General features: G+C 47.2%; 1 long non-coding RNA gene across 2 annotated transcripts; it reads right to left on the reverse strand.

Moving 5' to 3' along the window:
• Positions 1-18,073: 18,073 nt before the first annotated feature.
• LOC135285427 (uncharacterized) lies at positions 18,074-37,059 on the reverse strand. 2 transcript variants are annotated; one of them, XR_010350269.1, is made up of 3 exons: positions 36,410-37,059; positions 28,316-28,491; positions 18,074-19,831 (listed from the first exon to the last, which is right to left on the reverse strand). It is a non-coding gene; the product is annotated as an uncharacterized LOC135285427 (long non-coding RNA). The 2 variants fall into 2 exon arrangements; XR_010350268.1 differs by lacking the exons at positions 18,074-19,831; positions 28,316-28,491 and adding an exon at positions 30,706-31,234.
• Positions 37,060-72,089: the final 35,030 nt, after the last annotated feature.

Below are 72,089 nucleotides of genomic sequence, written 5' to 3' on the forward strand. Positions count from 1 at the left end.
TGTGATAACCTGATCTTCACACCAAAACAATTCCATAGAATCCCAGAATCCCTAAATCCCAGAGTCCCAGAACCCCAGAACCCCAAACCCCAGAATCCCAGAATCTGAGTCCCAGAATCCCAGAGTCCCAGTATCCCAGAATTCAAGAGTCCCAGAAGCTCAGAGTCCCTAAACCCCAGAATTCCAGAGTCCCAGAACCCCAGAATCCCTAAACCCCAGAACCCCAGAGTCCCAGAATCCCAGAACCCCAGAGTCCCAATACACCAGAGTCCTAGAATGGTTTGGGTTGGAAGCGACCTCACAGATCATCCAGCCCCAAGCCCTGCCCCAGGCAGGGACACCTTCCACAATCCCAGGTTACCCATGTGTGCGGGCAGGACCTGAACACATCCTGGTCCCAAACCCCCTGGAAAACTGGGAAAGGTTAGCCACAGGTCTGGATCCATCCCGCGCCTCCAGCCTGCTCAGGAAATTATGTCCCATGGCAAGGTTTAACATTTTTCTCCTCTTCTTCTTTCAAGTTTTTCAGACCTTTGTTGAAAAAAATGAACAGAGAAAAGCCAGAAATATTCTGTTTTCTGGCATCAGAACTCCTCCTGGGAAGAGAATTCCCACGTAATGGATCATTGCTGGGGAGATACAGCTTTAGATAGAGATGAATGGAAAAGGCAAATGGAATTTCAGTGCCCAGAGCAGACAGGGTTTAGCTGGAATGATGACAGAGGGAATCCTTTGCTATGGCTGGAGGATGCAGCCTAAAATCATGGCTCTTTTTGGTTCCCAAAGGGTAACATCTTTCCAAATGCCGCAGAGCCCCAGAGTCCTGCTCTGGCAGGGCTTCTCTCCAGCTGGCCTGTTTGGTTTCTAACAACCAGGTGTTGTTCCATCTCCAGTGTCCTATGCAGCCCAAATTCAAATCCCGCCTTTATTATCATGGAATGCTTGGGGTTGGAGGGATCTTAAACTCACCCAGTCCCACCCCTGCCATGGCAGGGACACCTCCCACTGTCCCAGGCTGCTCCCAGCCCCATCCAGCCTGGCCTTGGGCACTGCCAGGGATCCAGGGGCAGCCACAGCTGCTCTGGGCACCCTGTGCCAGGGCCTGCCCACCCTCACAGGGAACAATTCCTAATTCCCAATATCCCATCCATCCCTGCCCTCTGGCAGTGGGAGCCATTCCCTGTGTCCTGTCCCTCCACCCCTTGGAAAAGGGACCCTACAGCCTGCATGAATTTTCAGGAAAGATGACCAAATATTCGTGTGGCTGCCCACTTCTCCTGCACGTTTCCAACCTGCAGCAATACCATTAACCCTAATGAGATTGAGGGCTTAGATTCTTAAACAATTTGGAAATTTGTCCCAGGAATGATTCTCACATATTGAGCAAGGCTTTGTGAACTGGTGTGGATTTAAGGACTACTGCCCAGCATCTCCTTCTCCTCTCCTGCAAGAATTATTCCACATGGACACACACAGGTGAGGATTGGGTCTTCCACTGGATGCTCCCATCTTACTTTGATATGAGCTGCTAAGGGCTCATATTATAGAAATATTATATATAAACATATATCAAAATATTAGATAAATCTATTTATTTGATGTATTCTTATATATTTTATATATATAAATATACATGTAATATATTTATATTTAAATAGAATAGATTTTATCTCTATTTACATAATGTATATAAATATATATAGTATATGAGATATAATAAATATTTAAATATTATATAAATGATAAAATAATATTTCATAGTTTGATATAATATTTATATTTAATAATTATATAATATTATATATTGTGATTATATATTTTATAGAATTATTTTTCATATATGATTATATATATATGTGTATATATATATGTGCATATATATATATACACTGGCAGGAGTTTTCCATCCATCCACAGCACAGACATCAACAGCATTCTTGGAATAGCTCAAAAATCAGGACTCTGGAGATATGGCATTAGGAGGGAAAAAAAATGATGTGGGTATGATGTCCTGAAACACACTTAATAATATAAAATATATATACATACACACACATATATTTATATATGGACACACACACATAAAACAAAGGAGATTCCACGCTCACTAAACCCAGCTCTCCTTCTGGGACTTGGTGAAAACATCAGGCACAAGGTCAGGCAAATTATAGCAAATAAGACTTGACACAAATTCCTGACTGGATTCCTCTCCCCTAAAAGAGAACCATTTTCTGGTCTTTCTAATGCCACTTGTGTGAAGAGGTAAAATTAGCAAGAAATGGGTGCTCTGGAAGGACAATCTCCATGATTTTCAGGACAACCTCTGCTTAATCCTTATCAAACACAGCAAAGAAAATTCAGCATCAGCTTGAGCTCAGAATGGGACAAATGTCTGATGAAGAGTAGCAAAAGAAAATCCTTGGGAAGGAAAGAGGAATATTTTATTGCTGATGTTTCCCTACAGGTGTGCTGGGGGAGGATTTAGGGATTTAGGCTGCTCCCATTCCAGCTCCAGAGGGCACAAACCTTCCCTGTTACAGCCTCAGGGGCACTTGGAGTCACCCAGAATAAACCCCTATGTTGTGCTTTAAGCCTCTGCATAATTTATTTTCAAGTCACAGCATCCCTCTGACAAATAGTGAGGGTTAAGAGGGGAAAAACTGTCTGAGAGCACAATATTTCCATGATTTTTCAGGAAAGATGGCCAAATATTCACATTGTCGCCCATTTTTCCTGCTCATTTCCAACCTGCAGCAATGCCTGTGGATGGCCCCTGGCAGCCTGGGAGGGTCTCCTCCACCTCCTCCTCTAGGACAGCATTTCTGAACCCCCTTCCAGCAATTTGGCACCACTGGGACATTTTGCTGTCACTTTGCTTGTCGTTTTCCATCCTGCTGTGGTCTTGGTTTTGCTGGGATATGGGATTGGCAGTGGTGCAATGTGAACCTCACAGGGCTTCCACCCCATCCTCCTCAACACCCTCAGAGAGAATTTTCCAAAGGCTCCCAAAAGAAAAAGCCAGAGCCTTTCTTGAGCCCAGCCATTTCAGCCAGCAAATAAACTCAGAAAAGGGAAGGTAGAGCAGCTCTTCCAAAGCACTAGCACCAGAAAAACCACACCAGGAGTCATTTTCCCTGCTCTATTTTCACATTTCCTGACAGCAATGGCAGCAGCTGCAGTGGAAGTAAAAAGAAAGGCCTGGCCTAGAGCTCTTTGATATGTTGGTAAGTGATCCTAAATGTCCATTTGCATTTGGATGGAGGATCTGGATCACTTTGGGTCTGTCAAGGAATATATTTCAGTTTTGAGAAAAATGTCACTGAAAGAAAAGAAGTGTTTCCTTTGATGTTTCTCTTTAAAAGGTTTCAGGCTTCCTTTTGAAAAGGATATGCCAGAACCTTGCAAGAGGAGAAATATCCAGTTTGGACATTTCTAACAGAAAACTTCCATTTGAAAATAATTTCTCCTCCTTCTCCCCTTAGGATCCCTCTCATCTTCCCCCTCCCTGTGCTTGAATGGCAAATTGTTCCCATCTCCAGACGAATCCCTTCATTCCTGCAGCTGCAGCTTTAGGTGAGCTGCAGAACCCAGTGGGTCTAAAGGAAGATCCCACAGCCCACTGCAGAGGTTTCATGGTTCCATTCAGTGCCAAAGGCACCTGCTGCTTTCTGAAGTCACCTCCCTCTTTTATTTTTAGGCTGGCAAAAAGACAGATAATTATAAATCAAAGCTGGCACGTTCTGGGGTAGGGTCAGAACAGACAGAACAGGTTGTGTGTGAGGGTTAACACAGGGCTGGTGATAATTCAGTTTAAATTCAGCTGAAATGAAGCCAGGGATCCTATCAGGGGGTTGGAGGGATCCAGCTCTCCCTTCACCTGACTCCAGCCAAGCAGCTGAAAATTGGGAAGATTTTGCCTTGCAGATAATCTCACCCTGAGGCTGCTCCAGGCAGGACTTCTCTCCAGCTGGCTTCTAACAACCAGGTATTCCATTTCCAGTGTCCTATGGAGCCCAAATTCAAATCCTGCCTTTATTATCATGGAATGCTTTGGGTTGGAGGGGTCTTAAACTCATCCCATCCCATCCCTGCCATGGCAGGGACACCTCCCACTGTCCCAGGCTGCTCCAAGCCCCATCCAGCCTGGCCTTGGGCACTGCCAGGGATCCAGGGACAGCCACAGCTGCTCTGGGCACCCTGTGCCAGGGCCTGCCCACCCTCACAGGGAACAATTCCTAATTCCCAATATCCCATCCATCCCTGTCCTCTGGCAGTGGGAGCCATTCCCTGTGTCCTGTCCCTCCATCCCTTGGAAAGGGAACCCTACAGCCTGCAAGGGTTACAAACATCAACTTTCAGGAAAGATGACCAAATATTCATGTGTCTGCCCACTTTTCCTGCACATTTCTAACCTGCAGCAATGCCTGTGTATTGTATTTGCAGAGACTCCCGTGGCAGGAAGGAATGATGAATCTGACTCCATGTTCTCAGAAGGCCAATTTATTATTTTATAATACTGTATTATATTAAAGAATACTGTACTAAACTATAGTAAAGAATACAGAAAGGATACTTAGAGAAAGCTAAAAATATAATAATAATAATAACTTATGACTCTCTCCAGAGTCTCGACACAGCTTGGCCCTGATTGGCCAAAGAGTCAAAATAATTTACACCAGAATCCAATGAAATAATCACCTGTGGGTGAACAATCTCCAACCACATTCCACACATGAGCACAACACAGGAGAAGCAAATGAGATAAGAATTGTTTTCCTTTTTCTGAGACTTCTCAGCTTCCCAGGAGAAAAATCCTGGGCAGAGTGAATTTTTCAGAGAATGTGAATGCCACATCTGTGGATGGCACAAAGCAGTCTGGCACATCTCCACACAAGCAGAGAGGTAAAACAGCTCCTCTGGCTCAGAGCTGATCTGGATTTAACCCCATTTTGCTTTCCCAGGGGTTCCTGTGCTCCCTCCCTGGACACCTGGCAGGGTCTGCCTCAGTTTTCCTCCTGCCAGGCTGCTCTAAGCCCAAGCAGAGGGCAGAGATGGAGCAGGAGTGAGACCAGGGCCGTTCCCTGGCTGTGCCACCTCCACCTCCCCTCTGAGAATCCCAGATTCCTTCCCTGCCCAGGGCTTTGGGCTCCCAGATGAATGCACCCATTGAGCTGCCTGTTATAAAACACACCTCCGGGCTCCAAATCACGACACAAATGATTTTTTTTGGATGCCTCGAGCCACCAGTAAAAGTTTCCCTTGTTTTCATCCTCCCAGCCCCAGCAGAAGGCTCTTCTCCTGCCAACCTAGCCAGAAAAACAGGAAAGGCCAGAAAATTCACCCCAAAAATGGGTGTCACAGCACTCACAGACACCCTTCCACACTGGGTTTGTTTCATCCACTGGAATACAGCTGATACCTGGAGACTGAAAGGAGAAATAAAGGCAGCCTGGACTCACCTTGGCTAGACCTATAAGCCATTTTTCCCTGAAGCATTCTGGAAGATTCATAAATAGCACAAGTTCAGGCTGGTTTTGCAAATTGTTCCAAAAGGAAATGATTTTGAGGGAGTAAAAATAGGCCCCTTGAACTTTTTCACCAACCTAGGCACTGGGCTGGTTCCTCTCATGCCTATGATTTTGCAGTTCCAAGTTGATTGCCACTTCTAAATTTTCACCTTTTAAATTTAGTTGAAAGAATGGGAATAGAAACGGGAAAAAAAATTCCCTACGGACCAAAACAAGTCTTGATTTGATAAGAAACACTTCAGATTTTTTACTAGCTGAGAAAAATCAACAGAATTATTTGGACTGAGCCACAAGCACTTTCTTAATTATTAAGCTTTTAGGAGCTGCTTGTAAACCACAGAAACCATTATTCACACAGGTCAGGCTTTGTGTACCTGACCTGGGAAACCTCTGCAGAGGGCAGAATTTAAGACTTCCTGGAAATTATGGCAAGCCCAGGTTTTCTGATGGGCCCTTGCACTTGGGGAAGGAGCTTAAACCTCCCTGAAAGAGCTGCAGATGCTGGGGGGGGTTGGCCTGGAGCTGGCTCTGAGCAGGCCAAACTCATCCAAAATATTCAAGAAACATCCAGAACTCCGAGCAGGGGTTGATGTTTCATGAGATGACAGCAGCAGCTCCAGTTTATGGAGCAATCTTTGAGCTGATTTCAAGTAAAGTTTGTGTGACAGATGAGTAATGAGATGGCTGGATCTCACAATTAAAGGGCAAATATAATGGATATGTTAAGAGAAGTTTTATAGATTTATAATTATATATAAACTATAGACTATTTATATATATAAATATAGACTATATATTTTATAACTATTCTATATAACTATTATAAATATAAACACTATAATATATACATAACATGTATTTTATATATTATAGTTATAATACATAGCTATACTATATATAATATAATATAATATAATATAATATAATATAATATAATATAATATAATATAATATATAAATATATATATAATCTATCTATATCTATCTATCTATCTATCTATCTATCTATCTATCTATCTATCTATATCTCTATATAGATACATATGAATATAGATTATATATATAATTATAACTAGTTATATGGATTTATAGTTATGTTTTACCCCCTTGTGTTGTTATCAGGGGTGCCCTGGGTTTGGGACATTTGGGAGGGTGGGATTGTTACCATGGCAACATCTGACCCCCAATCAAGATTTAAGACAGTGATCTCCACCCCTGGACAGGGAAGGAGGAGTTGATGGACAGAACTTTGGGAGTGGCTAAAGGGTTGTGAGAAATGCTACTCACTTCCAAAATTTTAAAAAGGTTTATTAAAATTTTATGAAAATTTCTACACAAGACTGAATAGAGAAAATATTAGGGGGGCTTTGTCTGCCCTAAATGTACCTGAAGGCCCTTCAATAAATAGAACTGCTTTTTATTATCTTAACTTTTTCTGACCTCTGTTTTTAGGTAGCCCCAAAAGGCTCCAGGTGGAGAGGGGAAATTTGGGGTGACAGGAGGCTCTGCAGGGCTGGCATCACCCCCCTTCCACAGGCTGGGGGGGATTTAAAGCTGGAGTGGGGTTGGGTGGGCCTGGGGGGAATTCTGGGGGCTGCAGCCTGGAGGAAATCTGCCCAAAATTCCACACTGGAGGTTGGGGGTGAAAGGCTCCAAAGCCTCCAAAGCAGCCCTGGGGCAAGCAGGGACCAGGGAGAAAAATCCTACAATCCCTCAAGAGTTTGGGGTAAAAAGGACCTTTCTAGTCCAGCCCCCTGCCATGAGTGGGGCACCTTCCACTCCATCAGGCTGCTCTAAGACTCATCCAAAATATTCAAGAAACATCCCGAACTCCACTAATTTAAAGGCAGCACCCATAACCAAGAATAATTTTTAATTATTATAATTTTTTAAATCATTATTGCCTTCAAAGTGGGTTTGCCCAGTCAGAAAAAAAGTTAAAATATGTAGGTGTGAGCGAGCTGGCTTCCCTTGGAGAAATCAGAAAGCAAAGAGTTCATGACTATAATTTGAGAGGAGCTTTTTTGCTGAACATAATAGGTTTGTGACCTCGGTGGTTGTAAGCAGAGGAGGGAAAAAAAAATAAAGCAGGAGAAACTTGCAGTTTGGGTCAAAAGTAATTGGCTCTTGGGAGAGTTTTCAGGAAAAAAATCCAAATATAAATAAAACTGGGTCAACTTAATATTTTCACTGATTTAAAACAGCATTCTGTTTCACTTTGATTCATTCTTTTCATTTGGTAGTTTATTCTTTTAATTTAGTAGAACATTTTATTCTCTTAAGTTGGACACTTCATGAAAATCCTCCATACAAAAAGAAGGGTCAAAAGGGTTTATTTTGAAAAATGTCAAAGCAAAACATTTCTACATCAAAAAAGAAAAAAAACAAAACCAAAACCCCAAACCTCTTTCTGGCTAAAATGTATTTGCCAAATGAGACTGGTATTTGTGAGTCATTTCTCCACCACATTTTTTAGTGAATTTACTATTTGTCAGAAAGGAAAAAGAGAAGTTAAACCTTACTCTAATGAGAGCATGTATATGTTGGGTTCACATAAACAAACTCATGAAGAAAGAAAGGGACTGGAAAGATCTTCCATTTACTGTGCATTTATTTCAGCCTCTGTCCCTGCACAAATTGGGTGTAAAATAGAGGCACACAGATAAAATCCAGACACAGCCACCCCCCTTCTCCCTTCCTACACTTATTTCCCCCTCAAGACCTGGGGAGCTGCAAGCCAGCCCGTGGAGAAAAGTAATTTAAGTCATATATTTCACCAAATGGGCTTTTAGCTTTATTTAAAATTCAGAGGGGGCACGGAGAGTGGGATTGTTCAGGAAGAAAAACCACTGGAAGTGCTGGCATCTCTCATCCAAGCATGAGCAGGATCTTCATCCATGTTTTTCCCTCCTCTCCTTTACATTGCCCCAAAAAGGATGTGTTAGGGATGCCTTCTCCTCCTGCAAATGGTTTTCAAGATTTCAATAAAACCAGCACAGAGAAGATGGGGCTGCCCCATCCCTGGGAGTGCCCAAGGTGAAGCTGGATTTAGGGGGAAGTCCCCTGCCCATGGGGTTGGAAGGAGATAATCTTTCAGTTCCCTTCCAACCCCAACCATTCTGGGATTCTGTGAAGAAACTTTCCAATTATGTAAATTAAAGAAGGGTGATAGATGAGGAATGCTATGGTTGACTCTCAGAATTAACTTTCCAATTATGTAAATTAAAGAAGGGTGATAGATGGCTAATGCCATGGCTGACTCTCACAATTAAAAGGCAAATATCATGGATATATGTAAAGAGAAGTTTTATAGGTTTATAGTTATATGGATTATTTATATAACTAGACTATATATATTATAACTATTATGTATAACTATTATAACTATATATATTATAACTATTATATATAATTACTATATAGATTACATATAGAGTTATAACTAGATATAATTATATAGGTTTATAGATGTGTTTTACCCTCCTTGTGGTGTTATCGGGGTGCCCTGGGTTTGGGACATTTGGGAGGGTGGGATTGTTACCCAGCTGACCTCCAAAAAAGATGTCAGGCAGTGATCTCCACCCCTAGGCAGTGAAGGAGGAGTTGATGGACAGAAGTTTGGGAGGGGCTAAAGGGTTAAAAGGTGAAACCTCCATTGTATGGGTGAGCACATGGTGGGAAAAATCCTCTGCTCCTGGCACTGTAATATTTTCTCTATTCAGTCTGCTCTTGTATTTTTGATAAGGTTTTAATAAGCCTTTGAAATTTTTGAAAGTGAGTAGCATTTCTCACAAGAAATAAATGGATCTAAATTAAAGATATAAACAGTGAGTCCTTCCAGGTGAGAGGCCAAGCTCCACAACTCAGTCCCTTCCACTGCAGCCAAAGGAGTTTCCTGAAGGGTTTGCTTCTGAAGGAGAAAAAAATAATGGTGAAAACAACAACAACAACTAAGGTCCAGCTATCAGCGTGGAAAATTGAGGCATCTCCAGCTTCTAGAATTGATAAAGGCCAAGTTTTTACGCCTGTCATCTCCAAATGGCTCTGGGCAGCTGCAGAGGATGAGCTCAGCCCGTGCAGGGAGAGCTGCAGCCCCACATCCAGCATGGAAAATGTCCCTTCCTGCTCCCTTCCCATTCCCTGTGCACCCACCCCACAGCATTTCTGTGGAATAACCCACCCTGCAGACATGGGGCAAAGCTCCAGCTCCCCAGACTGGGATTTGCCCCTGGGATTTACAGTCTGAGCACTCCAGAACAAAACAACACTGGGACAATTCAACATTAAATGAAAGAGTTGGAGTTCCAATCCCTGGAGTTCCCAAGCTCTGCTTTGCTCCATGGTCCTACAGAACTTCCTCCCTTTTGCAACTGAACTGCAAAAATCCCTGCTAGGACAGCTTGAAAAGTGTCCACTTTGCATTTTTCCAAGAGAAGATTGTGTTCTCATTTAACTGGAAAAAGCTCACTAAAAGTATCTGATTTCCTTGAAAGTGTTTGACTTGTTTTATTGGGAAATAAGATGACCAAAACCTGAAAATTGAGAAATACCACTTGAAGCAGTGAATTATAATAAAGTTTTGGTCACTAATCCTTTATTTTTATTACCCAACAAGTGTTAACTCTTCCCTTTCTTCCCTGGACACATCACTAAAGAATATTTTTCCTGGACTGGCAGCACTTTCACTTTGCATTCAGGTGTGGATTCTTTGCTTCTTTATTTGCTGAGGTTGGGATTAAATGTGCGAGATGGTTATTTCTTGTTTGGACTCAGATGTTTATCAGCTCTTATCCATGTCACAGCCTCAGAAATCTCAGTTCTACAGCACTTCACTCTAACAAACTAAAAATGGAACAGTCTCTCTACAATGCCTTTTAAGGCTAAACTGTCCAATTAAGAAATGACACTTAAATTATTTTTACTTTTAACCTAAAAACCAACAACCCGTTCCTGCAATGTGGACTTTTTTTATCCAATTACACAAAACAACCCAAACCCATGGAGAAGGAGAAGGAGAAGGAGAAGGAGAAGGAGAAGGAGAGGAGAAGGAGGAGGAGAAGAAGGAGGAGAAGGAGAAGGAGGAGAAGGAGGAGAAGGAAGAGAAAAAGGAGAAGAAGGAGAAGGACCAGCCTCTGCCCTAAAACCTTTCTCCTGCTTTATATATATCACTATATTCTAAACCCTTAAACTCTAAGTTTTCCACCCTGTGACATCACACACTTCTAACCAAACTCCACACCCACAATCCCGGTTCTGTCATTCCATTTTGGAAGCTTCTCCACGGCCTCAGGTCAGTGCAGTGTTCTCCTGGGTGTCAGTGCCTGGCAGCACAGAAAGTCTGAAATTCTCAGCAACCAGGGTCCAATACTCAGGCATCTCTGTAAAAGCAGAGGCACTCAATATTGGGGTTTCCATCTGCCTGGCTAAGGATCCAAGTGCAGTCCTTGAGCAGGGCTGTGTCCATGGGACCACCAGCGTCCCAGGGCCAGTTTGTCCCCAGGGAACATTCCAGAAGTTGGAAAGTTGGAGGCAGTGAGAGAGGGAGGACCCGACCTCGTGGGCTGACACCCTGCAGGGTAGGCAGCTCTTTACAGCTTCTTTACATCTTCCCTGGGTTTATCCCACACCTCCTGCCTGCAGATTGGACAAATCCAGCTCAGTTCCCTGCAAAGGAGGGAGGACAAGACCTCTGTGCCTCCAGAGACAGCACCCCCTCCTGCTCTCCAACCCCTTTGCTGTCACCTCCACTCACCCACCACAGAACATAAACACAAAACCTTTCTCCAAATCCCTTCCTAGCTTCTCTTGGGAGACAGGAGCCTCTCTTCACTAAGAATGACTCAACCACCCACATTTTCAGGGTTAATGGCCTAAAAAGCTTTAGATTTAGCTGTTCTGAAAAGCAATTTCCATCTCCCCATGCTCCCCCAACTCAAGCAGCCCTTCGGTCTCCACTGAATAATTCATGGTGTTTCCCAAGGTTGTTGTTTTTCTTTTTTCCATGAAGGCAGGCTATGAATACACCTGCTTGTTCTTGATTTTTCTAATGAATAATCCTGAATTATCCATGAAATGCTAAATGGCACCATGATCTCATCAGGCATTAACCATGCATGAGACAAGCTTAGCAACCAGGCAAAACACAGCAGCCCAAGCTGGAGACCACTTCAGGTTGGGATGGACTTTCCAAGTACTTAACAAGGCAGGAAACACGAATATCTTTCCTAGAGATAAGGACATCAGCACCAGGAGAGATCAAAGAGGCTGGCATTGGGCTGGGCTGGGGCTGCAGTGCTTTGGGATTTTGCTCCCACCCTGACAAGCTCCATCAGACTTGCTTAAACCCTATTTGTCTCTTTCATTCATATTTTTTTTTTCCTTCTTCTTCCTTTTGTTTATCCCCTCTTTCCCCTCCCTGGGCTTTTCTGCTGCAGGACAAGACTTACACCTTCAGTCAATGTATTTCAAGGGCAGCATGAGCAGAAAAAGTCCTGATTTGAAGAAATTTTTCAGTTGAGAGTCAACATGCAGAAAATTCTGATCACTGGATCGGGGTATTGAGAGAAAAGCAACAAAAGACCTTTATTGTCCCTTTCTTTTCCCTATTCCAAAGGAAAAACAGCTCCAGAGAAATGTGGGGAGGGTTGGTGTGGTAGTGTCTGGTTTTTGCACAGAGCTGTGCTGGAGCAGGGACCTGCAGGTGCAGGACCCTCATATTTCACCAGTGAGAGACCCATCAGCTCCAAAACCCACCTGGCACCCCTGATGGTGCCCCAGTCCCTGCTGCCTCCCCCTGAGCAAGGTGTGGGTGAGATGCTCAGGTTACACTTCCATAGAATCCTGGAGAGGTTGGGGTTGGAAGGGAATTAAAGCTCACCCAGTTCTACCCCTGCCATGGCAGGAACACCTTCCACTGTCCCAGGCTGCTCCCAGACCTGTCCAGCCTGGCCTTGGGCACTGCCAGGGATCCAGGGGCAGCCACAGCTGCTCTGGGCACCCTGTGCCAGGGCTGCCCACCCTCACAGGGAAGAATTTCTTCCCAATATCCCCCCTAATCCACTCTCTGTAAGCTTGGTGCCATTTCTCCTTGTCACTCCAGCCCCTTGTAAATTGTCTCTCCCCTGTTGGCTCCTTCAGGCACTGGATGGCCACAATTTGGTCACTCTGAAGCTCCTGCTCTCCAGGCTGAACAATCCCATCTCTCTCAGCCTTTCCTCCCAGCAGAGCTGCTCCATCCCTCTGCTCATGCTGGAGCCTCCTCTGGACTCTCTCCAGCAGCTCCAGCTCCTTCCTGAGCTGGGAAGCAGCTCTGCAGGTGGGGGGCACTGGCAAAGCCACAGCACTGGGGAAACTGAGGCACAGAGGGAGTCAGACTTGCCCAAACCAGATGCAAACCCTGCAGCAAGTTCAGGTGCTTCAGCTTCAATAATGTGAGGCTTCACTGAATCACAGCCCCCTTTCTGCCCTCCACCCCAGGAGCCTGGTGTGCTTCATTCCCTTTGTGAGCAAAGCCAGCCTGAGCTGTAAAATGGGGATGGTTTACAGTTATCTAATCATCAGCTTTCCAGTCCCTAGACACACTGGAGCCAAAGGTTTGAGTCCCATCAGGATTCACAAGGTTGTTTTGCTTTAGGAAAAATAAAGGAGAGATTTAAACCCCAGCTCTGTACTGGGGAGATGTTTTCTCAGAGGGATCAGAGAGGCAGAAAACTGCAGCCTGGCCCTACATTACATTTTCCTACACCATTTGAGGTCCACAACCTCCATCCTCTGCTCAGACATCCTTATTCTCCAGGTCTGGATCCTGCAAAGTGCTCCAGGATGTTTGCAGGGGAGGAGGCTGCTGATTGAACATTTCAGCAGGTACCTTGCTCCATGTGCTGACCCAGGGGCTTGCACAACACCACTGGGAGAAAAGGAGTGATTAATGCTGAGGAGAACAGTTCTGGAAGCTGCAATGGCAAGGTGACTGCATGAGGAAGGACTTTGAGTAACTTCTCCAGCTCAGCCTTACTCAGTGAAGCCCACTGTGCCAGGAAACCCTTGGACATACCCTGCCCTTTCTGAGCTGGGAATGAAGTCCTGCTCACAGCTGTGCTAACAAATTCCAAGGAAATGCAGAAGGCTGGAGCAGCTCTTCCTGCAGTTAGCATGGCCCTAAAGGCATGAGAATGCTCAGAAAGAGCCACTCATGAGCCAGACATCCTCCTTTCCCTTCATTCCTAATGGAGACACCTCAGGTGGCAGTCTGGGAGTGTTTTCACACTTAGGACTTGCTCACACAGCCAGCCCCTGCCCTGCACCCTTTGGAAGCCCATCAGCAGGGCAGCAGCCACTCTTCCTACAGACCCAGTCACTTCCTGACACCAAACCAGGGATTCCAGGCTCTGGGTGAAACAAGAAAGTGGCTGTGAATCCCCTTTTCTCCTGCCTGCTCCCTCCCAGAGCGGGGAGAAGGATTTTGTGGTATTTGCACAGCACCCTGGCAGGGGCTTTGATGTCTTTGAAGCCTCCAGCTGCTACTTCAGAGCCCACTGAACTCCTGTTGATCCAGAATACAATCAGAAGGGGGAAAGCCCCAGCCACCAGGATGTTTCTGTAGATAAAATTGATTTTGTTATCTCCTTACTTTTGTGGATGGCTCCAAAGCTCAGTCTAATGTCATGTCTACGTGGCAAAGCTCTTTGAGGGTGTCATTCCTTACTCAGGTTTTTCTGCTGGAGCCAAATATTTATCATATCTGGAGTAAGAAACTTGTAAAATGCAGAGGTGGGAGGTAGTTTTTCTTGCTGAATAGGCTCTGAAGTAAGTGCCTTTTGCCTGTTTTGTGTGTAGGGAAGACCACAAGAAGAAGCAGGTGGTGCTGGATATAACACTCACATTTTAGCTGGCACTGAAAAGGTAAAAAACCATAGAGATCCACCACATTTTAGAGTCCACCAGGAAAACAGCCCAATTTCAAGCCCAGGAGCCCATGTAAAGAAACTCCAGGGACACCCTCCACCAGTCCAGGTTGCTCCAAGCTGAACACTTCCAGGGATGGGGCAGCCACAGCTTCTCTGGGCAGCCTGTGCCAGGGTTTTACCACCCTCACAGAGAAGAATTTCTTCCTGATATTTAATCTACATTTGCTCTTTTTCAGTTTGAACTCATTACTCCTTGTCTTACCCATTAAACACTGAAATATTGTGCAGAAAAACCTTATCTATTCCAGCCAATTCAGAGCAACACTTGGTACAAAAACATACACAACCAGTTTCTCCATGAAGTGGAATATTCAGGGAGCCAATTCAACAAATCCTTATTGCTGGATCCTGTTCATCTCTGGCAAGGAGCTGACAAATTCAGGGAGGAATGTGGTTCATTTTGTCCTGACAGATGTCAGAAGGAACAGACAGAGCCCCCTTACTGCCCATATCTCATCTCACAGCATCATCATTGATTGCAGAGTGTCTGAGCTGGCAGAGGGATCAGGCAGACCTGAGTGTGGACACGTGTGTGTGACACATGTTGGGCTGGCTCAGCTCAACTTCACAGTCCTGTTCCTGAGTACAGTTTGTATTTAAACACTGGAGACACACAGTCATCCAATTATAGTAAGCAGAGGGAACTGGGAATGATGTGAATTCTCAAAAGAAAATGGGAAAAAATAGCAGGGGAGTAAATGAAGCAACAAAATGCAGATGGTAAGGGAGGCTGGAAGAGGGCAGCAAGGGCTGGCCAGAGCTGCAGCTGGGACTGGGAGGATGAGGAGGCAGGAGGAGAGGAGCAGAGGGAGGTCAGGGAGTCCAGGTCAGAGGGACACAGGAGGTGGATTCAAGGGAACAGAGCTGATGCAAGTCCCGTGCCCTGGGCTGGGGGAAGGTCTGATTCACCCCGAGGCTGAGTCGTGTCCCAGGTTACCCCGAGGTTTTTGGGAGCAGGCTGAAGCAGTGCTGGCCTGCCTTCCTGTGCAGGGATACCGGGCACAGTCTCCATTCAGGAGAGGTCGGAGTTCACCTGCACTGACCTGTGCCCAAAGAGACACAACCCAAACCCTGTGTACAGCCAGGGAGGTGTATTTAGGGGCTGGATATCCCTGGGGAGGACTGGGGCTGATGGTTACAGGCTTGAAAACCAGTTTGCAAGAGCAAGCTGTGCCAGGAAGGCAGCACAAAATGGAAAGCAACCCAGCTAAGAAAGCAGATTGCAGAGTTGAGCAGACACTGGGTGGCTGGGGGGATGCAGGGCTGGTTACACTGCAGTGGGACAGGATGCAGTAAATTGCTTTCCAATGGCTTGGGAGTTTGTTGTAGGTTGTCCTGAGATTTTTCCAGCCAAACCCCTGCTCTTAATGTACTTTGTATGTTTGTGCCTAGGTGTTATTGTTATTTTACCACGGTTTTATCATCATCTAATAAAGAGTGGGATCCTTTTTGGCATTCCTCACTCCTGCCTGCTCGTTTGGGTCCCTTGGACTGTTTTCCAAACTCACTGCTCTCTAAATGCAAGGACAACACGAGAGGCACCTGATCCCAGACTTCCAACCCAATTCCACAGACACTCAGGCCTGGGCATGGAATCCATCCCCATGATTTTGGGAGGCAGGGGTTTAACAGCTGCAGACAAAACAAGGGCAGTGGTTTAGCAGAGCTTTTGAGGGGCTGCAGCTCCCACCAGGAGTTAGAGCAGTGTGGAAAAGGCAGTGCCCAGCCTCGGAGACACAGCGAGCTCAGGATCCAAACACTGCCAGGCTGGAGGAGGGAGGGAACCTCCCTTTTTGGGGTGCTGCAGGGAGCTGAGGGGAGCAGGCAGGACAGCAGGGCTGACACCTCTCCCTCCTCCCAAACTCCTGGTGCATACAAGGCATAGGCAACACTGCAGGACCCTCAGGCAGTTTTCTCCCCCTGCACCAAGCACCTCACTGTGCTTCCACTGCATCCCTGCTCCCAAGGGTGCTCCAGCACTGAAATCAGCTCCAGAGAGAACAGATCCCAGGGCAGGAGCAGCTTCGGGGAATGCATCTTCCCCCCACCCCCACTGGCTTGCAAGGAGCCTTAAAAATGCCAAATTCCAGTAGATTCCATTACACTATATAATCTCAGCCTAAGGTTCCCAAGCATGCCTTTAATTTAAGCTTAATAAAGCTGTTATTGTCCACTCATTAATGACTGCTTATTAAAACCATATTTATTGCATGTGGTGCTGAGAGATCTCGCAGAGAGCCCGAGGCAGCAATCCCTCCCTCCCTCCCTCCCTGCAGCCCGGGGTGTTTAATGAGGGATCCATGTGGACAGGGCTGGGAATTCCCAGCAAATGTGTTCCTAATAAGCACTTGTCTCAGCTGAGGTGCTGTGCACATACCTGTGGGTGCACCCACACCAGATGCAAATGAAATGCAGATTTAGGAGCTGTGTTTTCACAGCATTAGCATTGCTTTGTAACAGGATGAAAACACATTATAGTGAGACACCTAACAACAACAAAAAAATCGGGGTTATATTAATGTATGACAGTTTTAAAGATATTTAGTGGGGGTGTGGGTGGCATCCAGACCCTCCTCCATCCTCCCTGCTGCCCAGCACTACCCCAAATCAAACACTGGCACCACAGGCCTGAAAATTAATTTTATCATGAGGCTGACAGACCTGCTGAGATCCAGAGATAATTTCAATACCAGAAGAAAAGCCCTGTGTAAGAACCAAGCTTTTTGCTTCCCATAGCCCAAGAATAAGAAGTAATCTTCTATTGATGTGAGGCAAGCTGGCATGGCTCAGTTTTATGAAGAGGACTTGCAGAAAGAAAAAGCTTTCTGAATTCCAGAAATTGCATTTTCAATTCCATGTCTATGGACTGCAGCCTTCTGATTTGGGTGCTGTGATTCCAAATACTGAAACATCAAGAGTCTCAGTCACACTGCAGATAAGGGAGTTGTCTCGGTTTGAACAGACAGGTGTCTGCTAAGGAAGGCAGGAGTCTCCCCTGAAATGGAAAATGGAAACCCCTCCCTATGAATTGTTATAATTTTGAAATTAAGGGGCTCTCAGGCAAAGATATGGGAGCAGGAATAAGAGTTCTTTATTAGGGAAAAAATAATAAAATACAAATGCAGTAATACAGAACAGCACTGCCAGAGTCAGAACAGGCCCTGTTCCCCTGTGGGTCAGGGTGGTGGCACAGTCCCATCCCATGGGGGCTCAGCCCTCCTGCAGTGCCAGCTGTGCTTCTGCTGGAGCAGGGATCCTGCACAAGGGGGGAGTTTTCCTCTGCAGCTCCAGGGCTGCTGGAGATGGGCCTGCTCTCCCTCTGGGAATGCAGGGCAGGAGAAAGCTGCTCCTCTGGGAATGCAGTGGGCAAAGGCTGCTGTGCTGTTCCAGGCTCAGATTGTATCCAGGTAGGAATGCTTGGCTCCTGCCCTGGGCGGAGCATCTCCCCATGGGATGCTGGAATTTGATCAGCCCTGCAGGGACACTCAGTGGCCATGGACAGCAGAGATCTCCTGGGGGAGGATTGGCTGTGGGAGAGATAAAGAAACTGCCCCATGAACAGCAGAGAACTGCCCCAGCTCTGACAGATGGGGATAGAACACACACCCAGACACATCTTCCAACCTGAGACAGAAGTGCATGGAGAAGAAGAGGGAAGACAGGACTTCCAGGGATCTGTCAGGAAAGGCATCTTACCTTGGCACCCCCTCTGCTGTGTCCTGAGCCATCAAAGGGAAAGCAGCCCCCAGCAGAACTGTCAGGGATGGGGATCCCCAGGGAATTTACAGAGCACTGTGTGCCTGGGATGCTTTGGGATCCCTCTCACCCCAGTCACCAGTTTGTAGTGTTACAGGGATGCTTGTCCCCCTTTGGGATCATTTCCACTATCCACTATGATGTCTTGGATGCACAAACCATTGGCCCCCACCTGCAGCACTTGACCCCCCCAAGCCACTCGCCCAGGTTTGTTTGCTCAGCTCCAGGAGCCTTTCTGGGTCTTACAGAGGGGGATTTTTTAGCTCTGACTTTTGGAACATTCAAAAACTCTCCCCCTCCTTCTCATTCCTTGTTTTCCCTCCGAACAGCTTAGCCAGAAGTTGGGGGCAGGAGGGGAAACACTGCCAGAAAAGCTCCTAACAACCCTCTTTGGAGACAGGGTTTATACACTCAGCTGTCCCTTGTAAACTAAGCCCTGTGTGAGATTTTTTTTTCCCAAACCTTTCAATCCCCTTCCTTGCCCTCACCCCTCCTGCTTTGCTCATGCTGCAAATATGCAGAAAAAAAATACTTGGGTACAAGAATGTCCTTTTGTGCTGCAGGAGAGAGGGGGCAAGAGGAAAAATAAAACAACTCAGGCTGCAAAGAGGCAGCAGGGAAGCATCAGCACTGGCTTGGCTGTCCTTTCCTGGAGGGCTCCAGCAGGATTTTGTGGATGGAGAAAGGTCCCCCCTCCAGACCCACGTGCCCCAGACCACAGTGTGGCTGAAAACCACCACAGCAACATCACCCCCATGGTCTGTAAGTGGAAGTGACAGCATGGAGAGGTTGTGCTGGGATTGTTTTCCTCAAGTCTGTGGGCTGGGGAGGTTCAGGTGTTGCTTGAGCAGACAAGGTCGAGATCTACACACAGAGCAATCCTTGGTGGGCACTTCTGATCCTGGGAGGGAGCGGGAAACGGGAGTCCCATGTGAGGTGGGAGATGCTTTTTCATGGAAGCACGGAGTTAACTGGGTGGGATCTCACTTATTTCAGCTGAGAAGGAGCCCATCCTGCTAGCTTCCCTCCCCAAGGCCCTTGGTGTGCAGAGCCCCTGTCCCTGCCGGACCTGACGTGGCCCAAATCCTTTGGAAAGGGAAACACTGAGCACTTTGTAGCTTGGAGCAGGATGAAAAAGCCCAGTGAGCAGGATTTGCTCTGTTGTGGTGAGGATGGACGTGTCAGCACAGCGAGGCTCCGAGGAGTCCCGGCTCCGGCTGGGACGGGATCACAGTGCAGGAAAGAGGCTCCTGGAAAAGTGTGTCCCTGCTGAGCAGATGTGTGCTCTCTGCATGCTTGGGAGAAGAAACTCCAGCTAATCCAAGCAAGCCAGGGATCTGTCACCTCCCGGGAAGAGCACAGGGAATGGCAGCAGGTGCCCAGGAGTGTGGGGCCAGGCCTTGTAGGAATGTGCCCTCTGTTAATGGACTAACTAAATTATTGTCTGCTTAAAAAGGCAAAAAGCCCAGAAGTTTCTCTCCCAATTTGGTAGAAAGACACCTCATAAGACCTTTCAGACTTCACCTCACACCTGAGGCTGTTGGATTGGACAGAGGCCAAGAGTCCCGCCTAGGTAATTCACTAGAAAAAGAAGAGAATAAAGGAAATGATCGCTTTTGTGGGGTGTTTTAGCAGGAGCAAGAACCTCTTGCCCCTAGCTTGGTTTTTAAACTCTGTAAAAGCTTTGTTATTTTGTCTTTTATTAAACCTTTTTCTGTTTCCAACACTGCCTCAGAAACCATCCTAGTAATTTCATGCCATTTGGGGCAGCTGAGCTATCTCACGTGTGGTAAGTTCTCTGCAATTCAAAGCGAAACCTATTGGGGCCTGCAAGCTGGCAGCAGCAGGCATTACTCAGAGCATCCTCAGCCAGCCCCAGGATGAGCTCAGGAGCAGCTCGGGGCCGGGCGATGCTGTCCCTGGGGCCATCACGTCATGGGAAGGCAGTGCCAGTGTCGGAGCAGGTGGGAGCTCCCTGCCGGGTCCCGGCTGGCTGCCATCCCTGACGGACGAGCACCGTGACTGCAGCGCGGCCTGGGCCCCCCGCCCGGCAGCTTGGCTCCCTGACTTCATGGAAATGTTTCACACATGGAGCTGGCCCCTGCCCAGGGCCGCTCCTGCCTCGCAGAGGGAGTGGCTCCTCACGGCGCTCTGCTCCACCATGGATGCAGCCCAGGGCAGCAGGAGCCAGCCCCAGGCCGCAGGACACGGCCCCAGGCTGCAGGACACAGCCAGCAGCACCTGCCTGCCTTCCTCAGGGCAGGAAAAGAACCTCCTGCACCCTGTGAACCACTTTAAAAATCCAAAGGGTTTATTAAACCTTAACGAAAATACAACAAAAGGACTAAATAAGGAAAAGCAGGCCTGGGAACTGCCCTCATGGCTGCCCACCACATGGCTGGCTCCTCTTCAAGAGGCGTGCTCCACCTTTTATATCTCTAGTCCCTCCTAGAGCCTTGTCAGCCAACTCCTTCCTTGCTGTCCAGTGGTAGAAGTCACTGTTTTACATTCTGATTAGGCGCTGCCATAGTAACAAGCCAACCTTCCCAAATCCCTGGATTACCAAGACCATCCCATGGTAACACATACTGGGGAGCACATTGCAGTAACATAACTATACATTTATAAAACTTTTACCATACAGATGATTTTCACCCCTTATTTGTGAGAGCCAACCCTTTACTCACCTATAACAATCCTAAAAGGGCTCTTTTACAAGATGACTGTGCAAGGAGGACCTCAGGGGTCACCATCCTTTAGGCACGAGGTGTAAAAACAGCAGGACACATCCCTTCCCAATCTGGGCTTCACTGAGGTGCCAACCAAGAGGTAAAATCCCTTAACTTTCAGGAATCAGGAGAGGATGAGGTTGGAGATCAGGGAAAGGTTCTTCCCTCAGAGGGTGCTGGGCACTGCCCAGGTTTCCCAGGGAATGGGCACAGCCCTGAGACTTCCAGAGCTCCAGGAGTGTTTGGACAGCACTGCCAGGGACAGGGTGGGATTGTTGGGATGTCTGTGCAGGGCCGGGATCTAGACTGGATGATCCCTGCGGTCCTCCCCAACTCAGGATATTCTATGACTCCATGAACATCCCATGAATTCGAGGTAACATTCAAGATAGGAAAGGTCAGAAGATTTCTGCAGTCAGAGCCCTGACAGCTCCTGGTGCCTGGGGCTGTTTTCAAAGCCCTTGCAATGCAGGGGCCTTCCATCCCTTTGATGCCTTGGAAGGCTGAGCTAGAGCAGAGGCTGGACACAGTTACAGAATAAAGCAGGGATTTATTCAAAGGATCTCCTCAATGGATGCACCTTGGGCAGCACAAGAGCCCAGCCAGGGCTGCACCCAAGATGAACCAAAATGATCCCAAAACGCACGAGCACTCCCAGGGTCTCTCCCTGGGCTCAGCTCTGCTCCATGTGCACATTGCAGTTCAGTGTCCAATCCCAGCTGCAGCCCCTGCAGTCCCATCCTGCTTGTTTTTCTCTCTCCAGCCCATGGGGTTTGTGCTCTTGGGCTGAGATTTGGATCATTTGTCCTTGGTCCCTAGCTAGAGCAGGAATTGTTTTGTCTTCCTGCTCTGTGCACAGAGCTCGCCATCCCCTGATATGAACCCAGACTCACCCACTAAAGCAGCACAGAATCTGAAAAATAGAAAAGCTAAAACCTGAGGCATCAGCTTTACAGAGTCCAAACCCGAGGAGGGTCTTGTTTTTATTAAAATGTTTTACATCTTTTATAACCTCCCTGCCAGCTGGATGGCTGCACTCTCAGGGCAATTATATGCATCATCTAAACATAATCTAAAATGGAAGGACTTCATTTAATTAGGTTATTTAAATGACACGTTTGATGGAAAAAGCCAAACAGACCTAACAGGATATTTAAGGCTCACGTTTTGCATGAGTACAAAACATTATCTGAAAGCCTGGGAAATGAAGGGCAAAATTCCTGGTGACTTCAGAGGCCGTGGACCAGATGTTGGCAAAGAAAGGATCAGAGAGATGAGAAACAGAGGCTGCCACCTGGACAGATGGCACCACTGCCATGGTGGAGGTTTCTGAAGGGAATGCTCCCTTTGGTGACAAGCCTGTGGGTTTTTTCTCCCCTACAGAAATAGTCCTGCCCACAAGTTTAAACTGTTTTTTCCTCCTGCTTTTCTCCTGATTTCCTCTATGTGGAAAAGAAAGCACAAAGATGTTTTAAAAATGGAAAATACTTTCCCTTCAACAAACCAAACCTCAAAGCACATCTGCTATTGAAAAACAAGAAAACTGGGATTTTGTACCAAACCCAAGAGGTGTAGTTCTGATTCCTTCAACTCCTTACTCCCAAATTTGAGAAGTCTAAACCTAAGTGGAGATTTTAAGTCTATTTTAGAGGCATGACAGAAAATACTTCCAATTTCATTACCTTCTAAAATACACACACTGCAGGTGCCAGAGGCAGAGGAGGCACAGGGTGGAAGGTACAGTCTCAGGCATCACACCAAGCACCACAGCATTAAAAAACCCAACAAAACCCCAACCAAACAACCATAACAAAAAAACCCCAACCCCAAACCCACCACAAAACCAACCTCCCCCTCCACTTTGCACAGACAAGCAGCATTTAACCTTTCCAGATGGTGTTAGCTCCATTCTGCTGGAACACAGAGCTGAGACAGCTTCTCTTTCTGCACAGTGGGCAGTGCTGAGAGTTAAAAGCCAATTCCTAAATGCCATATTCAGTATTTTCCCTACTGAAACACAGAACAACAAATACAACAGATGAAAAAAGAGAATACAGAGAATTGTCCTTGGGAAACAGATAGGAAAGACACACCTGCTAGACTTAAATGAGAAATTACTGGGAAATTTTTAGATTGCACTGACAGCATAAAGTGTTTCGAAACATCCTTTTCCACAGTTTCTCAGGAAGAATGAGACATGGACCTTTCATGCTTTCCTAGATGCAACTCCAAGTTACCCCTATGAGCACTGCAGTGCCTCAGAGTCTGAATATTGGCCACAACTGCTCCCAGGAGGCAGCAGAAGGCACCAGGCAGCCTCTGTAAACCCCAGCCCTGTGCCCAGGGCAGGGAGCACCACAAGGAGCAGCTCCAGGGCTTTCCCCTCTGCCCTTTCCAGCCCAGGAAGTGGCCAGAAATGTCAGGGAATGAGTCACCAGCACTGGAAGGGCTCATGCTGCTGAGCCCAGCTCTTGGCTCTTCCATGACACAACCCCTTGGCCCTTGGCCCTGGCTGTCCCATAACTGTGAGGCTGTAACCCCATTCCTCTGTTCCACAGGTGTCTCACCATTATCACCACCAGTAGTGAAGGGATGAGTGAAGGCTATTTTCAGGCTAAGAATAATTTATTGCTCAGTTAAACATCAGTCTCAGAGGCTGTGAGATTTTAGAGGAGCAAGCAGTCAGCCATAGCGCAAGAGTAGTCATGCAAGTTCTTTGTTACAAGGCAATATAGAACTTTATAACCCAATAGACAGTTGCCACAAGGTTTATTTTGCTTTTCTGACCGATCACCTTGAATTCATTTTGCTGCACTGTTGATACCTTCATCCAGTGGGCTTCTGTCTCACATCCACACAGATGCTTCTATTATAACTTCTAAAGTCTTAGCTTATTCTATACAGCCACACCCCTAGATTATAAACCCTTCACCATCTTATCAATGCAGTTTCCTACATTACAAACCCTTCACCATCTTATCAATACAGTTTTCTACATTATAAACTCTTCACTGTCTTACCCAATGCAGTTTCTCAGTCACTTAAAGCATATTGTTACTTACAACTATAGAAACATAAGTTTATGGTTTTTCTGCTTAATGTCTGTGTACTTTCACATCAATCCAAGCTCCTTCCAAGGCTGTAGATCAAACCCTCCTGTACCTGTAGAAGTTTCTATCTTTGCACTCTCCAGAGTCTCTGATCATGTCACACAAACACAGTCCCCAACACTTCAGGAAAAAACAGTCCATGAGGCTGAAGGAATAAAAGCAGAGCTGCCTCTTGAAGCTGCAGGAGATGCTTGCTTTTAAATCCTGACACTTCTTGAGACATGAAAAGCTTTGGAGGGGAAAAAGCTTTTGCTCCTCAGGAAGGGAGCAAGGAGAGTAATTCCCTGGGAATTTCCTGGCCACAGGCAGCCTACAGCTGTGGGAATAGGCTTTAAAATGGGTAGGGTGGGGTGCAGGAGGCAGTGAGGGGAGAGAAATGGAGAATATTGCACACAGGTAATCCCTGGAGAGGGAAGGGAAAGGCTGCAGGCACAGTGAGCCCAGATTCTGGGATGCAAAATCCTCCAGGATTTGCCTCCACAGAGGTGCATTTTGGCACCTGGTGGCTGCTGGGTTGGACTGGGAACACAGCTCAGAGTGAATAGCAGTGACATTGGGACTCCAGGCACACCATGCTCCCCATGTGAAGACATTCAGATCCTCATCAACACATCTTTTATTAGTAATAATAATAATAATAATAATAACTATTATTATTATTATTACTACAATTGTTTTAGCAATAATAATTTTCATTATGAGGCCTATAGTGAGAGAACAAGGGGGAATGGCCTTAAAATGAAGGAGGGGAGGTTTAAATTAGAGATTAGGAAAAAATTCTTCCTGTGCGGCCCTGGTACAGGCTGTCCTGAGAAGTTGTGGACTCCCCACCCCTGGAATTGTTCAAGGCCAGGAGGGACTGAGCTTGGAGCAACCTGGGATGATTGAAGGTGTTACAGCAAGGGCAGAAATGAGATGAGCTTCAAGGTCCCTTCCAACCCAACCCATTCTGGGATTCTAGGATTATCCTTTAGTGTGATTATCCCAATTTGATGCCCAGCACCACCTTGCCCTGCCTACTCTGCTGCAGTTTCTAAACCCCCTCCCTGCCAAGACAACAATTCCCTGACTGCAGTTGTGCTGGATTTCTCTGCAGCACTGGCAGTCCCTGTGTGAGAGCTCAGCATGACCTGCAAGGGCTGTGCTTGGAAGATGTGTCTGGGGTGTGTGTTCTGTCCCCATCTGTCAGAGCTGGGGCAGTTCTCTGCTGTTCATGGGGCAGTTTCTTTATCTCTCCCACAGCCAATCCTCCCTCCAGGAGATCTCTGCTGTACATGGCCACTGAGTGTCCCTGCAGGGCTGATCCAATTCCAGCATCCCATGGGGAGATGCTCCGCCCAGGGCAGGAGCCAAGCATTCCTACCTGGATACAATCTGAGCCTGGAACAGCACAGCAGCCTTTGCCCACTGCATGCCCAGAGGAGCAGCTTTCTCCTGCCCTGCATTGCCAGAGGAAGAGCAGGCCCATCTCCAGCAGCCCTGGAGCTGCAGAGGAAAACTCCCCCCTTGTGCAGGATCCCTGCTCCAGCAGAAGCACAGCTGGCACTGCAGGAGGGCTGAGCCCCCATGGGATGGGGCTGTGCCACCACTCTGACCCACAGGGGACAGGGCCTGTTCTGACTCTGGCAGTGTTGTTTTGTAATACTGCATTTTTATTTTATTTTATTTTATTTTCTTCCCTAATAAAGAACTGTTATTCCTGCTCCCATATCTTTGCCTGAGAGCCCCTTAATTTCAAAACTATAATAATTCAGAGGAAGGGAGTTTTCCATTTCAGGGGAGGCTCCTGACTTCCTTAGCAGACACCTGTCTTTTCAAGCCAAGACACCATTTCCAAACCCAGCAGAATCCCAGGGAATCCTGGCCATGGTTTGGAGCTGCAGTGCAGGCACCTGGGGAGGGCTGTAGGGAGGAAAAGAACCCTGGAAAAAAAAAAAAGAAAGTCTAAGAAATTCACTGAGCTTGGCTTGGTATATGGCTGTGCATCAGAGCTGGGTAAATGAAGATCTCACAAAAAGCTTGGTTTGGCTCAAGCCAGAAAAAACTTTTTCCAAAAATGAATAAAGCAACTGAAAACCAGATCCCCAAATAGCTTCAGTCCTTTTCCTGCTGTTTCCAAAACTCCACTTCTTCTGGTGAATTAACTTTTTGGACCTCCTACAATGAAACAGCCACTTCTGAATACAAACAGAGCAACCCAGAGCACGTTCAAATAAACACTCTCCTTGTGTATATTTGTATCTTTCATCATGTACTAAGTTTTGTGTAGGACTTATTTGTATTTGTAAACTTTGAGATAAAGGTACTCTGAGAGTTTACTTCTATGTAACATCACACATCCAAATAAACTGCAGCACAAATCCCAACCAGATTTACCTTTCCCCTTAATTTCATACTTCAATTTCCTCTTGCCCTAAACCAACAACAACAAAGCCAATGAGGAAAATTGAACACAAACAACCTTGTTCACTGAATTCCAGGCTGCCAAAAGCTCAAGGATTCAACCTAAAAATCCAGCCAGAAGATTCCAAAAATGGTTGTGGGATTGGCAGCAGCAAGAGATTAATCACTTTTAATGATACTTAACATTCCCACCTCAAATTAATTTAGGTCTTCATGAACCATTTGATTTCAAAATGGGTGAAGAAACCTGGCAGCAAAATGCACCACAAAAATGGGACTGCTGGGATCAGCGTGACCCTGAGCGTGACCCCTGATTCCTCACGTTCTAAACATGCAGGCAGGCTGATGGAACACAGTTTTGAGATGGAAAAAAATCCCCCAAAAAATCACCAAATGGAGATGAGAGAAGGCAAAGTGTGTCTGTTTCTCTCCACACCATAACAGACAGGATGACATGCATTAGGGTCTCCAAATTTTTCAGTCCAGCATCCCCTGAAAACAGACATGACCAAAACATCCCCAAAGCTGTATCCAGTTATCTTTTTACCTCTCAACAACTACATAGGTAACTTGGATTTTTTGTCTGAGAACTGGCCCAAGATGCAGCACACGTGCAGAACATTTTTTCACCACAGAGGATGTGATTTCCATTTTTACCACCCCACCCAGGCTCCTACCAGATGGTTTTTTGGGAAAAACCCATGGGGTGCAGGCAATGACAGCCTTCCTGAGCAAAAGGGATGCAGAATCTCCTCCTGCAACACACTCCCTTTCTGTTCAATAATGGAACAAGCAAAAAGAAGACAGGGAAAAACAATTACCACATTCCTTCAAAAAAACTCCTGAAATTGTATGTCCAGAAAATAATTTTTGTGGGCTTATTTTATCAAAACCATCCCACTTCCTATGTCAATAATGGGCCATTATCCATTATGTGAGATTTCTGTCTTGTAACTTGATGTCTTGCCCATGTTTCTTTGCACTGCAACGAAAAAATGTCTGTGAAAAACCACTGAGATAATCTGAATTTTCCAGTTGTTGGCAGCTCAGAGATTGGTGATTGATTGATTTCTTCACAATTTCTTGTTGACTGGTTAAAGAAAACATCCCTGCCCTCAGTTATTTCTTCTCTCCAGCAAAGTGAACCCCCAGTGGCACCCTGATGTTCCACATCCATGAACTGCAGCAGAAGCCACGGGCACAGAAACCCATCCAGCCCTCCACACCTGCAGGTACTTCAGAAACTGTCAGCAAGGAATAAAACCAGGGACTTATCACATTCCCTGAGTGGTTTGCAAACACGTCGAGCTAGGCTGGATCCAGGGTCTGACCCTGTCTCAAGAGAGCACTTCCTTCCTCTTGGATACACAAATCAAGATTTCCCACAAATTGGGGTTACAGGGATGCAGGAGTGCACAAGGAGAGGGAACACAAGGCCTGCTGTGTCCCTGCTCTGGGATTGACTTCCTGACCACTTCAGCTCAGAGATGCAGCTCTGCAATAGTTGAGTTCCACTGGTTTGCAGTGGTTTTATTAATTCAATTTCATTTATGAATTAAAAATAAATGTACTAATTAATTGAACAGGTTTTATTAATTGCACTGGAATTAATTTATTTATTTAACTAATTTAATTTATTAATTAATTAAACTGGTTTTATTAACTGCACTGGAAGGACCTCTGCATTGCTGCTGCTTTTCCAGGTGATCCCCTGGGAGCTGCTGATATTGCATTTCTCCTCTCAGGCTATTTGATCCCTGTGGGTGCCTTTCCTGCATTCCCTGCTGATTGTGGTCCCTCCCATGGCATTTGTAATTCTTTACCTCTGGATATCAGCAGGGCAGAGCCTTCCTCTGACTTCAGCCAAAGTCAAAATGGTCCTTGTCCAGCTGTGTCTGCCATTGGTTCCCTTCAGCTCCACATCCTTGTCCTGCTGGGTGGGGAGGAGGCAGATGCTTTGCTCTGGGGCTGCACTTGGGCTTCATGCTCCTCTCCTTTCCTTAGGAAGCACCAAAACAGAACCACACCATAAATTTCTCCTGATTGTTTTGAATCTGAAAGAAAGGGAAATTTCCCCCCTAGAATCCCAGTTTTTCTGCCTCGGTTTACAGTTTTTTTGAGAATTAAGGGCCCTTGTGTTTATTTCACAGCTCTCCAGATGCACTTCCAGTGCTACATTAAGTAGAAACAGATGAACTGAATCCATTAACCTCTTTGGGACACTGTCTCCAAACATGCTGGAAGTCAACATCCTTGAAGAAGCATCTGATTCCCTGAAAGGTGAGGTTATTCCTAACAAATCTCTCCAGGGGAGTTAGAAGAGGGAGGTGGAATTTTTGCACAAGCAACTGAAAATCCTGGAGATGGCTTTTGGCTGCGCCATGCTAATAAATAAGGACTAATTTCTGAGAGCATAACTCATGCTGGTGGGAGATAAGAAAGGAATGCAAGTTCCCTCTGAGAGCAGCCTAGGAAAGAGTTATCCTCCAGGATCAGAGAGGAATGGAGTCAACAGCAGAGGCCAGTGGCCAATAATAAATCCAGCCCTGCAGAGCAGACCCCGAATCGAGGATTCCCACCCGTCAGGCAGCAGGGGAGCAGGAGAACTGCCAGACTCTCATCACAGAGCAAGAGTTTGGTGTTTGCAACACAAACACCATTTAAACAGCAGGGCCTTTATCTCAGATTTGAGGGGAATGTGTTCCTCCAAGGGGAGACAACAGCAGACAGCAGCAGTCCTCCCAGGAGAGGTGTCTGTGGCACTCCTGTTGAGGGAATCCTCATGGAGGAGGGACTCAGGTCCAAGTGGTTTCAAGCTGGACCAACACTTCTCCACACTCAAGAGAAGCAAACCTGGTTCCCTCTGCTCCTACTCTGCCTGCTCCTTATTTCCCAAGAGATGGAGATTCAACCAGCACCTTGGGAACTCACAGAGTCCCAGAATGACCAGAGTGGAAGAGACCTTCAAGATCATCGAGTCCAACCCAGCCCCAACACCTCAACTCAACCCTGGCACCCAGTGCCACATCCAGGCTTTGTTAAACACACCCAGGGATGGTGACTCCACCACCTCCCCGGGCAGAACATTCCAGAACTTTATCACCCTTTCTGGGAAAACTTCTTCCTGATATCCAGCCTGTATTTCCCTTGGTGCAGCTGGAGGCTGTGTGCTCTGGCTCTGTCAGTGCCTGCAGACAGAGCCCAGCCCCAGCTGAGCACAGGCACCTTTCAGGAGCTGTGCAGAGTGATGAGGGCACCCCTGAGTCTCCTTTTCTCCAGGCTGAGCACCCCCAGCTCCCTCAGTGGTTCTTCACAAGGTTTGTGTTCCCAGCCCCTCTCCAGCCTGGTGAGACAGGTCACCTCCATCATCCTAAGAATTTAAAACCCCTGTCCCTAAACATTCAGTTGTTTAGAAGCCCTATATAATGTGCATTAACCTTCTTGTCCTGTCTTTCATGTTCTGGCTACCTAATTTTTCTTCCCTCTCATCACAGGAAGGTTTTGACTACACAGAACCATAAAATCATGGAGTGGTTTGTCTTGGAAGGGACCCTCCTGCCATGGCCAGTTTGTCCCACCTCCTACAGCTGTAAGAAGCTGATGTCCCACACATGACTAAATCCTGTCCTGACACATCCATGTTCCCAGGATTAATCCTGTATGGAGTAATTAATTTTTAGTTGGGAATTCTGACCTAAATTCTAGAAGTCTAGCCTAAAATTTGCAAAACGCTTGGTGTCTATCCTGACCCTTCCAAATCTGAGTTTTAAAGATTTCCTAATCCTGGGTACACACTCCAGAGGCTGCCAAATCCACAGGTACAACAAAAGCCATTCTGCAGGACATATCCCATTCTTTGTGCTTTTCACAGAACTCCAATTTCTGGTCTCTGGGGGCTGTGTACACAATGTGTACAAAATGTGTACACATCTCCCACTTCATCTGTTCCATTTTTTTGGCAGCCAGGCCTTGCTGTAGCACCTTCCACTGTCCCAGGTTGCTCCAAGCCCCATCCATCCTGGCCTTAAACACTTCCAGGGATGGGGCAACCACAGCTTCTCTGGGCACCCTGGGCCTCTCCACCCTCACAGGGAAGAATTTATTCCTAAAATTTATTTCTTCTTTGTTGCATGACATGGAAGATGTTTGATCCTTCTAGCATTGTGCCCAGCACCCACCAGGGGCTGTTGACACAGGACACTCAGGAAGAGTCTTTGGGGACAGTACTGGTTTAATGTGTGGTGTTGTGTTCTTTTTGGGAAGCCTGGGGTCTGACATTCTTCCTGTCTGCTCTGACCGCCTTGGATTAGCACCTTCCAAAAAATCTTCTGAAAGTTCTGGCATGGGAAGCACAGGATCTTTTATTCTTAACAGTGTCAGAGAGAGCACAACATGTGAGGACAGTGCCAGGGGAGCACTGCATCTTGTGCCAGGCTCCCTCCCCAGCGAGGTCTCTTTGATGGGGGTAGAACCAAAGCCAGAGAGTTCAGAAATACCAATTTTCAATGGGACAGCTGCCTATCAGGGATGAGAGCAGAAAGAGCTGCTCCAGAGGACTCCCAGCTGTGCTGGGGGCTGAGTTTTCTCCTGCTCACTTGACCTGTCTGTACTGGGGCAGAGGGAAAGGGACACCACATTCCTCTGAAAAGCAGGAGCTGAAGTCCAGCTCTTCCTCATGGGTCAAACTGTTCCTGGAGAACTCACTGCTCCTGCTCTGTGTTTGTAGAAGAGGAAAAGTGGAACTGTGGAGAAAATGGGGTGGGAAGACCATCAGCTTTGCAACACTGCATTGTTCTGTAAGCATATTAAATAAAATCTGATACATCAAACCAAAACCAGAGTATTGAAGTTGTAAGGGCCTAATCCAGTTTCCTATCCAACCCTGCATTTCCCCAGCACATCTTTTAGCAGGATTTCAAAGATGTGCTCAAAATAAATGGAAAAAATGTGAAAGAAATTCACAGCAATCCTTCAGTGTCTTAAAAATCACAAGGGAAAGGTTCCTTGAAAGCAAAATATTTAGGGCCTTGCAGGAGCTTTGTACATATCAGAAAACACGCTGTTGTGAGACAGTTACCCAAACTGACAAAGACAGGAAATTCTGCCACAGCAGGGGCTGTGAAATCCCTTTCTGGAATGGAGATACCTGTTTTAATGAAAGCAGCAGCATTCATGAAGTGAACAAATTGAGTTTCTGTACTAGCTTTCCCATTTACAGTCAGTCACAGCCTCTGCTCTGTGCCCAGGGATTGCTGCTGGCTCAGGAATGGCTCATTGCAGCAGAAACCCCAATTTCAGAGCAACAGGAAAACTCAACTCAGCCAGCCAGCAGTGGCTCCCTGTGGCCAGATTTTGGAGGCCATTAGTGCTCACATCCTGTCTGATGGGACAATCACCCAATCACTCTTGCACTGAGGCACGGCCCTCAGGAAGGCAGAATAAGGACAATAACCTCATGCAAGAAGGGAATCAATCACAGAATCACAGAACCACAGAATGGTCTGGGTTGGAGGAGACTTTAAAGCTCATCCCCTTGCACTCTGAGATACTTTGCACTATCCCAGGTGGTTCCAAGCCCCATCCAACCTGGCCTTGAGCACTTCCAGGGATCCAGGGGCAGCCACAGCTTCTCTGGACACCCATCACTTCACACACACTGTGGGCTCAATGAAGTGTCCTCCCAGTTTCAAACCCACCTTGTTAATTCCATTGGGACCGTGCCAGCACGACTGAGGACCCAACACAGTCTGTTACCTGGTTTCCAGTGCCCCAGAGTAATTCCTTCCAAAGCCCATTTTCCCTATTCACCAACCCATCATAAAAAGCCTGCAAACACCCAGCATTAAAAACCTGCTGGGAACACACTGGGATTTGTGGCAGCAGAAGTGCCAGAGACATCACCAAATAGCTATGCAAAAAGCTCTATTTTTAAACCTTCACCTTGGCTACCTATTAACTCCTTTCCTCCTGGGAAGAGGCACAGCGATTCCTCAGTTTGCAGACAGCAACAGCCCCAGTTCCTGCCTTTTAACCTTTACGATTTGTTTTCATCTCCAGGAGGGAGAGCTGCACCCCCTGGACTCCATCTCCAGGCTGGGCTGTGTTGGTTTTGGACGGGTCCTGAGCTGTTTCATACTTGGCACTGGCAGGGATTTGTTACACCAGCTGCTCAATAACAACACACCTGTAAGCAAAGCTGGGGCTGGGGGCTGCAGGGGCTTGGTTTAATTATCTCAGGGTGCCACGGTGATGCCAGCATGACCTCATGGTTTATTTTAGCCTGATCTGACACGATGAAGAGCCCGTGTTTGCTCAGCTGTCTCTGCTCCCTCCAGGAGACCTGGCTGACCCACGGGCCCAAGCCCTGCTCCCACCGTGGGCACTGCAGGCAGGAGCTGGAGCCATTCACCCATCCTTAATGAAGTTGCATCTCTTCCCTGCTGATGGATAATCAATTCTCCTCCTGGAAAGCTTTACTGAAAGCGGTTTGGGGTTTGGTTTGGCTTTCCAAGCTGATGAAAAGGATTTAATTCTCTCTTTTGGAAGTCTGTGCCTTCCTGCAGCGAGCCAGGAAGCTACAAACCCAATGGCATCCACATAAAGACTGGGAAAACATCTCTGTGGCAAGCTGAAGGCTTGGGCAGGAAAATATGAGGCACGTTTACGTAATAATTATAACTCACACTCGCACAGAGCCTTTCAGCAGGGGATTAAAAAGCACTTTGCGAACATTATCGAGCACAGCTCTGCTATGAGGTAGGTACGATTCCTGCCTGCTCTCCAGGAGGAGCCAAGGCACACAGAGGTGATTTTCCAGCCTGTATTTTGAGTAGGCAGCCAGCACATTTGGGGACTTCAGTGCTGGGATGCTGGATATGAAATCACAGGAGGTCTGATGATGGCACTGGATTCAGGGCCTGTGTTCCAGAGAGGCAGCTGGGGTTGGGATGATCAGAATCCTCACAAACCTGCCCTAAAATCATAGAATATTCTGAGCTGGAAGGGACCCACAAGGATCACAGAATCCCAGAATGGTTTGGGTTGGAAGGGACCTTAAAGCCCATCTCATTCCACCCCCTGCCATGGGCAGGGACACCTTCCGCTGTCCCAGGGTGTGGCATTCACATTTTCTGAAGAGAGATAATTCTCTCTCTCAGGGTTTTTTCCTAAAAAAGCACCAAAAAAAAGAGAAGAAAAAACCAATTCTTATCTCTACTTACTACTCCTGTTGTTTTACACATGTAGAATGTGTTAAGAAGATTATTTACCTAAAGTAACTTCTTAATTAAACTCCAGTAATAGTTGTTTATATTAATTAACCTATCAACTCAAAAGTAAGTCCTAGCTGTCAGCAGACAGTCACAAGTTTTCTTTAGTATATAATATAATATAATATAATATAATATAATATAATATAATAGTAATATAGTATAGTTTTAATAAAACAAGTATTCAACATTCCAAAACCTTAAAATCAAATACCAATAATTTCATTCCTCAGGAGCACCCTACAATTCAATACCAGGTTGCTCCAAGCCCTGTCCTGGCCTTGGACATTTCCAGGGATCCAGAGGCAGCCACAGCTTCTCTGGAATCAAGTTCAAATCCTATTCCTGCACAGGACAGCCCCAAAATCCCACCACATGTCTGTTTTGAGAAAGCCAGCTACAGGGCTCCTGCACCCAAAAGCAGTGGGCACTTTCACAAATAAAAACCTGTAATAAAACCTGAGATTAGAGTCCAGGAGTTGTAATTACCAAAGCTTTGGAATAAATGCACTATTTCAGCATTATTCATGTATGAGCTGGGAGAAAAATAACATGGTTTTTATCACTCCTCATGCTTTAGGGAATAACCAGATGTACCATGGAGCACAGTTCATTCCACCCTCACTAATTTCTGAGTTTGCAAGTAAGATTAATAGATTTTTGCTCTCCCCACAAAATTTAACTACAGAATTGAAGGATACCAAGTCACACTGGAGACAAAAAGAATTTGGGATCAGCTCTCAATGCTGAGATCACCTCTTTCCTCTTGCCTTGCAAATAGGACATAGTCAGGACAAGGGAGAAACCAGGAGCTGCCAGCATGAGAGGCAGGAGTTGTGACATCTCTCCCAAGCCATCCCTGTCTGGGTTTGAACAGACAGGTGTCTGCTAAGGAAGGCAGGAGCCGCCCCTGAAATGGAAAACACCCTCCCTCTGAATTATTATAGTTTTGAAATTAAGGGGCTCTCAGGCAGAGATATGGGAGCAGGAATAACAGTTCTTTATTAGGGAAGAAAATAAAATAAAATACAAATGCAGTATTACAAAACAGCACTGCCAGATCAGAACAGGCCCTGTCCCCTGTGGGTCAGGGTGGTGGCACAGTCCCATCCCATGGGGGCTCAGCCCTCCTGCAGTGCCAGCTGTGCTTCTGCTGGAGCAGGGATCCTGCACAAGGGGGGAGTTTTCCTCTGCAGCTCCAGGGCTGCTGGAGATGGGCCTGCTCTTCCTCTGGGAATGCAGGGCAGGAGAAAGCTGCTCCTCTGGGAATGCAGTGGGCAAAGGCTGCTGGGCTGTTCCAGGCTCAGATTGTATCCAGGTAGGAATGCTTGGCTCCTGCCCTGGGCGGAGCATCTCCCCATGGGATGCTGGAATTTGATCAGCCCTGGAGGGACACTCAGTGGCCATGGACAGCAGAGATCTGCTGGAGGGAGGATTGGCTGTGGGAGAGATAAAGAAAACTGCCCATGAACAGCAGAGAACTGCCCCAGCTCTGACAGATGGGGACAGAACACACACCCCCAGCCACATCTTGTAACTTGAGACAATCCCCTAGAGCCAGGGTCACACATGGCACAGGAAAAGATCCATTACAGGCCCTGGAGAAGGAATGTTTCCTGGAAATCTTGAAAGGCCATGGGAAATCTGACCTTTAGGAAAAAAGCAGAGGTCACCCTGAGCTGGCTGCAAGGGTTAATTCACTAACCCTGCTCCCAGTGCAAACATGCTCAGAGCTCAATTACTCTACCCAGGTTTTAAAAGGACTGTAAAACATATATTGCATTGGCAAGATGGTCAAAAGCACCCCTGGGACGTGTGCTCTGAGCTGGTTAAAGAGGCTTTGCTTGAGTTGATTTTTATTTTTTGGTTGGGTTTGGTTTTTGCTTTTTGCTTATCCAATCCAGCTGCAGTGTTCTGAGGTATGTGCATAAGCTCTGGGAGATTAAAGAGCTTCTATCTAAGTGCTCTACTGACATAAACAGATCACAGTGGACCAAAGGGATCAAATTCTAAAATATCAGAGGATCTGATTGCCAGCACAGGGCACACTCCTGCATCCCTAAAGCTGTGCCATGGATTCTCAGCTCACTGCTCCTTTCCAGAATTTTGCTCTGGACCACTCAGTCTCAGTGGTTTTCCCCAATCTCAGCCCAGCTGCTCCTCAGGCATGCAAAGAAGCTTTAAAATGTGGCTGCATTCAGAGAAGAAACTGCATAAAAGTGACACCTCATCACCACAAATATCTTCCCCGTGTTCCTGGTGAGTCACACTCTGAGCAGAAACACAAACACATGTTTTTACTCCTCAGACCAACACAGTGCCAGTGCAACTTGGGAAAAGCCCAGGAGGGTCTCGCTTAGCTCGTGTTGTCATCACAAAACAACCAGCCCTGCAGTCCACATGGCAACAAAACAGTCTCCTTCCCACACAACACCCTCTGCTCTGACAGATTCCTTCTGCAGGTAGGGGAAGAGAGGCTCCAGGGTCCAGGAGGGGTGTTTTAAGATGAAGAATAGACTGATGAAAGTGCTTTTCATAATATTCATACATTCATTTACATTTAATATTCCTATTTAATAATAATAATTTTCATAATATCTAAATGCTGGTGACTGCAGCAATAGGGGCTGCAAAGCCACAGATACTCACCAAGACCTTGGTGAGTTTGCAGGCTCAGGATTTCTCTGCTCTGGATTTAGTGGTGTTATGGCATTAAGCTAAGCATGAGTAATATGCAAAGAGGCCTGATTAGCTGTAGGAGCAGCTTTAATTGCCATCTGAGTGGGGAAACTGAGGCATGAGCTCATGATTAGCAGAGACCCAGTGAAACTTAACAGGAGCTGAGAGCTTGATGCACAGAAGCACAGTGATGTGAAATTACATCCCTAAAACTATACACAGGTGATCCTACTTGAGCAGAGGATGAAACTGCTTCAGTTCAGGTGAAACAGAAACACAAGGAGCCTCACAGCCCACATCACCTTACCCAGCCATGTTCTCCTGCTCTGTGATGGAATTAAACAAGCTCTGTGAGATTTCCCACACCACAGAGTGAATGGTTAATGGTATCAGGGACCAAACTGAGGTCCTCATCCCCTCAGCGACTTCAGAAGAGCTCTCTGGGTAAAGCACAGCAACAAACCACAGTTTTTGTAATAAAATAAAGTCCAGCCCTAGCTTACACCACAGAAGGCAGCCTGGCACACTTGGCACTGGTGAAGGTGGGAGAGTTATAAGAGAAACCCATCCAGACTGGGGCTTGAGCAATCCAGGTGTTCTTATACCTCTCTTTGACACAGAGCCGAGGGCTGAGGGCAGACTTACAGCAGTGCAGGTATTCCAGATCAGGGCCACCCTGCAGCCATGCCTCAGGAATTGCTTCCTGTGTTCACACTGCAGGGACAAAGCCAAGCAGGTGAGGCAGTGCCCAAGGCCAGGTTGGACAGGGTTTGGAGCAACCTGGGATAGAGGGAGGTGTTCCTGCCATGGCAGGGTGGAACAAGAAGACCTTCAAGGCCTTTTTCAAGCCAAACCATTTCATGATTCTACAACTCTGTGAGATACCCTCTGCTCGAGTTGAACTGAGTCATGCAAGTTTAGTCATCACTAAAACTCATCCAAAGTGTCTGTTCCACTCCTCAGATGGTTTTATCTTATAGTGCCAGGAACTACAACAGCCTGGAAAAAGTCTTGAGAAAGAAGTTTTGCTTCAGCAAAATACTTTGGACTTGCAAAACCTGACAAAACAAGCCCAGTTCAGCAACAAGAACATCCCCAACTCTGCTGAAAAGCCTTTGAGTGTAATGAGGGCAGCAGCACTGCAGTGTTCTGTAACAGCTTTGAACAAGCAATAGCTGACCTCAGGGGCTGAGAGTGATGCCCTTTTCGTTTTTCCCTTTTTTTCTTTTCTATGTTCTCTGTATTTTTCACACACACATTTGCAGCTCTGTCACCTATTGTGTTAGAGGCTGGTTTTCCCAGTACTTTTCCATGGCCTTTCCCTAGGCAGAAACACAAAACAAATTCCAGAGCTCCTAACCCCAGGGGTACAAGGCCCCTGTGCTATCTTGGTTCTTCCACGCCACCAAAGTTGAGAACAACTCTTGAGATATATTTCATGGACAGAACACAGCCAGTGCAAAGGGGAGACTCCAGAGAAAGTGCTTGACCTGGGAGGAAACTGCATCACACTTGTCCTCCTAATTGGTGATTTTTACCAGCTATACTAATTTCCTAAAACATTTAAAAATGTTCTCACCCTGTGGGGGTGAGCTTTTGTGGACATCTTTCCATACCTGCCCCTGAAGGCCTTCAAATAAAGATCCACTTTTATATTTCTCCTTACTAAAATGATCTTGAGTTGCATTTCCCTGCTTTTCCTTGCATTTATTTGCCTTGAAATAAACATCCACTTTTATATTACCTCCTTATTAAAATGATTTAGAGTTGCAGGTTGGGAAAAAGGCAACAGAGAAAACTGCCCTGGTGGCCCCCAAACCCGGGGTGAAGGCTCCAAGCACAGTTGTGCCTTCCAGATCCAGACAGAGCATTACTGAGAAGCAAGTCAGAGCCAGGACCAGGCAGTTTTCAGGCCTGGAACTCAGAGACTCTTCTGACCCACACTTTGTCACATGTTTTTCTTCCTAATTCTGTACCCTGCACTTGCCACAGAGAGTGGGCACACAAGCCCTGAGCTCTGCTGGCATCCAGAGCCCAGCCCAGATCAGGCACTGGCATCTCTTTGCAGTCCAGAAATGGCACACAGGGCAGAGCTCTGATTAGGAAAAGCTGTTTCACAATGAAATGCAGTTACAGGACAACTGGTGCGTTCTGCCAGGAAGAGTTTATTTTGTGCTTTTTTTTTTTTTTTCCTTTTCTAAACTAAAGTAGAAAAATGTGTGATTTTTATTGCTGGTGAAAGGTACTGGATTTGTACTCAAAGGAAGCTCAGGGTTGTGAAATGAGCTGGGCAGAACTCATTGCCTGATCTGATCAGCTTTTGCAGTATCCTTTCTTCACATCCACATCAGCAAGAACTCACAAATACAATTTTTAAGGATTCTCCATCAGCATCTGACTGTAAATCAGAATACTTGACCTAAGACTCATCAAGATTCAAGTGTTCATATTCCTCCGCCAAGGTTTTTCAGTAGAAAAACCTCAGTTTCCTACAGGAATTTCCAAGGACTGAAAAACATTTAACCAAAATCCCTCTAGAAGAGATTAGTAACCAGCATGGTAAGCAAACCTCAGCAGGGGTTGGATCTTAATTTTCCATCTGCAGATGAGGAACATGAGGAACAACTCACCCTTGGCTTAGATTGTTTTCTCACCTCTGGTGGTGTAAGGGCTGTGGGATTATCCCAGGAGGTCTTAAAAAAAGCTGTGTGGGTTTAAACACCCACCACCCAACCAGTAAAAACACATCAGCTAATAGAGAGTTTTGGAGAAATGAGGAAAAGGAAAGATATTTGTGATAGTGGAAGAGAAGATGACTGAGAAGGAGGTGGGGTGAAGAAATTTTAAATCCACCTCCCCTTAAGCTAAAGCATCACTGACTTCAAACTAAGCATTGGCAACAGCAACTCCAGCTGACAGCTCTGACTAATCACAGAATCCTGGAATGGTTTGGGTGGGAATGGACCTTAAAGATCATCTTGTTCCACCCCGGCCATGGCAGGGACGCCTTCCACCATCCCAGGCTGCTCCAAGTCCTGTCCAAGTGACCTTGGACACCCCCAGGGATCCAGGGGCAGCCCCAGCTGCTCTGGGCACCCTGTGCCAGGGCCTGCCCACTCTGCCAGGAAAGAATTTATTCCCAATATCCCATCCATCCCTGCCCTCTGGCAGTGGGAGCCATTCCCTGTGTCCTGTCCCTCCATCCCTTGTCCAAGATCATGGCATTTCCCTTGCCCTTCTATCACAGAGGGAAAGCACATCTAAGCAAAGAAGAATCCTTTTCTGTGGGAAAGAAAACAGAACTGTTTTTGTGTGCTGCTTTCAGGGCCAGCCCTGCACGTCCCCAGGGCAGGGTCTGTGGTCCAAGAGCCACCGTGTCCATCAGCACACGGGCCCTGCACTGCCATCCCTGCCTTCAAAGCAAACACAAAGCTTTACACCACCAGACAGTGTTCTCTCCATCATTTTTCTTGGCCAGGGAAGGACTTGCACGCTTGATTAATTTTGTTGAGGGGAGAGGCGGAGAATTCCAGGCCACGGTGCTGACGGGACGTGGGGATGGAAACCATCACTGCTGAGCACGCGAGCGAGCCTTCTCCAGGGAAGTCCCCAGAACTGCTGAACCCTTCCCAAGGTGCAGCTGCTCACACCAAAGCCTTACTGCTGCCCCACTGCTGTAAAAAATAGGGCTGGGAAAGAGTTCAGGCAGTGCTAGGATACAATCGTTCCAAAGAGCTCCAACCACAAAATAACTTCCCCAATCATGTACAAAAACAATCATTTTGGAAAAGCCTCCTGTGAGTACATACACTCATTTACACTCTGTTGTTATTATTATACATGTTATTCTCCATTGGTGATGAAATCCATATGTCTGCTTTTCCCTTCGTTCTTTCTACATTACTATCTGAACCTTTGATTTATTTCCTGGCTTTCCAAATTGATTATTCAGAGCCATAGAGGAGGGAAAACATGATACTGGAGGCCCAGAGACAAAGTCATAAGCAAAAACAAAGAGGAGGAAAAAAAAATTACCCCAGTGCCAAGTATCACACATCTGTAGTGTCTCTCAACAGAGGTGGGGAAAAACACGGAGCTGTTCTCCGAAATGGAGCAGACAGGGATTTATTGGGAGAGCTATGGTAAACTAAACTTCTTGGGCAAGGGTTAAGCAACTAAGGACCCCATCTTATAAACACTGAAGCACATACTTAACTCGATTTTGACATCAAAGCTGCCTCACGTGAGCGAAGCCGTGCAGCATGTGTTTGCAGGGCACGAGGGGTTAGGGCTGCAGTCATAAAAGCCTGAGAAGGCTGGGACAGAGAGGCAAACAAGCAAGGATTAAAAATAACCAAAACAGAGAAAGCTGGCAAGCAACTCTTGGCAGCTACAATAATAATAGTAAAAACCCCACAGAAATTCAAACATTGTTAGCATTCTATAGGCGAGGGATCCTCGATCTGTTTGTTTGCCAGACCCAACGCTGAGATGCTCTTGCTGTTGGGACCTTTGTTCTCTGTCACCCCTCCTAGTGCACGTCCAAAGCCTTGGAGATGAGAAAACAGCTTTATTTGCTTAAAACTTCTCACCCAAACCAGAGAGGCTGCCGAGCAGGGTGACTGCAGGATTGGCAACATCTTCCCAGAGTGATCTTCCCTCTCTGGATGCTCTGACACTGCCTGATGTAGATGGAGCAAAAGGCTGTTTAATAAAAAGGCTTATCAATAAATAAGTTTAATGATTTATCCACCTGTCCTGTTAATTTTGTATCACTTGGAGAGCACCTGCATGTTCCAATTGTAGCTGAGGACCCATCCCCAGGAATCTCAGGGAACACATCCACTGCAGCTCAGAGCAGAACAATGTTAAATATTCCCCCAAGTACCCCCACACAGCCTCTGTGAGTCACCCCATCCTTTGAGGGGCCAGTCGTTGCCACCTAGAATACCTCAGGAAAAAGAAAATACGTTGTAGAAAGTTTACTGTGGTTGAAAATTGCATTTTTTAATGGTGGATTTCCACCTCCTCCTCCCGGGCAGAGAGGAAAAGCCTCACCCGTCACTGCCCTTGTGCAACTTCTGCCAGCTCACAACAAGAGTAACACTTGGAAACATCAAGCTCAAGCTGGAAAAACTTAGAGGCAGCAAAAAAGTGAGGAAAAAACCCCCACTTACCCACGACTTGCAAGTTTCCTGTGGGAAAATTAGGATTTTTTTTGTGGAAGGCTGTCAAAAAAGGGATTTTTCCCATAACTTACTTTCTTTCAAGGGAAATGCTGGAGTTGCAGCCAGTTCTATTCTAAAGCTCTTTGGTTTCCAGTATTAGGCTGGGAATATAATAAAAATAAGCTTCTTTGGAAGAGTGCTGGTATTTCTAACTCCTAGAAGAGCTGATTTTCGGACCAGCATGAAGAGCCATCAGTAGTCTCTCAGAACCTGTCACTGGGAGACAGAGCAGCACTGATTAAAAGTGTCAGTAGGAGCTTTGGAGAACAGTTTAGCTCCTGTTCCCTTCCCAAAGCTATTTCCTTTGCAATATTTCTCAGAGACAAATTATTAATTATTCTCTGAGAGATGAGAGAGCCTTCAGGGTGTCTCTGCTGCTCAACGTCCATGTCAAGCGTGGTCTGCCAGACCTTGGCTGAGGAGCTTGATCACTTCTTCAGCCACCTATTCCTCCTTTGGCTCAGCTATAAACACCTGCCCCAGGCCAGATGTCCAAAACCCAGCTCTGATACACAAACCTTGCCTTAAGGGAAGCAGTGGGAGCTGCTCACTGTTCTGGCTGCTGGAAAAATCCCCCTCTCCTTGTTTCTTTACCTTTTTTTAGGTTGCTGGGAGGTTCCACCAGCTCCACGTTGGGCTGGGGGGGCTCTGTGGAGATCCCTTGGGGGCAGAGGGGCAGGAGAGGCAGGTTCTGGTGGTTATCATACATCAAAATTTGCTTTTTCTGGGCCCTGCTCTTCCATCAAGTCAGTGTGAACAAAGCATCAAGTCCTATTTTTAATATTATGTTCAAAATAATTAAAATATTAAATGTTTTAATATTTAATATTTTCAACAAATATTAATAAATATTTAATAAAATATTTAATATTTTATTATTAACTGCCTTAATAACTCCAGGCAGTTAAGGGATAAAGCACTCACAACTCCGACTAAGTCCTTTCCATGGCTGCCCCTGGATGTGAGCAACAAACCAGGAAAGTTTGACAAGAGATTCTCACTTTGTGTGCTTTAGGAGTCACATCACTGCGGGAGGGATTTCACTGGCTGGTTCAGGAGTTCCTCCCCACATTCAGTCACTGAAAACCAAAGGTGACTCCTGTGAGTAAAGTTATGGAGGCTGTGCTTGCTCCTTACAAAAATAAAAGTGGAAGAAAGTATAAGAAATGCTGCTCACTTCCAAAATTTAAAAGGGTTATGAAAACATTATCAGAAATACAAGAGTAGACTGAATAGAGGAAATATCACAGCACCAGGAGCAGAGGATTTTTCCCCACCATGTGCTCATCCACAGAATGGAGGTTTTGTCTTTTTAACCCTCTAGCTCCTCCCAAAGTTCTGTCCCTTGACTCCTCCTTCCCTGTCCAGGGGTGGAGATCACTTCCTGACATCTTGATTGGGGGTCAGCTGTTGCCATGGTAACAATCCCACAATCCCAAATGTCCCAAACCCAGGGCACCCCCTGATAACACCACAAGGGGGGTAAAACATAACTATAAATCTATATAACTATATCTAGTTATACTTATATATATAATCTATATCGTTATCATATATATAGTTATATATAATAGTTATGATATATATAGTCTAGTTATATAAATAATCCATATAACTATAAACCTATAAAACTTGTCCTAACATATATCCATGATATTTGCCTTTTAATTGTGAGAGTCAGCTGTGGCATTACCCATCTATCACAAAAGCAAAGCTGCCACAAAGAGTAATTAGAGCTTTTTCAAGTGGTTTTGCTGGGATGGCTGAAGTGCCAATCCCATAGCAGAGCATTCCAGCAAAACCCAAGGCACGTTCACTGGAGCAGCTGATACCAAGGGACTAAATCAGCACAAACTACAAGCCACAAGGAATGTGGGGCATTTTTATCCCCAGCTTCTCAGAAACCATTAACTTCCTCCCTCCACTCTTGAGCTGTCTGGGTTTGCAGCGTTTGGTACCACATCCCGCACTTGGAATGACAGGAAGGCTGCAGAGTCCTGCAGCCCTTTGCAAAGCAGAGGGATCATGTCACAGCCAATCCCTCCCCCCACACCCATCACTGATTATTACAGGAAAATCTCCTTGGAACTGGGAAAGTCCTTTTCTCCTGTCTTGAGATTGTCTCCACTCACAATCTCTGGTGTAACATTAAACCTCTCTCCAGTCACACCAGCCCCACTGGGCATCTGATCTCAGCAGCCCAGAGCTGTCCTGGCCCAGCCAGGGAAGTGCTGGCAGACAGAAATCCAGGGCCCAGACTGGGGCAGGGAGAATACCTCGAGCTCTGATAAGACCCAGCAGAAGGAAGACAGAGCCCCAGGGGTTTTCAAGAGTCACTGAAGCCTTGCAGCTGGATGAGAGAGCAAGCACTTGGTCCTGAGAGCTGAGGAGCTCTTGCAAGAGAAACAACTTCCCCTGGAGAGCCCATCTGGGCCAGTAAACAGTAACCTGAGAGGGGCTGTGGTTGCTGAGTGGTGCCAGATACACCCTCATACCGTCACCAGGACCCAGACCCACCCTTCCCCAATCGCTTTCCCAGAAATTCAACCTTTCTCCAGGACTGCTTTGTTTCTTGCTGAAACTCTTGTTTGCTGTTGCCCTGCAGAGATGGTTGCAAACACATTTCTGCACCCACACTGATGGCCACGTTCCCTCTGCTCCGTCATTAGCCACAGCCTCTCCCAGACTTCCTGAAGCAGCCCTGCAGCATCCCTCAACTCAACAACTGCAGGCATGAAGCAGATGGTACCAGGAGCATCCAAATTCACCCACCTTCCCAAAGGAAAACCTGCAACTAAAGGGACTCCTCATCCCTGGAGTTGTTCAAGGCCTAATTGGGTTGGGATTAGAGCAGCCTGCCCTGGTGGAAAGTGTCCCTGCCCATGACAGGAAGTTGGAACAAACTAATCTTTAATGTCCTTTCCAATCTATTCTGCATCTTTAGGATTTGATAAACACAAGCTTGGGATAAATAGAGGGAATCTATTTGCTCCCCCAGCACAATGTAGAGCCATGAGCAGACACCAGTGACCTCAACCCCAGCCCTGAGGTCTGCCCAGCCTGGGAATACCAGTAATTCATACCAGTAATTTTGCCTGTTCCGTGGCTTCTTGCCACGAATAAAAGTGATCGCGCTTCAGGGGCTGCTCTTTCTTCCCATCTCTGCACATTCCCAAACAAAGCATTACACCATGTGAAAAGAAGGCACAGGCCCTGCAAAGCCCATCCCGCTGGCTGAGACAGGAAATATCTCCCATCAGCTCAGCTAATCCTCCACCAATACAATGAGAAATGATGTCCAACGGCCGCCAAAAGATTATTAAGTGAAGAACAAAAATACTGCACCGCCCATCGTGACAGAGCCAAAGGCAATAAAGGGGAAATACAAACTGCAGCCAGTGGCTGGGAGGAGGAGGGGGCAGGAGAAGCTGCAAACAGCAGGCAGTGCCTGCAGCAAAGCCCCAGAGCTGGAGCACACCTGGAATTGTGGAATAGGTCAAGTGGTTTGGTTGGAAGGGACCTTAAAGATCATCCAGCCTGGCCTTGGGCACTGCCAGGGATGGGGATGCAGAATCCTTGTGGATCCAGGGTGTAACATCTTCCCCTCAGCAAGCACAAGGATTGATTTTGCTGCACAGTTTGGCTACAACAAAAGCAAACACGGGCCAGGGGTTGAGTTTATGGTACACCCCAAAACCTAACACAGCTACAGAGCTCCTCAGAACAGGACACCTCAGCTGCAAGGCCCTACCTGTGCATCCAACCACAGAAATTGTATTTTGTTCACCTTTCATCAGCACATTCAACTCGCAGATGGGCTCCAGCTGCAAACATGTGATTAGAAAAGCCATTTGCAAATGCTTTGGTGACAACATTCAGCAAAATGCTGCTGCTGTGATATTTCAGCACTGGGAGATTAAGAGTTTTTGATTACTTGTGATAATCACAGAGTCCCAGAATGGTTTGGGTAAGAGGGGACCTTAAAGTTTATCTCATTCCACTCCCTCCCTGCCATGCACAGGGACACCTTCCACTATCCTAGGCTGCTCCAAGCCCCTTGCAGCCTGGCCTTGGACACTGCCAGGGATGGGGCAGCTACAGCTGCTCTGGGAAATCTCTGCCAGGACCTCCCCACCCTCCCAGCCAAGGATCTTTTCTCCATATCTAAGGTAAATTCCCCCTTTTTCAGTCTGAACCCATTAGTCCCTGTCTATCAATACATTTCCTGAAATAATCACATCTAATTAAACATAAATAATAATCACACATTAACCAGTATTAGCATTCCAGCTACTTTTAGGAATGAGGCATTTGGATGCTTGGGATGGAATTCTTGCAGTATCTCCCTAAGGCTCTTCCCCCTGGTGCTCCAGAAAGTCTGTAAAATTAAACACAGCTTTTGGATGGACAGCACAGAGGGAAACTTGGCATCTGCTTCAATACCAGCCTCCAAAATGCCGTTCCCAGGTTGAATAACTTGTTTTTAAAGGCAGCATTCCTCGAGATATTTTTGTGTTTTTTAACAAGTGCATTTGAGGCAAATAGATCTGCAGAGGCAGCAGAGATGAGCTTCCTTCCCTTTGATCCCCCTTGGAGGAGATCTTCCCATTTTAGTGGAAGAGTTCACATCTGCTGCTGGCAGGAAATCTTAGTTTGGGGTATTTACCAGAAAGTTATCCCCCCGAAAGAAGTTTAGACTTGATTTATTTCTTTCCGTATAGCATAACCTCTAATTTAGTTCTTGGATTCCCATTTTCCGATTATCAACAAGTCCACCCTTGACCATTCAGATCTTCCATTTGACCTTCTCCACACCTTGCTCCATCCCCCCAACAAACCCTGCCCAGCATCTGACCCCTGTCCCACCCTCACAGCCAAGGAGATTCCTCAGCTGACAATGCCAAGTGATGCCAGTCAAGAGCTGGACTTGATGATCACTGTGGGTCCCTTCCAGTTCAGCATATTCTGTGAAATGATGAGGTGCTTCAGCCCCAACCACCTGGAGAGGAAAATAAAAAGGAAAAATAATTTTATTCTTTAATAAAATAAAAAGAAAAACCACTTTTTTGTTTTTGTTGTTTTTTTTTTTTTTTTTTTGTTCAGCCTACAGCATGCAGACACCACAGATGCCCTTGCATACCTAGAAATCCATCAGTGCTTCAATAACTGCTGGTTTGCACTCCTGTTCCTCTGGGCAGCAATTCTTCCCTGGCTGCAGAGCAGAGCTGGGTTCAGCTGGAACTGTGCTCTGTCCCTTGCCAAATCGCAACAGCTGAAGCCAGGCTTAATCCCTGTATAAACAAAGGCCTGGGAAACGAACTTAATTTGGTTTAATTTGTTGTTTGCTTACATTTTTGATAATGAGCACAGGGATGCTGGCACCCTGCAGAGCACAGACTCTCCTTGGTGAGCTCCTCATTGCAGGGAAATTCACTGATCTGCTCTGTTACATTCATATTTTCTGAAAAATCCCTTTGCCCAGGGTTTTTCCCCTGGGAAGCTGAGACGCCTCAGAGAAGAAGGAGAACAATAATTATCTGATTTGCTTCTCCTGTGCTTTGCTGCTTTGGAATGTGGTTGGAGATTGTTTACCCACAGGTGATTGTTTCATTGGGTTTGCTGTGGGTTGTTTTGACTCATTGGCCAATCAGTGCCAAGCTGTGTTGGACTCTGGAGAGCCACGAGTTTCATTATTTTTAGCCTTCTGTAAGTATCCTTTCTGTATTCTTTAGTATAGTTTAGTATAGTATTCTTTAATCATGAAATAATAAATTAGCCCTCTGAGAACATGGATTCATCATTATTCCTTCCTGCCACGAGGACACCCCGCAAATACAATACTGCTCCCTTCAGGGAAATGCTGGAACATCCTGCCTCATCCTGCCTCCCAACACCTCCAGGCATTCCTGCTCTTCCAAAACAGCTGGGAACACCAATGGATTGCTTTGGGGTCAGAAATTATGGGCAGTGGAATCTGCCTGAACCCACATGAGGTGTAAACACCTAAATCTCAGCTGGCTTCCCCAGCAATCATCACCCAATGAGATCTGAAGGCAAAGCAGAATATTCCATCCCATTTTGCAGTCAGAAGTACCTGAGGAGAGCCATGGATCAATGGTTATGGAGCACAGTAAAAGCCTGCCTCTCTACTGCAGCTCCTGTTGAGTCAGGTTGGAGTTGCACATTACCAAAAATTTGGTTGTTTTGTTACACTTCAGCAAAACACAGGAACAGATGATAAAGTTTGTGACTGTGGCACCACAATTAGGCTAATAATGATAATAGTAGAGGATGTTCCTTCCCAGAAAGTTTGGAGTCTGGTGAAGCAGCCAGACAGGACTGGAGCAAAGGATTATCGTTATCACTGGTTCCTGTGACTCAGAGGGGCTCACCCAGGAGTCACACACGGCCTGCTGCAGTGCTGGGAAGGAGCTCAGCATCCTAATTCCCACAGCCATGCCTCCCACGTGTCAGACTTCAGCAGCTCCTCTCCCTGCGCCTCCCCCACCCCTGGGGCCATCCAGGTTTGGAGACCAAAGCTATCTTTCAGAGGGAAGAGCCCTGCAGCTACTCACCTTATCATCACATCCTCCAGTTTCATAAATCCCCAAGACTCTCGACAGCAAAGTCTGGTTTATGACAACTCCCAGCTCAGACTTCTGAATTTCTGCACACAAGACACTGCAAATTGTTCTACAACACATCATTAAAATCCTGTGGGAACACTCCAGTGGTTACACCAAAGCTGAAACACCCAACACACTTCAGAAAAGGTGATTTCCTTGAACATAACAACTCCTTGCCACAGGATGCCCTATCCCAGCTTTTGGGTGGTATATTCCCAAATATAACATTGCCAAATTTCCCACATGAGTAACAGCAGGTCGGTGGCACAGAGGGAATGCACATCCTCCCTTACAACATCTGCCAGGCTCCAAACTGGCAGAGGAAGGCATGGGGGGCCCAATTCCCAATTCCCAGCTCATCTGCCCTCCAAAACCATGAGGAGCAAGCTCGAAACGTGCAGGTCCTGATGTTCTGGGTGCTACTGGGTAATTTCATTATTTGGGTCTGCTCCAAGCTGAAATCCCACCTAACTGTGTCCTCACCTGAAAGCTGCTGTTCCTGATAAATGGAACTCACAGAATCACAGGGTTGGAGGAGAGCTTCAAGATCATCGAGTCCAGCCCAGCCCCAACCCCTCAACTCAACCCTGGCACCCAGTGCCACATCCAGGCTTTGTTAAACACACCCAGGGATGGTGACTGCACCACCTCCCCGGGCAGCCATTCCAGAACTTTATCACTTTTCTGTAAAAAACTTTTTCCTGATATCCAGCCTGTATTTCCCTTGGTGCAGCTGGAGGCTGTGTGCTCTGGTTGTGTCAGTGCCTGCAGAAAGAGCCCAGCCCCAGCTGAGCACAGGCACCTTTCAGGAGCTGTGCAGAGTGATGAGGGCACCCCTGAGTCTCCTTTTCTCCAGGCTGAGCACCCCCAGCTCCCTCAGGGGTTCCTCTCAGGGTTTGTGTTCCCAGCCCCTCTCCAGCCTCATTTTCCCCTCTGGACCTGCTCAAGCTTCTCAGCCTTTTCTCCTGGAAGGTTTAGGAGAGGGAGGTGCCCGGTGGAGGCTGCTCCCTGTTGAATTGTCAGAGTCATTCCAGGGTTTGCAGCGCTGGGAACAATTTGCCACTGGGGAATGGCTTGCATTCAAAGCCTGAGGACTCCTCACCCCTTCAGCAGTTCAAAGCTCCCAGAGGAGCCACCAGAGAGAGGAAAGGTGCCAGGGGCATTGCACACCTTTTCATTCTCCATCACTCCTGAAGGCACTTCTAAGTCTAAGGAGGGATGAATATGCACATGTTGCTGGCTTTGACACCTGAATGTGCACATCCAGAACACTTAAAGATAATCCCCACCATCACCAGCTCCTCCCAGGGACAGCTGACAGCACGTTCATGTGGAGCCTGAAGGCTTGAGAGCCCTGTTTATACTTCCCAGCACGATACTTGTCTTTTTATTTGCAATACAAAAGCCACCAGAGACCCAAGCTTAGGTCAGCCCCAAACCCTCCCAGGCAGAGCTTTCCCTGGCCAGTGCTTCTTCCTCCTCTAGTTATGCACCTGGTGATTTATGTGCAAACTTTATCCATGACAAATTACATCCAGGGGTTTGTTCCCCACCCAGGAGGGAGGGGGTTTCTCTCCACTGCAACAGCCACCTCCAAAGCTAATCCCATCCTCGGGCAGCACCTCCCTGACTGGCAGCACTGACACAAGTATTCCCTCTCCTATCATCCACAGCCTCAGGGATTATGAAACACTTTGGGTTTGAGTGGGGTTGTTTTTTTTTTTTTCCATGCCTGGCAAAATCTCACTTTATTAAGTTTGCTGTTTTGGCAGCGAACCACCAGCAACTGTTCTGTGTCTGGTTTTCTCCTGCTCACTTCTACCTCTTCACAGCAGCCTCCAGACCGTGCTTCCCAGGGCAGGGAAAGGACCACAGCAGTGCCAACAACCTGCAAGCTGAACACATCCAAGTTTACTCTTCCCCATCCTCATATCTGGTTACCCAGCAGGAAAGACAATTAAATTATCTGGCTGAGGATAAATCACCACAAGTAGCCACTATTTCCTGACATTGACTTGTTTTCTTCTGTGTCATAGCAAGTACCTGAGTAAACACCAGGCAAAAAGTGACATAATTCGAGAATCCATTTCAAAAGAGATCTGGAGGCATCACAAGTAACACAGGTCACAGGTGTAGAGTGTCTTTGCACTGACATATGTTTATTTGCAAGATGTTCACAGTTTGATGGGAATCTGGGCACTATTTGTGCTGAACTCACCCAGAATTTTTAACTCTAGGTCGATTTAATGGGCTAAACCCTGAGGCAGCACATATTCAACTGATGTGGGATCAGAAAGGCCAACAGAAGCATGCATGGAAGGTTTGGAAATTTTTTTTTTCTGAACAGGTCACCTTTTGCAATACAAAGTTTAAAATCTCTGCCTAGATCTGCAGGAAGACAGAATTGGCACACAGGCTAATTTTAAACTGTCTGAAGCAGAGAAAAGCATAATTAGAGGAAGCTGGGAGCCACCTCTGCTTTACTGAGCTCCATTCTGTGCTCAGTTCCTTCTCACCCAGCAAGAGGAGCAAAAAAATCTCCCACATCATACATGGCACTTTGTTTCCAGAGATTCAGAGCACAACTGTGATAAAGCAGAAGGAGAAGTGATCCAGCAGCTGTTACTCTGTGATACTTTTCCAAAACAAAGCTCATCCTTAAACAACCACCTACGTAGGGAGCACTCATCCTGCTCACCACTTTGGCCAGACACCATCTCACATCAGTTCACATCCTACTTCCCCTTTCGAGCAGGAAACTCTGAGTTGTCCAGAAATAAGAGAGACCTCAACACCCACATTGTACCATTTTGCCCCCTCCCTGTCTGTGCTCAGGGGTTTCCTGCCTTCCACTTCTGCAGCCCCTCCCAGCCTGAACAACTCCTGTTTCAGATGTGCAATGCCAGCTCTTCCACGGCTTATCCAAGCTCTTGCATCCATGTGGCAGCAATCAAAGGATGACTTCCACTCATGGAAGGCCTCTCTTCCACTCCTGCCTCCCTGGCCCACTGCTAAACCCCTGTTCCCCTGCTCCCCTGCTCACCCTTTTGTTCCCACATTAGCAGCAGCTCTCCAAGGAGAGTCTCCAGGAGACCCCAGCCGAGTCTGGTTTTCTCTCTGGTTACCCCTTTATGGGTTCTTGTGCCACTAATGCCACAGATGTCCCTTCAGTGCCAACCCAGAGGGTCTTTTCCCACTTTCTGCCTTCACCCCATCATCATCCTGCTGTGATCCAAGGGCCACACACATGGTCCCTATCCCACCCTAACGTGTCCCAGGGGTTTCCTCTGGGGCATTTCTATAGAACAAAGGGAAAGGCTTTAAACTGAAAGATATTTAGATGGGATATTGGGAAGAAATTCGTCCCTGTGAGGGTGGTGGGGCCCTGGCACAGGGTGCCCAGAGCAGCTGGGGCTGCCCCTGGATCCCTGCAGTGCCCAAGGCCAGGCTGGACACTGGGGCTTGGAGCATCCTGGGACAGTGGAAGGTGTCCCTGCCATGGCAGGACATAGAATAGGATGAACTTTAAGGTCCCTTCCAACCCATGGGATTCCCTCATTCTTGATTCTGGACACGTGTGCACTCTCCACCCCCCACTAGGGCAATCTCCACTGCAGAAAAGCTTCCTTGCCCCTCCTTCCTTTTCTCCCTGCCCCTGGACTGGTGCTTGATGCCACGTGCAGCTCCTCACCCCGTGGTGATGATGTCCCCGCCTGGAAACAGCAAATTTCTGCATCATTCCCTCTGGGACAAACACCTCAGATAACTCTGGAGGAAAAAAACCCTCAACAATGGTTTTGACTTGACAAAAGGAGTTATTGTATTTGCAGGGAGTGCCCCGACAAAGGCAGGAATGATGAATCTGACTCCATGTTCTCAGAAGGTGAATTTATTACTTTATAATACTGTATTGTATTAAAGAATACTATACTAAACTATACTAAAGAATACAGAAAGGATACTTACTCAATGCTAAAGAGATAATAATGAAAACTCATTACTCTTTCCAGAGTGTCAACACAGCTTGGCCCTGGTTGGCCAAGGAGTGAAAATAATTCACACCAGAATCCAATGAAACAATCACCTGTGGGTAAACAATCTCCAAACACATTCCACACATGAGCACAACACAGGAGAAACAATGAGATAAGAATTGTTTTCCTTTTTCTGAGGCTTCTCAGCTTCCCAGGAGAAAAATCCTGGGTGAAGGGTTTTTTTCAGAGAATGTGAATGCCACAAGGAGTACAATCAACTCAGCCAGGGGGAGCAGGGGTATTTCCAGAGCTCCAAGGTACTCCAGCCACTGGGATTTGGGAGGAAGCCATGGGATTTGCTGGTGTCACGCGATGATGAAATAGCTCCTAATCCAAGAGTAACCGAGGAGGATGTTAAACCACAGCTAGTAAATGAGGGCTTTTGAAATCAGCAAGCACAGAGAACTCGTATTTAAAAAGAGACCTGGCCAGAAAGTGCTCTGGATCGTTAATGTTGACTTTTAATAAGTCTTTGGAACACTGAGGGCTGGAAGAAAGCTCATGTTGTGCCAGAGTTTTAAGAGGATAGAAACAGGATGACCCACATAATTATCCACCTGTGACCCTGACTCTTATCCCAGGTGAAATAATGGAACAGCTGTAAAAGAACTTCATTAATAAAGCATTAAAGGAGAGTAAGAGCAAATGCCAACAGCTTGGGTTTATAGGAAGCAGATTTGTCACCGAGTTGAGAAATTGTTTCAGAGTTGAATATGTTCCTTAAGTTTGCAGGCTGGATGTAAAAGGAGTACAAAGTTTATACAATTTAAAGCCAACTGAGGCCTTACAAAAACCTCAGCCTTCCTATCCCTGTAGAAGGACTACCAAAAGAGTTACAGAATCCCAGCAAGCCAAGAAATCCTGGGGTAAGGTAGGCAAGCAACCCCTGGGTCTCTGTGTGCTGCAGGAAGGCACAACTGGAGGAGCAAGGGGAGAGGAAGAGCCACAGCAGGAATTTCAGGAGGAATTTCCCTGGTGTGAAGGGCAGGACATTGTCACTCCCGCTCTGGATTTCCTTGGCTCAACACTTCCATGACCAAGAAGCCCATTGGCTTCTAATTAGTTTTGTTTTCAGCACAACCTCAACATCACTTTCATAACAACTCATTTGTTTGAGTCCAAATCCACGCACTGCAGCACAAGGATGAACACTGGGGATGTTTCCAGGCACACACCAAAAGCTGTGACACTGAAACAGCAACGAGAACCAGGACACAGCAACATCCCACTGGTGAGGGACCAGTAAATCCATTACACATCAGGAAGGGCTTGGGAAATGTGAGGGGAAAGAGTTGCTGGTTGTGTCATCGTCCAGAATGAAGCAATGGGTGTTGAGCAGCCAAACCTCCTCATGCTCCAGAGCTCCACATTACCCAGAGGAGGCACCTCAGCTCCAGCAGCATCCCTGCCCTGCCCCAGGCCCAGCAGCAGCCTGGGGGCTCAGCTGTGCTGTGACCTTCACAAGCCAGCCAGTTTTAAACCTCAAAAATCTTCAGCCACAACCCTGTAATCTTGTGCCTGCTCATGAGGCCTGCCAGCTCCAAGTGGGGCAGCAGCAAGTTGAGCAGAAAAGTAATTTTTCACTCCAAAATTGCCAGTCCTGAGCAATGCACTCCCCTGTGCCAGGCAGCTGGGGTACCCCGGGCATTCCAGGGACAGAGAGAGGGCTGGGGAATTCTTTCAAAATCCCCCTGATGGTCATTGCAGAGCCCTTATGACTTCATCTCAGTCACTGCCATGTTTTTGAGAGTCAAGAATAACATGAATTTTTCCATATCTTGTGGTTTTTGGAGGGTGTGAATAAATTCTCATGCTGTGACTTACTTAGGTATCAGCAAACCCAACCCAGCAGTGGTGAAGCCATTGAGCAACACAAAAACCCCGTGGAGGAGATGTGGCAGGCAAAGACTCACCAGCAGGACACATCAGGAGGTCCTGAGTGTCCAGAAGCACCAAGAAGAATTGCAGATACTCCTCATGGCCATGATAAGTCTACTCAGAGATGTCAACTAAATTCAGAGCATGTGGGAAATGGCTTGACCTTCCCTTGCTACACTTGGTTTCATACCTTGTACATGAGTGTAAAATGCTGAAATGTATGAATATGAATGCTGAAAGAGCATTAATATAAAAAAATAGCATGAATATAAAATGTTCAAACACAACAGACACGTGGCCTTTTGGACCATCAGGAATCAAGGACTGCTCCAAAGCCCTCAGAAAAATGACTTGTTGGCATGTCAACAAGAGGAGTGGTGCCACAGTGACTTCCCATCTCCATGCTGTCCCTTCCTAAGGATGTATCCTGGCAGGAGCTTTGAGCTGAAGGCCAGGAGTTGGAATTGATGATCCTTGTGGGTCCAACTCAGTTCACAGAGTTACAGGATCATGGAATATCCTGATTCTCATCAGTTCTCAGGGTTGGAAGAAGCAGGGAGGGCTCAATGAATGGTGGATCCTGAAGCCTGAATGCTTCCTAAAGGCAAAATTCTACCTCTGGCACTGATGGCTACTTTCAAATGTGTGCTCCTCAGCTGTGCTAAAGCCTCCAAAAAGATGCTGGCTTGGTGGAGTGAGTCCAGAGATCACGGAGATGCTCCAGGGCTGGAGCCCCTCTGCTCGGGAGCCAGGCTGGGAGAGCTGGGAGTGCTCACCTGGAGAGGAGAAGGCTCCAGGGAGAGCTCAGAGCCCCTCCAGGGCCTGAAGGGGCTCCAGGAGAGCTGGAGAGGGACTGGGGACAAGGGATGGAGGGACAGGACACAGGGAATGGCTCCCACTGCCAGAGGGCAGGGCTGGATGGGATATTGGGAATTAGGAATTGTTCCCTGTGAGGGCGGGCAGGCCCTGGCACAGGGTGCCCAGAGCAGCTGTGGCTGCCCCTGGATCCCTGGCAGTGCCCAAGGCCAGGCTGGACAGGGCTTGGAGCAGCCTGGGACAGTGAGAGGTGTCCCTGCCCATGGCAGGGGGTGGAATAAAATTACTTTGAAGGTCGTTTCTAACACAAACCATTCTGGTATTCCATAATTCTACAAAACCCCCCAGTAAAATTCTCCATTTTACTCCCTGGCTTTTTGAATCCTGCATGAACAAGTGCAGGAAGAACAGGAGGAGAAGGAGAGACCTCATTTAAAACTGTACAAGGGGAAATTGAAAAAATTACCTAAACCTTTAGGAACATATTTATATTTTGATTTCAAGTAATATTACTTCCTGGTTTCCAACACATATTCCCTGGGCGTCCCCTATCAAATATCAGGCAGTATTAAATCACTGATCCCTGATCCCCGTGGCTCTCAGAAAAACATCTGTACTAATTTGTTGGTTTTCCTTAACACGAGGGCCAGCTGAACTCCTCCAGGGCCCAGCCAAGTGAGATCGCTGACAGCTGCAGAATAAAAAGTGCAAAGATTTTTCCTTTATTAAAAAATAAGGTTCCACACTCCAAGCCCTGAGCCCGTCGTTTGCCAGAGTGATGAAATGACACGCGGCAACCTTGATGCAACACTGTTGTGGATACAAAACCAGGGCTTTACCTCATGCTGCTCCCCCAGAAAACGACTCTGACAGCACAGCCAAACTGGCACGGGCCAACAAGGTGAGGGGTCTGGCAGGGGGACACAGCCCTGGCCTGCTGGGGGTCTCTGAGAGTCTCAAAGGGAAAGAGTTATTCGAGTTCATTGCCCTGGGAACACTGCAGATCTGGCACCCTGCCCCCACAAGGGATCTCGCTCTGTTTTGGACAAACTTTGCTGCAGCAGCTCAGCACAAAGAGGGGAACAGGCACAGAAGGGCAGGTAAAGGCAGAATTTGTCCTTGTTGTTGTGACAGATGAGTAATGCCATGGGTGACTCTCACAATTACAAGGCAAATATCATGGATCTGTGTTAGGAGAAGTTTTATACATTTATAGTTGTGTTTTACCCCCCTTGTGTTGTTATCAGGGGTGGCCTGGGTTTGGGACATCTGGGAGGGTGGGATTGTTACCATGGCAACAGCTGACCTCCAAAAAAATATTTAAGGCAGTATCTCCACCCCTGGACATTGAGAAGGAGTCAATGGACAGAACTTTGGGAGGGGCTAAAGGGTTAAAAGGTGAAACCTCCATTGTGTAGGTGAGCACATGGTGGGAAAAATCCTCTTCTCCTGGCACTGTAATATTTTCTCTATTCAGTCTGCTGTTTTATTTTTTGATAAGGTTTTAATAAACCTTTGAAATTTTTGGAAGTGAGTAGCATTTCTCACGTTGTACATAAGGTGAACCCAAATCATCAAGGACTGCTGGGAGAAACTCCAAAGCCCTTGAGGGACTTTTGGTGGGCAGTCCCCAAGGCTCTTGCACATACAAGGCACATTAAACTCGAGCCACAGGTGGGCCAGGTCTCCTGCAAAAGCACACAGGAATTAATAACAGCTTTCCTTTGGAACCAAGAGCCATTTTCCTAAGAAAAAGCTCCCTTCCAAGTTCACAAGTAACAGCACAACCTTGGTCTGCACTTTTTCTGGTGGGTTCTGTGAGGTGGATGGTCCTCTTCTGCAGACCTCACACCCAGTGTTGACAATGCATCCGTAGCTGCCCTTGCATTCCTGGGAATTTTATCCAAGTGCAATGCAGCTGCCAGGGAAAGCCCTACTTGCACGAATAACCCTGGCCATGTGTTCCACCCCAAAGATTCACCACAGAGCCTGTCAGCACCACGTCTCTGTGGGAACTGACTCACACCCTGTGCCAGTGCTGCTTTCCCTGCAGGGAATTCTCCCCAGGGATGACCCAGCCAAAGTCCAGAAAATGCCCCAAACTTGGGGTGAATCCCAGCCAGGGGCACTGGTCAGCCCATTGACAGGCCGGATCTGCTTCCAATAAAATTTTATAACCTGTCAATGGGCTGGATCCTATACAATAAAATTGGTGTCGTAAAAAAGGCCCTGCAGTGCCAGTATCTTCCCCCCTTTCCCCTTTTTATTTTAATGTAAGGACATATGGGAGGGGCTGATTCGGAAGCCAAGTGCATCATATTTTTTGGGGGGTGGAGGAGGGGGGAAAAATGACTTTAAATTACAATGGGAATTTTCAGAGCCTCCTTCTGGGGAGAGCAGCCATTTTCAAAAGTGACTTCATTTCCAGCACTGGCTTCCGTCCCAGTATTTGAACAAGCAAGCAAAGAAGAGTTCAGAAAGTAAATGGGTTTCAAAGTTTGGCTTGATTGGTTTCAAATTTAACAGCCCTAAACCAGACTTTAGAATTCCAGGCAAATTTTTGGCTGGTTTATTTTATCAGGCTGCCAATCCTGAACCTCAGCTCACTGGGCAGAGCTGACCCTGCACAGCACTGCCTGCAGGAGACAGCTTCAGCACAAACCTGGCACAGACAGGGAACCTGGGCAACCTCAGTGGCACAGCTGCATGTTTAACACCACAAGGCGAGTCCAAAAGTGAGGACTTTCACTGGGGTTAAAAGGTTTTGCATCCCTTGCCTGGGATGCACTTTTGTGGCAGTGGTGAAGGGCCACATTCAGTCATCTGAAATCCCTTTCGGTGACATGGGGAGCAAGGGGACATTTAAGAAATTCAGACTCCAGTAAAGCAGCAGCTGGAGGCACTGGGACCAAGGAGACTCGAGGGCACCAACAGCCTCTTCTTTAGGATGCAGATAACATTGTTTTCTTAATGAAAATATTGGGAGGATAAATTGGCTGCCGGTGGTAAGAGGGTCCAAGACTCAGAATCTACAGCCCAACTCCCAGTCCCACTGAGGACTGCTTAGGGCAGCCCTAAGTGCCTCTTTAGGGCATTTTTCACCCATTACAGCTGCCTGGATATCAGGAAAAGCTTTCCCTGCAAGGAGCAGGGCGTTTGTAAAGCTGTGAGTAAGCAGGAGGGATTTTCCCTGCTCGGGCTGTCAGTCACCCTGTTATAGATACACATTATAATATTAGCTTTTCACAAATATAAAAATGGATTTTATATGTGTGGTGTTAAAGTAACTTTGTTATAAAGATATAGTTTTTATTTCTGTTGTTAATTAAGCTTAGTGAAATAGCTGATATGCGTATGCTTGTGTTAAAATGCCATGAACACAGGATGAGGACACCTGTACAGATCTGCCAACCATCAACAATTATTGTATTTATGGGGTGTCCCAATGAAGGAAGGGATGATGAATCTGACTCCATGTTCTCAGAAGGTGAATTTATTATTTTATGATACTATATTATATTAAAAAATACTATACTAAAGAATGCATCAAGGATACTCACAGAAGGCTAAAAGATAATAATGAAAACTCGTGACTCTCTCCAGAGTCTTGACACAGCATGGCCCTGATTGGCCATGAGTCAAAATAATTCACAGCAGAAACCAATCAAACAATCACCTGTGGGTGAACAATCTCCAACCACATTCCAAAGGAGCAAAACACAGGGGAAGCAAATGAGATAATACTGTTTTCCTTTTTCTCTGAGGCTTCTCAGCTTCCCAGGAGAAAAACCCTGGGCAAAGGGATTTTTCAGAAAATGTGACTGTGACAAACACTCACCATCTGAAGGCATTTGGGCCAAGGCCCAAAAAAACAGAAGTGATGATAAAAAAGGACTAAAAACCACAACCAAGGAATCCACATGCTCTAAAAAGGTGAACCCAAGGAGGAGCCATGCTAAACAGTTCTTGGATATGTAAACTAGTTTGGAGAAAACGTTTACTATGCAAAAGGTCTATGAATATGCAGCAGGCTGATGTAATTAAAAAGCATTTAAGGGGTATCCCTGAAGAGAACAGGGTGCTCTTGGCTGAGCGCCTTTGCTCTGTGCTCCTTGTCTCCCATTGTCCTTTATTACACATTTCACATTTTCACAGCGGAGTGAACGTGTTTTTCACAACCCAGACTTTGCTCTGAGCCCCAGAGGGAGCTGTAAATCTGTGTCCCAGGTGTGGCTGAGGGAAGGAGGTTCCCCACACAGGGTGCAAACATCTGGAGCTGCAGACAGATGTTCAGGCCAGCAGTGACCCGTGGGGTCTCTCCAGCAGAGATAAGTCACTAATGATGCTGTTTAAAGGACTCCTGGCAGGGAAACAGCACCGAGGCCTTCATGAAGAGTTGCTCTGTATTTGTCAGAACAGCAGAGCTGGTTAATTGATTTCATTTCCACGTTATTGCTGTCCCTGGGGTGGGTTGGGGGATGCAGGGAGGGGAGGAACTGCTTTCCAAGTCTTCCAGGCTAGATGTTGATGTGCAAGACGTGATGGATCTCCACATCTCCATCTCCTCATATCACATCCTCAGTTTTAAAGGGATTTTTTAAATGTTTCTGGTGGAAAGTGGGGGGATTGACAGCCACAGGACAGACAAGAAAGCTGCCCTGCTCTGCCCTGCTCAGTTCCTCCCCACTCCCAGGAGGGGGATTTAGGCTGCTGGGTGGCCTCTGGTCAGACTGGTTTCCCACAGCATCCCAAACAGCAGCTTCTTGGAGAGCTCTGCCAGCTATCCTGCTGGCCAGAAATGGAATAATGGAATTAAATAACATAGTCAATGCCTGGTCTGCAGGTGGCATCACAAGAAGAGAAAGCAAAGACAACAACCCATCCCTTGATGACAGAAACCTCATTCCAAATTTCACATGGCAGCTGCTCAGTGCTGCTTTCCTGTTCACCCTGGGTGTCTCAGTTCCAACCTCTGCAGTGCACAAGGTTTCTGCACAGCAGCAATCTCCAGCTCTGGGCTTTTTGATCCAAAATAAGAATATTTAAAGACAGCAGTTGTCAGATCCCTTTGCAAGGAGTAGGAGAGGTTCCTGTGAGGCTGTGGTGTGGATGCAGGGAAAGGGCACTGGAACTGCAATGGGGAGAGCAGGGTCTGGGGAACCTGGGTCTGATTCCTCCCTGTTTCACCCCAAAATGGGGAGAGCAGGGTCTGGGGAACCTGGGCCTAATTCTTCCCTGTTTCACCCCAAAAAGGGGAGAGCAGGGTCTGGAGAATCTGGGTCTGATCTCTCCCTGTTTCACCTCCCAAACTGGGGAGAGCAGGGTCTGGGGAACCTGGCTCTGGTTCCTCCCTGTTTCACCCCAAAATGGGGAGAGCAGGGTCTGGGGAACCTGGGTCTGGTTCCTCCCTGTTTCACCCAAAATGGGGAGAGCAGGGTCTGGGGAACCTGGCTCTGGCTCCTCCCTGTTTCACCCCACAAAGGCCACCCTTTCCCCTCAGCCTGTGCACGGACACCATGGAATCAGATGATGGATTGCCAGCCTGCCCTACCAAAAGGTGAGAATGAAGTGGTGCCTGTGAAGCACACTGGGAGACTGGGATGACAGGCAGTATGTAACTGCAAACTCTATTAGATCACTGCACCATCCCCTGGGCCAAAAATCTGCCTTTGCAGAGACAATCCAGACACAAAACCTGTTATTAAGTGAGGATGTCTGACAGTAGTTCAGCTGCATAGAGATGTTAAATAGTAATAATAATGAAACAAAGCTCAGCGTTTGAGGATGCTGTACATCTTCAAAGCACTTCAACAAAATGTTAACTGATTGCACCCAAAATAAATTGCTTACAGCTGTTGGAGATCCATGAGGTATTCACAAGAAATGGATGGAACCTCATCCATCCTGGATCATACCAGGGGTGCATGTGCTAGAGTGTAATCAAGAGCTCAAAGGAAATAACTCACAGGGAGCTGAGATTTAGTGCTCTCCTGCACACCTCAAAATCGGGTTTGTTGTCAGAGAAAGCAGCAGAGGCCAGAGCTCCCTCCTCTCAGTGCAGAAAAAAATTGTGGCAGAGCCAAAGCCTTCATTCAAAGTTCAATGTAACCACGTGAAAACTCCTATTTCAACCCAAGCTTAGCAGAACTAGCCCCATGCCAGGCAGCTGAAGGCATCTCTGGTGTTGAGACACAACCAAGGGAACACAGATTTGGCTCTCTTGTGCTGAACACAGCCAACTCCTCCAACAGCTCCTTCCGCACTCATCTGTCTTAATTTAATGTGGATTTCACTACTGCAGTTCCACATTTTGTCAAAGAATTAAGACTGTCTCCCCCGACCAGTTCCCTTCCATGACTTAGGAACCATCCCAGCCCTCCTCTCACAGCTTTAAAAGCCCTTTCAGGTGCACAAATTTGTTTGCACATTTTTTTGTCATCAAAAAATTTATAGCTTCAAGTGCCAGGTAACAAACACCCTCCAAAGAGCAGCAGGGCACTGGTATCTAAATGAACCCACAAGTGTTCTTTCCACAATTCCAACTGGAATTTCCAACTGGCTTTCCAACTCTGGAGCTAGTTCCTGGCCTGTTCCCTGCCAGAGCGTGGCACCTGCCTGGGAAGGCCTGGCACCTTCAATGAGCATTAGAGTAGAAAAGTTGATTATTCCCTCACTCTGGTGATGTCTTGGAGTGGCTGCCCAGAACAGAGGCCAGACAGAGTCAGGAGAATAAAGTGGGAATTCATTAAAGGCCTTTAACAGATTCACCTTGGGCAGTCAGAGCCTCCCAGAGGCTGCACCCAGGCTGGACAGGCTCACGAGTTTTTCAGGCAGATTTGAGTTTGGTCCATTTACATATCAGGAGTTAATCCTCTAATTACAGCTTCAGGCAATGAACTCCCATTCCCCCAGTTTGCTCCTCCCCAGTTTATTTTTGTTTATCATTTTCTGGGCCTGAGGCTGTTGGGTGTCCTTGGCTTCCAGGCCCAGAGGAATTGTTTTGTCTGACCAAAGTGTGAAGACAGGAGCTGACACTTCACATGGAGCTAGAATCATGCACTAATGCAGCACAGGATTTGGAAAATATAAAGGCTAAAATCTTAAGGCATCAACAGCTGTCTCAGCCCTGGGCTTACCACTGCCCCACTTTGTGGTTCTTCTGTGCTCCCTGAGGGCAGAGCTTGGAGGAAAACAAGCCTGAGAAGCCCAAAACCAACCAACAACTTGGCTTTCAGTCCACCCCTGCCAAAAACAAAGGGGTTTTCCCAGCAGAAACAGCTGATCCTGACCTCCCAGCAGGATGCAGCACACCAGGGCAGCTGGGCTGCGAAACAACAGGAGGAAGGATGGGCATGCCCAGGGGAATGGCACACAGAGCACCATCCTCGATAAAACCTGCAGGAACCAGCACAAATCTAAACTGAGAGCTCCAGCAAAACATTCTGGGGGATCATCACCATGGAGAGATGAGACACAGGCCAGGAATAACACAGGTCAGGAGCTTTCCAGATGCCAGGAGATGAGATCAAGGCAAAGCAGCCAACCCTGCACCCAGAGGGAGCTTCTATCACACACCAGAGGAGCCAAGGCTTGGTGGGAAAGGGGAACAGCAGAGCAGGAGTGAGAACACCCTGCCACAGTGCAGATCTAGGGGACAGCAAAGCACTCCCTGGTGTTCTTTCCTGCTAAAGCTCAGAGCATGCAGAGTCTCATGGGAGGTTTGGATTCAGCCTTCCCCACCCCTTGCTGGAGATGATCCTGGCACACGTGGTCACCATCTCCACAAACTGCCCTGCAAATGGAGCCCCAGGAGTGCCCCCAGTGCTGCAGGCACAAACCAGCTGAAGATGAGCTCTTTAAAAGCAGGAGCAGCTTGGGGTGCTTTGCCCAACTCCTGTCACCCCCGGAAAGTACCATGACACATTTCTCTGCTTTTCTCCCCCTTCACACACACCTGCTCAGGAGTGGGATTTTGCTGTGCAAGCCACATTTTAGAGAGGGGTCACCATGTCCATCGAGTGCTTTAGGCTCCAGAGGAGGGAATCACACCCTCACACCACGCTGCAGCTTCACTGGGTCTGTGTGGATTATTTTAAGGAAACTTAAAACACAGCCCACATCATTTTGAGACACGGGCATGAAATAAGGGCTGAGACTCTCATCCCTCCCTCATGCATGTTATAAAATACCCTCAGAATCTCACACCAGCTGTCAGGTCAGGCCAGTGCTGCCCTGGACAGAGGGATGCTCTAAGGGACACTGAGGATCCTGCTCCAAAACCCTTTTTTAAGCAGCTCTGGCACTTGGGATTTGCAGCCTCTGACAGGCTGTCAGCAGGTTGCACTCAAGCACAGCTTCAAAAACAGATCTGTGTGGGGCATCAGAGTGGGAAGAGCCAGGAGCAGCTGGGAATCAGCACTGGGACAGACTGGCAGAGCTGCATGGGACCTCCCAGGGCAGGGCTGGGATGGCCAGAAAGGCCAATTTGGGGAGATTTTGTGGTCACCCCTCACCCCAAGTGCTCCAGAAAGGTCCAGGAAAGGACAGGGGAGGAGAAACATAGGAGGGCAAAGCACACACAGCACCTGCTCAGGCTGTGCCTGGATCCAGTCAGCTCTGTCAGCTTCTCACTTGGAAAAAAAGCCACCACTAATAGACTTTCTCCCATCCAAGGCTCTCCTTCCCCTCTGAGCTCATTCATGGCTCAGGCTCTGGGACAGCTGCCGGGCTGCCAAGTCCCCCCAGCTCAGTGAAGCACAGAGCAACACGATCAGGATGATGGCTGGGCCAGCTGTTGGAAACCACTGCAGCACTCCAAACAGCTAAAGAGAGCAGGGGAAAACAATAAACCAGCAGAAAGCCCCTCATTCCTTTGCCTCTGCCTGCACATTGTGGTCTCATTGTTACCACCAGCCCTCAATGGCCAAGTGAGCCCTGGCCAAGATGACAGCTCATTATGAATATTTTAAAAATACTCTGGGTGGGGACTGAGGAGCCCTGGGAACAGGCAGTGGATTTTTTCACACCTAAGTGATTGTTTTGAATGCAGCTCAGGTCAATAGAAGTGACCTCCATCCTGGCTGGGACCTGTGCCAGGTGACTCCAGCATGAAGTTCCCCCTCCAAGCACCACCAGAGCCACGCTGAAGTTCGTGGAATTGCAAGAAGGTTTAGGAGGGCTCACACACATTTTTGTACAGGCTCTGCTTGTAAGACCTGCCTGACTCAACAAGCTTCACTCAGAGGCAGAATTTCCTCTCTAGAAAAATCCCCAAACTTATTTACCAACAGAGTTCTGCCACAAACTCCAGGAACTTATTAAAAACACAATTTTGTTTAAATTAGAGCACATTAAAGCAGGGAACAATGTCCCTGTTTAACTTAAAGGGGAAACCTTGTCTTTCCATGGTGACTTACACCAAATGTCCTCAGCTAACACCAAACACCAGCCAAGGGGCACGGAGGGGATGGACAAGAGCAGGATACCTGCTCCCTGAATAAGCGGGGGCCAGAAGTGACAAAATCCAACAGCTCAGGAAGAAAATTTGATTTCAGGACACAAATACCCACAGGACCCCCACTGACAACAGCTGGGTTTTGATTCTGGCTTGTTCTTCCCAACAAAACAAGGGAAGGGGAGAAAACTGAGTAAAAATGCCCAAACTGACTAAAAATGCCCAAGTACCAGGCCCTGCATGAGACACCCCTCACCAGGACAGGGGGACACAGGACAGGCTGGGGTGCCACCAGCACTGGGGATGGTGACAGGGGATGTCGAGGGAAGCTGAGGAAGAGCAGCAGCACTCAGGGAAGAAAATGGTATTTTCTCAGCACATCACCCCCCTGCAACCCCACAGCCCTCCAGAGGGTCTGCCCAGCCCCTCTGTTTCCTGCAGGCAGGACAAGCACTTGAAGCTGGCTGGAATTTGAAGGCAGCACCGGGGGTAATTTTTCTGTCCCCTTTTCCCTCTGCTCTGCCTGGTAGGGCTGTGCAGGGGCAGGGCAAGGCCACTCTCCCTCTGCACCCCACAGCTTCTACAGTGCCCAACCAAGGCACAGAATCCTGTGGGCCTTCAGGAGAAACGACTGCTCACTTTTTAAAATTTTAAAGTTTATTAAACTTTAACAAAAAATACAACAAAAGGGCTAAATAAGGAAAAAATTACAGGGCTGGGAGCCCCCATGACTACCAGCCATGTGCTCTTCTTTGAAAAGGATGCTCCTCTTTTTATATTTCCAGTTCTTAAAGTCTTGTCCCTTGCCATCCAGTGGTGGAGAGCATTTTTGGAATCTTGATTGGAGGTCAGGTGTTGCCATGGTAACAAGCCAACCCTCCCCAAATGCCCTGGGTACCGAGGCCATCCCAAAATAATAGTGCAAGGGGGAGGACACATAACATAGCTGCACATCTACAGAACATCTCATAACACACACACAAAGTTCACCCTTCCTTGTGAGAGCCAGCCATCTCCTCCCTCATTTATAACCTGGGAATTTCCTGAGGTTTTTGGTGCCTCTAGGGTGGGAAGAGGCCGGGCTAGATGCCACAGTGCCCATCAGTCCCACAGGTGCCCTGACCCACCCTGGGCATCAGGAGTCCAGGGGCAGCCCCCAGACCTGGCAGCTCTGCTCAGAGCGCATCTGCTGAGGCAAAGCCAAAGGTGCTGCAAGGAAATAAGGCTGGAAATGAGGCTGCAAGGACAATAAAGCAGAGGGGATGGAGCTCCAGGCTGGGGATGCCTCCTGAGCTGTCTCCACCATACAGCACCACGGGTTTCCTGGGCAGATTTTCACTCCTATTTTCACCCTGGTGTGTGCCAATCCCAAACAGCCTGCTCTGAGAGTTCCACAGAGGAAAGGAAGGCTCTGCTGTCTGCTCCTCAGGAGACTTGGCTTTTCAGAGGAGCAGCCACTGCACAGAGTCCAGCAAATCCATGGGCTGCCCCATCCTCTCAGCTCATTAACAGCTGACAAGTTCATTATTGGAGAGTCTGCTCCAGCTGGACTCCTCCCTTCCTGTCCTTTTCCTTCCAGAAAGAGGGGGCTCTCCCTTTGGAGGAGTCCCTCACCTACAGCAAAGGCTGGACAGCCCAAGGGTTTGGCATTTTAGATGGGACAGAGCCACCACAGCCTCTCTATTGCTTTTCCTCAGCCAGGCTCCAGCAGGAGCCCCCTGACAGCTCCTTATAGCGCCAGTGCCCCCCCAACCCAGGCTCACCCCTGTGAGAAATGCTACTCACTTCTAAAAATCTAAAAGGTTTATTAAAATCTTATTAAAAAAAGGGCCACCAAACAAAACAAAACAAACAAAAAAAAAACACACAAAAAAACCCCCAAACAAACAAGCAAAAAAACCCAAAAAACGAAAAAAAAAAAAAACCAAAAAAAATCAAAAACACAAAAAACCCTCACAAACCAGCAGACTAAATACAGAAAATAATACAGCACCAGGAGCAGAGGATTTTCCCCACCATGTTCTCACCCACACAATGGAGGATTCACCTTTTAACTCTTTAGCTCCTCCCGAAGTTCTGTCCATGCACTTCTTCTTTGCTGTCTAGGGCTGGAAATCACTGCCTTAAATCTTGATTGGAGGTCAGCTGTTGCCATGGTAACAATCCCACCCTCCCAGATGTCCCAAACCCAGGGCACCCCAATAACAACACAAGGGGGGTAAAACATAACTTTAAACCTATAAAACTTCTCCTAACATATATACATATATATATTAAATATACTTGTATTTTTAGTATACAAATATACTAGATATTTAGTATATTTATATACTAAATATATATTATATTTAGTATATAAATATACTATATAATATTATATATTATATAAATATACAATACATATTTAGTATATACTAAATATATATAATAAATATATTTTATATATTATATATAATATATTTTATATATTATATATATTTTATATATAATATATATACTATATTTTATATATATATATAATGTATTTGCCTTTTAATTGTGAGAGTCACCCATGGCATCACTCATCTATCACACCCCCAGTGCCTCCAGGCTCACGACACAGCTCATTCCTGCCTCACCACCACTCCTGGTCTTCTTTCTCCTCCCCTGCTGCTTCCTCTGAGGCTTTGCTGCCTGCAGAGGACAGGACAGACGGAGAGGCTGCAGCAGCCCAGGGTGCCCTGGGGGACAGCAGTTGCAGGATGAGGTAAGGCAGGAGGAAGTGGGTGCTCTGGGCTGGAGGGAAGGACAGCTGGGGCTGTTCCCAGGATCTGGAGGAAGTTAACTGATAAATACCAGAGCTGGACCTGAAGGAAAGCTGGGCACTCACAGCCAAGACAGCAGAGCTGCTTTAGAGGGAGCCCAGGCCTTTGTTGCACAATGTCCATGGAAAGCACTCACTGTACTCACAGAGCAAGAGGAGAGCAAACTCACACCCCCTCACTCAGTCGTGCACAGCCCAAAACTCAGCTCAGCTCAGGCCTCCAGCTTCCCACCTCCCAAAAAACACCCTCTGCAGCAGCCAGCACTGCAGCCTGTCCCGTGCAGCTCAGGGTGAAACCTGCAGGAGTGCAGAGCTCAGAGGAGCCCAAGGCACACAGCATCCTGTGCAGCCCTGGCCCCTAGCTCAGTGCCTGGCAGCCCCTGCAGCCCCAGGGGAGGCTCAGCAGCAAGCAGGAGCTCAAGCTCTCTGCACAAAACAATATTAAATATCCAGCCAACTGCGGGGTGAACAAAACCCACAAACCCTTCAGCTGGGAGCTTCACAGCTTTCAGCAATACAACCTTGTGCTTCTCTGGGTGCTTGCAGTTAAAATTCAATAAAAGAAAACTCCAGTTTGTTCCCACTACCCACAATCTGAGCTAAACCCTCCCTTATCCCACAAACAGTGACTCAGATGCAGGCAGGACATCCTCTGCTGTCCTGTGGTAGCTCAGGATGCTCTGGTACAGAAAGGACCTGGGAACAGGGAAAAAGAAATGTCAAAGCCTTCAGAAAATCAGGTATAACACACTCACATCCTCCTTGCTGCTCCTCAAGCCTTTAATCTCTGAGGTCACTGCAAGTTTCCTGCCACAAAAAGGACATCAAACAGACAAGAGCTCCCTCCCTCAACCCTTCCTGGGAAAGCTCAGTGTCTCCTGAGCCTGATTTATGTGACCTTGTGCCCTCCCACACCTGTGAGGACAGGTTAATTGGAGCCATAGGGTCAGCCCTCCTTCTCTTCTGCAGGTGGTACAGTTTACTTTGCTAGCTCTCCTCCTCCTCCTCCTTTCCCAAAGGGATGGCCAGGAACTGCCTTTGAGATGCACTTTAAAGCCTCTGTGTGACTGATGCTGGAGGACTGGGGAAGTTCTGTATTATTCCACTTTATCAAAAGCTCCATAAGGCTCAGAGAGAGCTCAGGGAATCACTGAGCAGGAGAACTTCTCTGAGCCACACTCGTGCACCTTCACCCAGCACAGAACAGCAGGTTTAATTAACACAGATCGCTGCTGTGCACTTCCAGCTGCAGCAGCAGGACACAGCCCTGCACACACACACACAACCACACGTGCTCAGCCCTGTGTGCAAAGGCTCTGAGCTCCCTCTGTGTTTGCCTTGGCTGCACAGCCTGCAAACAGCCCGGGCCAGCAGATATCAGGCGAAGATAAACACCAGACAGCTGCTGGGAGCCAGAGATATTTGGTGATTAACAGCTGTGTGGAGCTCTTCAGAGAGACCCCCGACCCCTGCCAGCCCTCCAGAGCAGCCTGCTTCATTTCAGGTTCCTGCTGGTCAGGAAAAGGCTGAGACAGAGCAGAGGAGACTCTGCCAGTCACAGGTGGGAACCTGGTGAGGAGAATCCTTTGCCCAAAAGCCCATCCCTTGCCCAGCAAGAGATGCACAGCCATGATTCATCATTTCAACACTTGTGGAATGGAGGAAGGAATAGCAAGAGGCCTGTTCTGCCCTGGTGTAACATAACTCCAGAACAAGGTCCTGTAAGTGTTTCACTTGGAGCTCTTGGCTCTGCTCTCCCAGCACAGGCATCCAGCAGTGGCAGATTTGTCCTGAGAAAAGGGGCTTTGGAATAAGAATGGGGCTGATAGATGGGGAAGACAAAAACCAAAAACTTATTACCCTTTCATACTAAGAGGAAGCAGAATCATTGAATCTCAGAATAGTTTGGGTTGGAAGGGATCCCAAAATCATAGAATCACAGAAACATGGAATCACCAAACCACAGAATCACCAAATCATGGAATCACAGACTCACAATCACACAATCCCAGAATGACCAGGTTGGAAGAGACCAACCCAGCCCCAACAGCTCAGCTAAACCCTGGCACCCAGTGCCACATCCAGGCTTTGTTAAACACACCCAGGGATGGTGACTCCACCACCTCCCCGGGCAGACAATTCCAAAAGCTCATCCTGTTCCATTTGGCAGGGCCACCTTGCATACCCCAGGTTGCTCCAAGCCCCATCCAGCCTGGCCCTGGAACACGTTGGCCTTGCTGCCTGATGCCTGGAGCTGATCTTGTCCAAAGAGCAGCAGGAAGTTCCCAGTGTGGCTTTCCCAGTCAGTTCTGTGGGATTCAGCAGGATTGCTGGATGGGAATTGATCCCCTGCAGCAGCTCAGGATGCCTCACACACCACTCCAGAGCCAGAGTGTTTTGGTGGAGAAAAGGGGAGGCAAGTGGGAAGTCGCTCCCAATGCAACTATAAAAACAAAGTCTGGGGATCAGTTAATAATGTGTGGCCTGAGAAAACAAACACATCTCCCCATCAAGACCCTGGTTCAAATAAACTGGTGCTGTTGTCATTAAACCCCATCATCTGCATGTCTGTTTTCCACTGGGTCTGGTGTGAATTTAAAGGGACCACGATGTGGGGAAATAGCCCCCCAAGACCATCCTCTGGGACACTTAGAAATCCAGATGTGGCTGAAAGATGCCATGGCTTGGACTCATCCCTGCATCCCATTTGCAGGGAAGCTGAACACTCAGAGCTGCAATTCCTTAAGAGTTTTTGCAGAAAAGCCTACACTGAAGGCATCTCATCTTCAAAATGCTGAAGCCTGAAGATTCTAAGAGACCAGAAAATGTGAAAATTTTGGAATTCAAGAATCTGAATCTCTACTCCTTTCCTAGCTTTAGGTAAAGCTCAGACCTGAAAAACCAGGTCTAGACCTAAACCCCCTGAGCTCCGTGGGGGAGTGGAGACCTCCACGGGCTCAGGTTGCCCTTTCATGCCTGACTGCAGCTCATCAAGGCCCAGAGTCTAATAATGAACCAAGGAGGCTGAGAGCTGCCCCTGACAGCTTAACTGATGGGTGTAATTAGGGACTGGCCCACACAGCTTTTCATTAAAGACTTGTTAGGGCTGCTGTGGACAGAGGTGCTGCAGGGCCAGGAAAAGCCACCACGGCCCCCAGGCTGCAGGGAAAGGGGAGCAGGAGAGCTGGGAGCAGGCAGGGAGCTCAGGAAAAGCCACCACGGCCCCCAGGCTGCAGGGAAAGGGGAGCAGGAGAGCTGGGAGCAGGCAGGGAGCTCTCTGTGCTCCCCTGGATTCCCACCTGGCCGTCAGTGTGTGTCTGCAGTTACATCTGGGTACACCCAAGCACATCCTGATTTCACTGCACAGTTGTTGTGTTTATAATTTCTGCAGTGCCCTGGTTGTTGCCCAGATGTTGGTGACTGCACTGACCAGGGTCTGAGTCTCTGGGTTTGAGGCTGTGCTTCCTCCTCTCCAGACCTGTTGCATGCCCCTAGAAGAACCTGAGCCTCTCCTTCCCTAGCCCAGGACTCACTGGTTTTGGCTGGGATTCCCTCCCCACCCTCCCTGAGTGCTGAGATGTCCCACCACAGCTGCAGCAGTGCTGGTACCACAGGTGTCTGTGCCACTTCCTCTCTTTTCCCTCACAGAAAAATCAAAAATATTTACTTACATAGCAAAACCAAAGCAGACTAAGAAATACACTCATTTTCTAGGTGACAGGTAGAACAGAGTCCTCTGGGCTCCCTTCCTTCCTCTGCCTTTCCAAGCACAGGACCTGCTTCTCCTGCATTTCAAACAAGATTTTGGGGTCTGTTAGTTTAATTCTGCAGCTTCAGCTTTTCTTACTCCAGGGCAATGTGTGCTCTTCTCGTAGCTGTTTTATAGAAGAACTTGTGATTCTAAATGGCAAAGTGAAGGAAGAGGAAGTAAACTGGTTATTGTGCCAGAAACACTCCTGGCACTCCTCCCGTTTCTATTTTCCCTTACATTATAAAGCTGGAATAAATCAAAGTGAGCAATTCACTGGCGAACTGATGAAAGGGGAGCAGAATCAGCACTCTGGTCCCTTGTACTGATATAAAAAAGGTGTAGTCCCATGCAGGCAACAGTTTGCCTGAATTACAAGTGGTGGGGATGGAGAATAGCCCTGGAGTGTTTATTAGCAGTCATAACCTTAATCAAATAACACTCAAGGATATGTAAAGAAATCTGTTCCACTGCAGCCTCCCAAGCCAAATAAAGGAGTAAATGGGACTTCTATCAAAAATCCCTTTTAAAACTCATGCACGCTGGGTTCTAAAAAAATATCTCCCTATTTCTTGGGGAGTAGCCAAGGCTCCAGAGGAGCTGCCCTAGATCAAACCAGCAGCCCAGCGTGCCAGGCATTCAGCCGGTGCTGGAATGGAGAGAGGTGATGCTCCGGGGGAACCTGCCTGCCTGGGACACGTGTGGGAGGAGGAGGAGGAGGAGGAAGAGGATGCTCTCCCAAAGCACCAAGCCAGGTTGGATGGGGCTCTGAACAACCTGGCCTAGTGGAAGGTGTCCCTGTCTCTGGCAGGGGGATGGAATGAGATGATTTTTAGGGTCCCTTCCAATCCAGACAATTCTGGGATTCCATAACCATCATCCCCACAGGCATCCCCCAGTTCAGAGATCTTCACTTTGCACAGCAGGAGCCTCATTCACTCCCTCTCCCCATCTATGGCTGCTTCAATCAAGCTTTGCATATTATGTGGAATCACTTGGGGGAAAAAGAAAGGAAAGAAAAGAAACAGACTCTGTGTAATAGAGGTGCATGTAAATAATCACT

This window comes from Passer domesticus, chromosome 23 (assembly GCF_036417665.1).
Source record: "Passer domesticus isolate bPasDom1 chromosome 23, bPasDom1.hap1, whole genome shotgun sequence".
In the NCBI taxonomy this organism is placed as follows: domain Eukaryota; kingdom Metazoa; phylum Chordata; class Aves; order Passeriformes; family Passeridae; genus Passer; species Passer domesticus.